Here is a 60948-nt window from a genome sequence, read left to right on the forward strand (position 1 = left end):
TACATACACCGCGACTCTATTGCTCATAAACGAGCTGTTGAAATAGCGGAGCTCAAACTAAAAGAAGTGCTTCCGAAGAAAGTTGCAGAACTCAGCTCCAGCATGTTTAATGAGACAGCTAGTTCGTTCAGGGCAGCCTATACTGTCGCTAAAGAAAGGTTGCCTTATACAAAATTGAATCCCATTATGCAACTTAATGAAATGAATGGTGCGACAGTCGGCCCTGCTCACAGATCCGATCATTCATGTGCCCAGATTGTAGAGCACATTGCACAAGAGATGAAAAAGACATTTATTTCTAATATCAAATCACTTGATTCCCGTATTAGTCTAACACTAGACGAAAGCACAATTCATGGACGCGCATACATGATTATTTATGTCAGGTGCGATGTCACTGGGAATGGAGAATTGGACAATGTGTATTTTGACATTGTTGAACTGGACCAGGGCACTGATGCAGAGTCGCTGTGTAGCGCACTGAAAAACAGCCTCCAGGCGGGGGGGAATGGATGAAGAGTTTCTTCGTAAAAACCTAATTAGCATAGCCACAGACGGTGCTGCCGTGCTAACCGGGAGACAGACTGGACTCATAGCCAGGCTGAAAAAGGATTTCCCTCGTCTTCAGGCAGTTCATTGTCTAGCTCATCGTTTGGAATTAGCGGTGAATGATTCATTGAAGGCTGTGGCAGGCTGTAATCATTTAGAGTTTTTCCTCGCTAAACTCTATTCTCTTTACCACCAGTCCACGAAAAACGCCAGGGAGTTAGAGGAAGCGGCTGCGGAACTGAACATGCAGATTCTGAAAATCGGACAAGTCTTTACAATTAGATGGGTTTCCAGCAGTTACAACACTGTCAAAGCTGTGCTGAAGGACTTCCCAGTGTTAGCACATCACTTTAAATCTGCGAGTGAAGATGGCTCACGTTCTGGTGCAGAGAAAGCCAAGTACGCTGGTTTACTAAAGCATCTGACATCCACTGGATTCCTCACTGATTTAGCGACAATGAAAGACGTGTTACGTGAACTACAAAGTCTCTCTCTGAAACTACAGAAACGCGACACGTCCCTGGTTGATGCAAGCCGCTACATACATCAGACGATCGAGGTGCTCTCTGCCACGAAGGACAACGATGGGAAAACTGAACTAAAAGTCAAAGCGGGCATAACAAGCGGCCAGTTCAAAGGGGTTGATATTAGAGAAACTCAACCTAAAGTAAAGAAGTCCCAATTTTACCAGTCAATCATTGATAATCTCACCAGGCGTCTTCCCGATAGTGAGCTGGTAACTATGTTGAAGCCTATGGATCAGCACTTCTGGCCAAAAGAGAGGACAGAGCTTGTTCTGTTTGGAGAAAGGGAGGTGGGGAAGTTTGCTAAACTTCTCGGAGAGTCCGCAACTGAAGCTGTCAGTGAGTTCAGAGACTGGAAACTACAACAACAAGGCAAGGAACATCAGGGTAAAACCTTGAAAAGACTGATAGTGGCGAGCAACACTGTTCTTCCGACATCTGCAGAGTGCGAGAGGGGCTTTTCTGCATGCAATGACACCGACTGTAAGACCAGGAACCGGCTGCGAGCCAGAAGCCTCAACGCATTGTTGTTTGTGGATTTAAATGGGCCTCCTATCAACAAATTTGACCCTTTCCCATTCATCCAATCGTGGATAAATAAAGGACATCGGACTTCCACATCATGGGTTCCAGGACCGCGACCACAGCCTGCTGAAAACAGACCACTTTGGGCTATTTTATCTGCGTAAAGGTATGGGCGTGTGTGTGTGTGTGTTTGTTTGTTTGACCACGTAATTAGCAGTGAAGTCAGTCTCTCTCTCTCTCGTTTTATCTGTGAGAGCTAATTTTTGTATTTTCTTTATAGCTCTTACGTTGTTATTGATTGTGTACGAGTTCATGTGTTTGAGCATGCGCAGTCTGTCCTGAAGTTGTGGAGAGAGTAAAACGTAATAAACGGAGGCGCTGTTTGTGACGCTCCACAAGTACAGAGTTCCTGAGTTTTTGTGATTTTGTAATTATCTTTGAAGCCCTAACACATCAGACACTAATTGTATACTCACAAGGGTGTGCAATATATACCATCAGTTGGAGTCTGCACCTCCAAGGTGCGCAATACATTATTGCGCAATCTATGCCTGTGACTGTGCTGCGCGCCTGCACGCACGCGCGCATGCGCTAGTTTTAAAGACCCCCATAGAGCTCAGTTTATAACTCGAACCCTGCTTACAACATATTGTAAGACTTCAAATTTGACACTGAATGAAGATGTAACATTGAACCCACTCTGATGATGCTAGAATAAGATAGACTTAACACAACGCAGATTAAAGATATGTCTCGATTGTGTCTGCTCTTGCACCCGCCGTCTGCTCTCAGTAACTCTTCCTGACACGTTCTTGTTTGTTGCATTGAGGTTTCTTTTCTGCTATGACTCACTCTGTCGTGGGAAGTCTGGCGTCTCTTCACTTTGTCTTCCAAAACCTCATATTTTTTGCTTTCAGTCTTATGCTGTTCATCCATTTATAATCCGCTCCCCTAGAGTCCACAAGTGCAACTCACCAGTGTTATTGAAGTACTGCTCCTCTTATTGCTTCTTTTTTATTGCGTTCACTGAAGTATACAAAGAAACAAACACATTTACAGAGTGAAAAAGTACTATTATGTGCAGAGTCATTGTTATAAAGGATGTCTAGTATTCAATCAATCAATCAATGTTTATTTATATAGCCCAATATCACATTTGTCTCAGTGGACTTCACAGTTTGTACAGAATATCAGTATGACAAAACGACACCCTCTGTCCTTAAGACCCTCACATCGTACAAGGAAAACCTTCCAGAGAAAAACCCCACAGTTTAAAGGGGAACATGGAAGAAACCTCAGGGAGAGCATCAGAGGAGGGATCCCTCTCCCAGGACGGACAGACGTGCAATAGATGCCGTGTGTAAATCGAAGAGATAATACGTTTTACAGCATAGGTAGGTAGACCGAATGTTAGGAAATGCATGTGTCTATAATAAGAAGATGAATCCACGAGGATGTCAACAATCCTGTGGGAGCCATCAGGGAAGTAGTATGATGAAGGTCAGGCAGGACCGCAGAGACAGGTTCAGCCACGACTCGTAGTCCAGGACTCAAATCCAGAACTCAGGATAGAGGATCCAGGACACAGGACCGCAGCAACAGGATCAGCCACGACTCAGGATCCCGGCGTAGATAGACACCAAAGTATTATATAGTATATAGTATTATCTAAACTCACTGCTGTCTTCAAAAAGTTCTTCCTTCCACCAGAAACTAATACCAGAACTAATTCAGTGTTCACATTTTAGAACACAAATGTTATCTGATTTAAATCCATGAAATGAATAGTCAATATTGAATGCTTAATCCACAAGCTGTACAAAACCTCTTCAGGGTTATTGTTAGAAACAACGAAATCTATTTGCAAACTTAATTTTCTTTCACTGTAATAAAAATAATTCTGATATTGCCACAAGAAAAAAAAACTGAAACGTAACAGAGCTGAAATGTCACATGCATCTAATTTATATAAAACATATTTACTGCATGGAGAAATTACACAAATATGAATAAGTGGGAGATTTGCCAAATATCAAACAATGTTAATTACTGTACATTTATAACTCTGTAATATTATGTAGTGAGAAATATTCATGTCAACGACTCTCATCTGAATGACAAAAAGCCTAAACCTTACCAGATAAACAAGGCCAGCAATGTAACATATTCCATGTCTGAAAAAGGGTTTGGATACCCTTTGATATTTCCTGTATGCAAGAGGAAACCTTGGCCTGATTGTGAGGCTAGCAGGAAGTTCAGGGGGTCAACAAGAAACCTTCTGGGAACTATGATTATTTACAGTTCATGTCATAGAAACCTGGCCTATAGTGGTTAAAGCAACTGTTTAATGTCAAAGGGATAGTTTAGGATGTTTTGAATTGGGGTTGTATGAGGTACTCACCCATTGTGTATTATCTACAGAAGAGGATGGCGGTTGACAGGATTAAGAATGCAAAAGTAAAGCATTGTACTGCTGTGGCTTATTCCAGTCACATCAAAAAATCAATATTAGTTTGAGTGTATAGTTAGCATATGTTCACCACTTTTCTTCCCCCCTCAGACTGTCCTTTCCAAAGGGAACTGAAGCCGCTATATCTTTTTCTCCCTAAAGCCACTGCACTCAGTCCACATTATGACAAACTAACTGGTGGAGGCAGGAGAAGACCAGCAGTTTTTTGTTAAAATGACAGTTGTTGCCAATGGAGTCATGGTGGCTTTGAAGAGAACATAGCATACATTTTTTTAATTTCATTTTATCCTTTATATTTTGTTCTGCTGCTCCTGTCCAGTAGCTTATACAACCTCACTTCAAAACATCTGAACTATCCTTTTAAGGGTATCTTTGTTTGTGCTGAAGCATATGAACTTAACTAGGATTGGATTGCATGCTTTCTTATTTATGAGGTGACCTGTTTCCTCTGGTTTTGTCATAAAGTCTTCTCTTCCCGGTGAGCAGTGCTCCCACTGGGCTTCGGGCCCCGGGGCCACTGGCCGTCCTGCAGCAGAGCTAAAGACTTTAACTTCAATCGAGGTGATGCCACAGCGTGTTGACCTGAGCCATCCTCTTTTGACACCCGTTTAACGACCCGGAAAACATGTGGGTCAGCTGTCAGCATAGAGGCAGTGACCCCTTGAAATCGCCCAGGTCAAGATCAGAGTTGAGAACCGGGCCAAAGTTTTAGTGCTAAAGAATCGGAGCTGTTTACCTGCGTGGGTGCACTCACCTGTCCATGTCAGCGGGAGAAGAGAAGACTTCCATGATGGCTAAATATGAGGGGGGGGCTAACCACTGTCCCGTTTGTATTTGTTTCTCCGGCCAAGTCACAAGCAGCTGCTGCTTAATAAGTACTCTGATTATCAGCTTCCCACTATCACCACTAACCCTGATGATTCCTTTGAGTCATTTTCAACTATATGATTTATAGTTGATGAATAATGGTTCCTGGGTGATGCCTTCCTTTTCCACTGAATTTCATCTCTAAAGTTCCCAGCTCAATTTTCCCTGAGGCTCGGGCTTTATTTATTAATTGGCTACATTTTTGACAGTCTATCACTTTCTCGAATTTATCATCATCTATTTGTATTCTCAAAAACCTTCCTGCATCAGCAAACGCTATTTTAATTTCAAGATGTTCTATTAAACGTTCTTAAAAATGCTCTCATTCAAAATGTGCATTAACACAGGTGCAGAGAAACCATTTGCTCTGTCTGAACTCTCTCTAATCAACTGCACCTCACTTTTCCTCCCTTAAATTGCCATCCTTCCCCCCCCCATCTCTCCTGCCCCTCTTGCTGCCCTCCATCCAGCCATCGCCCTCTCCCATTTGACCTCTTTTACGCGTCTCTTTCCCATGCCCCCTGCTGCTATATTGTACCCACCGCAGCCCCGCCGCCTCTCTGCCACCAGACCCCACACTGCCTGTGGCGTGTAATTGACTTTCTCCCTGCACTGGAAAAGCGGGCGGCCCGCGCCAGGCTGGAGGTGACCCATTTCCCTGGGGCATTCAGCAGCCTCCTAATCAACCATTCTCTGGGGCCGCCTCATTCACCCCGCAATTAGAGCAACTCCCCCTTTGAGAACTCCATCAATAGGCTGCCAAGCAGGCGGGCGGGCGGGAGCGTCTGAGGAGCAAAGACGGAGTTTCACTCAAACACTTTGCTTTGGCTCTACAAGCTCTAAACCCCTCGACTTTGTACCCCCCCTCTCCTCTGTATGCCTCCTCCGCTCCTTGTCTTCCTCGTGGTAGGTTTCATCAGACAATAGCAAGCAGGGTTTTTGTTTGACGATGAGCAGCAGACAGGGGAGGCAGGTAGGCGGGAGAATAGGCAAGAAGAAACACAGGTAGGCAGGCAGATAAAGGCAACGAGACAGACAGTCGGATGGGACGTACGCAAGGGAGACATTAAAAGAGAAAACTCAAAGCGGGAACGATTGAGCATCTTCTGAGCATCTCTTGCTTTTAGAAGACAATTCACAAGAATTCCCTGTTGTTGTCTTGCAAGGGAATACACTAGTGTTTCACCTGGTCTTGAAGACATGTATGAAAGCGAGCCCTAACATGTTCACTTGCCTGTTTGAGCCGGATACCATCTTGTTTTAGAACCGAGAGCGCAGCACTGAGGATTAGAGCGATTTCTATCCGAGAACAGAAAAAGTAAGAAAGAAATCAGACATTTTCATGAACTGATCTCACAAGAAGGAGCATGAGATGATGGTGCATGGTGATTAAATAACAGGCCGGCTCTCTCCCCTGCCGTTGGGCTGATTTGCTATGCAGGAGAGGCAGTGCTCTGGTCAGAGGATAACCATGTAATCAATGGAGTGAGAAATCTGCCCTGGCTGTGAAGGTTAAGAGGGGTATGGGAAGCTTTCAGCCCACTCTGTGCGCCACACATGAATTCAACACACACCAGACAGTCTGAACGTTACATCTCCTCCTCTAATTCCTCCCCCTCTCACCTGTCCCCCTTCCCTCCCGTCTTTCTTTGACATGCCTTTATCTCTTTTTCTCTCAGCTCGCTCCCCCCTGCTGCCTCCTCCTCCTCCTCTATTCGCTCTGATTCCCGCCTTCTGTATTTTTTTCTTCCTCTGCATTTTCTCTGTCAATCCCCCACTCTATTTGTGCTCTGTCTTTTTCTCCCCTTCATTTACTTTCCTCTCCTCCCTCCCTTCCTCCATCCTCTTTTCCCTCCCCTCCTATACCTTTCCCCAGTGTCAGCTGCTGTCACTGTGGCAAAGAAAATGACCAATCAGAGCTCACTTCACAGCACCAGCTTCTCCCTCTGTGTGTTCTTTCTCCTCCTCTTCCTCCTCCTCCTCCTCCTCCTCCTCCTCCTCCTCACCTCCTTTTCATCCCATCTGCCTCTCTTCCCTACAACCTTTATCAGCTCACTTCCTGGAAAAGAAATTTGATGCATTATGGGAGACAGACGGCTGTCTAACGGGGTTAGTTGTGCAGCGTGGCTTATCGTCAGAGACACTGCTAATCCTGTGTGTGGGTGTGTGTGTGTGTGTGCACCATATGAGCTGATGAACTCATACATGCACAGGCCCACACACACAGACACACACACAACAAACAAACACAACCTCACGCTTACTCTAAGGGAGACGAGGAGGCAGACGAGACGTGTTTATGAACGTCAGTCTCTGCCAGGAGAATATGATTTGCATGATATAAGCATATTTTGACTCTGCTGTGTACTGTACTGTATCCACTTCATAAACTGCTCTTGGTTGGTTATTTTTTGCTGAGTTCAAAAGGACGATTCCCATGTCTCCTTACTTTTGCAATTATGTATAGAATGGAAGCTGAAGGGCCTTGAGGAACATTGTAATTCCTCCTATGCCTGCAATAAAGCATTGTTTACACCTGTGTGTGTGTGTGTGTGTGTGCTCCTTCCTCTCAGGGGCTGATATGTGTTCACGATGAGCGGACTGGGGGAGAACTCCATGGAGCCTCTGAGCTCAGAAAACCGGAAACGCAAGCTCTCCACTTGCGAGACGCCGGGTCTGGGGTGAGTGTTTCTGATGAGCACGAGAGAGGAGAAAAGCATGAAAGTGGGCTACTGGGTCAGCGGCTTCTCCAGGCCGAGCATTGTGTGCTGTGAGAAGTAGGAGCCAAAATATGTGCACATTTTTAGGAGGATTTTGACCATAATGTTGGTAGAAAAAGCACTTCCTGATTGATTTAACCTAGTTAGATTGTCATTGAATTTAAAATCCTTCTCAGGAAGGTAAGGATATGACATAAATTACACTTGAACTTAGGGCTGTGCGATTATGGCACAAATCATAATCACGATTATTTGGGTCAATAATTGATATCACGATTATTAAATACGATTATTCATTGACTTTGAAAACATCCATTTATTGAACTTTAAAACAAACACAAATAATAATTTGAACAGTAATAAATAATATCAAAATAATAAATACCAATCAACAAGATCAACACATATTTTGGAGCGCACTTCCACAAGCTATTAATATATAAATATGATAAATACAAATAGATTAGACCAAAATAAATTCGATCAAATATGTTGCAGTGCACTGTCACAACCTAGCAAAGCAAAAATAATCGTTTTTTTCGATTATGTTGTTTTCGTAATTGTGGCAGGCCAAAATCGTAATTGTGATTAAAATACGATTAATTGCACAGCCCTACTTGAACTGTGATTCTAAAATTTATTATTTACAATTGTTTTTATAAGTACGCAATGTTTGATCCCAACTGAATCTTCATCAGATCAAAAGAGAGGGATTGAAAACATAAAATGTAATACATGCTAAATGATATGTAATGAAACATGAGGCTTCAGCTTCATGCTTGATGGAATCAGGGGGAAAGAAACTTCAGACTTGCTTCCATTCAGATGTTGGACAAGTTGCTCTACTGAAAAACTCATCCAATCTGCATTGTTTTCAAATGTATCAACATCACTGACGCAATATTTTTAAACTTTGCTACTTTTACAGGTGTGACAGGAAGCGACGGGAACAGGAGAGCAAATACATAGAAGAGCTAGCAGAGCTGATCTCGGCCAACCTCGGCGACATCGACAGCTTCAACGTCAAACCAGACAAATGTGCCATCCTCAAAGAGACGGTGCGCCAGATCCGCCAGATCAAAGAGCAGGGTGAGTGGACGCACTTTGTCTGAAATCACTGTCGGAAGGACTGTGGAGAAGAGTGTCTAGGAAACATTGGGAGAGGTGGTGAAGGGAGGGGAGAGAGAAAGCTGGACACACCCACACACACTCACATGTGCCTTCTCAGAGCCCAGGTGCAAGGACGAATCAGTCATTCATCTCCCACAAATTTCACAGCCTGAACTGTTTATGTTTGGGTGGAAACATTGGCAATGCTTTGTGAACCTGTCACTTGTGCGTGTGTGTGTGCGCGTGTGCGTGTGCGTGTGAGTATTATGAGCATGCACAGCTGTGTGCTGCCCTCGCCAGGGGCTGTTTAATTGGACGTTTGCAGGTAATCACATGCCCATCCATTCTGCTGAACTGCCAAATGATTAGTTCTGTTACAGCTGCCGTTGTCATACTTCTGTGTCCGTTATGCAGCAGTCATCATTTCCACTGCAAACAAAATTGAAAACGCTCCAGGCAGAGAGTCTTGCACCGCCGAACGGACATATTGTTGCTTCTTACATTCAGCCCTGTGTGAATTTGCAAAGATCAGGGGTGAATTCTGTTCTCGTGCCTGTGCTCGGCTCCGTCAGCGTCTGCCACCTCGACAGGAAGGGGAAGAGGCTACAGCTGGCCCTGACTGGCTGCTGACACGTTGCCATAGTTACAGGAAGTGAAGACAGAAATGACACAGGCGTTTACACTCGTCTCTCCCTCTCTCTCTACCTGTTCCTGTTCTCACTTTCAGTTGCTCTTTCTGCAAACCTTCATCTTTGCTCTTTTCTCCATCAATAAATCCTCACTTGGATTTTACGTACTCTGCTCGAGCGTCTTCTTCCTCTTCTGCTTCCCGGTTTTCTTTCTCCTCCACTCTCATCTGTATTGCAGCATCTTTAGATTTGCTCCCAGCATCTTAAGATATTGAGGGAACTGATGGAGGGCAGCCTCTCTCTTTCTGTTTCTGTGTTTGTCTCCTTCCTCTCCCTCTTTCTTTCAGCCATTCTCTACCTAACTTCACAATGCCTGGATGAGGCAGCAATGGCTTTTTTTTCTTTTCTTTGTGTGGGTATCTGTGCCCCTTGGGAGCTAATCAGATAGAATGATTCCTGTAGCCGAGCAGCCCCCGCCTCTTCCTCAGACCAATCCCTGCATTAATACCCAAATGCCAGGCATTTTCTCTCAGCATCGTCTCCGTCCACCTCCCTCTGGTCCTTCCTGTCTCTCTCTCTTTATCTGTCTGTCTTCCTTTCTCTCTCTCTCTCAGCCCCTCCATTAATTCAGGTGCCTCCTGCCCCTGCACCATTACAGCTTCCAGAGCCTCTGTAGCTCTCTCCCGCGCTCCCTCTCTCTCTCAGCCCCAGCCTACCAGACAGTCCCTCAGAGTCTGACACTGAATATAAAGCAAGAGGACGGCTGCTACCTGCTCCACATGCACCCAGCCCTCTACTCCTCCTGACGGGCTCCTCAGAGAAACCTGCCTCCGTCCGTCTCCCTCCTCACCTGTATTTTAAAATTAGAGGGAAACATTTTTCAAGTAAAGATTGAGAAACGCTGCCCCCTGCTGGTGCAGCTGTAGAAGTGAATAACAGTTTCCTCCAGTTCCAGGTATCGTTGCTCTCTCTTTGTGTTCTCCTTTGCTCTTTTTTTCCCTTCTTTGTAGGCAGCTAGGATTTGAAATGTCTTAGTTTTTTTAATGCATCTTGTCTTTTTCCCCCTCCCTTTCCTCTCCTGCAGGAAAAGCTTCATCCAACGACGACGACGTCCAGAAGTCAGACGTGTCCTCGACGGGTCAGGGGGTCATCGACAAGGACCACTTGGGGCCGCTCCTGCTGCAGGTGAGTGCTGCACTGCACCTCCGTCTGATCAGGGAATATTTCTTCGAGGTTTGGTGGTGACTTCCTGTCGCTGTCCTCTCAGGCTCTGGACGGCTTCCTGTTTGTGGTGAACCGGGAAGGCAGCGTGGTGTTTGTGTCGGACAACGTGACGCAGTACCTGCAGTACAAGCAGGAGGAGCTCATCAACACCAGCGTCTACAATATTCTCCATGAGGACGACAGGGAGGAGTTCCACAAGAACCTGCCTAAGACCAACAGTGAGACACACACACACACACACACACACACACACACACACACACACACACACACACACACACACATTTACACACAAACACACTCACAGGGAGGCTGCACATCTGCTCAGAAGTAAACTCAGCTTGACAACTTCCACAGGGCCGAGGTATAAAACAATCTTTGAGAGGTTGCAACAACTCGCGCACGTCAGCGTAGACTCGCTCAGTTATTTATTCACTCCGTTCTTAACCCCTTCTCTGGTTCTAATGAGGAGCTCCTGGGAAGCCTGTTCATGTGCATGAAAGCTTTTCGGAAAGAGGCACACACACCTAACAAAACACACATGTGCACAGGAGCACCCGCCCACCCGGTGCTAAGCAGGCAGAGCGTAGCGCAGCTGTCAGTCACACTCAGTGGTCCAGACAGTGTAAAACAGGCCGAGCTCTATTCAGATCCCATGGCAGCCATCTGGAAACTACTTACTGCTGAATAATGCACCTCCACACTTCCCGCTACTTAATTCAATTCTTGTTTGCATGTGCAAAGAGTATTAATGTGTATATTTACATGCCTATGTCAGCAAAAGGTGTGCATGTTTTAAAGGTGCTGTGTGTGTGTGTGTGTGTGTGTGTGTGTGTGTGTGTGTGTGTGTGTGTGTGTGTGTGTGTGTGTGTGTGTGTGTGTGTGTGTGTGTGTGTGTGTGTGTGTGTGTGTGTGTGTGTGTGTGTGTGTGTGTGTGTGTGTGTGTGTGTGTGTGTGTGTGTGTGGTGTGTGTGTGTGTGTGTGTGTGTGTGTGTGTGTGTGTGTGTGTGTGTGTGTGTGTGTGTGTGTGTGTGTGTGTGTGTGTGTGTGTGTGTGTGTGTGTGTGTGTGTGTGTGTGTGTGTGACCATGAGTATGTGCACAGAGCACTATTTATAAAGCTGATTAATTATGGATGTGTGTGCTCGCCTGAACCCGCTCCTCTATTAACTCCGCAGTAATGTTCCTTAGCAGTGGCGGCTCCGACATGTCATTGACACGTTCTCTCACTTATTTCCCTTTGCACACTCCTATATTCATTCACTCTCTTTATTTTTTAAGTCTCCTCCTTATCTCCCTGAGCGTCCCTCGTGTCTCTCAAATCGTTCTCAGCTTCACTCCTTCTTGGTGTGGCAGCCAAACATTGTGGTTGTCTGTTTCTCAACCTGCTTCCCTGTCTGCTCTCCCACCCCCCATTGTGTCTCGCTCTGCTGCTCTGCCCCCTTCATTATGTTTTGGGCCCATGAATGAAATACGCTATCGCTGCACATTCCTGCGGGATGACCGTTGACCACGCCAGCTACAGCTAAATACACACACAATCACGCACATTCACTAACGAAAACAGACACACACTCGAGCACACAACATGGAGTGAGTTTTTGTTGTCGGCCGGTGTGTTTTTTGACCCGCCTGTCTTGCCTCGCTGTTGGCTAATGGCAGTGGTGTAATGTAGTGAAGTACATTGACTTTAGTACTGTACTCAAGTACGATTTGAGGATTACTAGTACTTTACCGAAGTATTTCCATCTGATGCTACTTTTTACTTCTACTCCACTACGATTTTTTAAGCCAATATTGTACTTTTTACTCACTATATTTATCTGAAAAAAGTAAGAAGTTACTAGTTACTTTACAGATTCAGATTATTAGCTAAAACTAAATGTAAATAAACTAAAACATAAACTATGATATCTAATTATAGGTTAAAATATCTAGCAGCAGTATATAAAGTAATAACAATTATCTCCACCTTTACCAGCAGTGATGAATGCATATTTAAAAAATCAGTGATTTAATATATTCGTATGATTCTAAAATGGGACATCACGCACAATAAGTACTCTTACTTTTGGTACTTTAATTACATTTTTATGGCAAGTCTTTTGTACTTATAATTAAGTGAAATTTCTGAGTATTTTTACTCAGTAGTATTTGTACTTTTACTCAAGTAAAAACATCTGAGTACTTCTTTCACCACTGGCTAATTGTGTCAGAGGGGAGATGTCGGCCCCAGTGACTGTGCCGTGTTTTTCTCTGTCCCAAGGCCTTGTGAAATCACCTCTCCCTATCCCCCCCCCCCAAAAAAACGTCTCGTTCTCCTGGGTCTTTTCTTGTATCTTCCCTGCACCTGCCAGACAGAAACCTCCCGCCGGCTCAAGGCCTCTGATAAGGCTTCACGCAGACCTTGGAGGACAGTTGGATGTCTCTCTGAAGTTTTCCTCTCCTTTCTCTCTCTCTCCCCCCCCCCCTGTGAAGGTGACCCCGTCTAAATGAGTGTGTGTGTGTGTCGTGATGAGAAGTCAGGGTCTAAATGAGGATAGATGGCTGAGTGTCCCTGGCCTCTGCCCGCTGCCGAGCGCACTGAGAGGGAGAGATATTGGAAATCGACACCTTGGCTACATTAATCCCATGGTCCATTTAGCCAGGCATCCGTACGGCAGGAGAGGCTTCTCAATTTAAGAGGGAAAATACATGTTGCAGTGTGTTTGTTGTTTTTTTCTTTGTGTGTGTGGATTCCCGGCAGGAAAAGGGTGTGAGCTGTTGTGGCGTCTGATTACAGGCAGTCCATTCATTCATTCATTCATTGCTACATTTAGTTTTCAGTCCCAGCTCCATTTTTACTCCCCAGTGTAAATGTATTTTTTGTTTGTGTTTCTTTTTTAATAGTAAATGGAGTGTCGTGGGGAAGCGAGGCAGCCCGACAGAAGAGTCACACCTTCACTTGCCGGATGCTGGTCAAGTTTGGCCACGCACACGGACCCATGGAGGAGGGGCCAGGAGGGCCGCGCTACGAGACCATGCAGTGTTTTGCTCTTACCCAGCCCAAGGCCATGATCGAGGAGGGGGAAGGTACGCTGGGGCGGTCACATAATAACACACATTTAGTTCATGATAAGAAGTCATTACTTGGAAAAACAATCACATTTGTTCTTTTTCACACTTATAAATATGTTTGGCTTATTGTTTTTTCACGGTTCATAGCTTTTTTTGTTATTTAAAAATGTATCTGCTGAAGGAGGAAGGTTTCTCTTCAGTTAAAACCCTCCAGTGCAGATATTTTGAGACTGGACTTTTCCACACAAATTATTATTCCAAGCTGAGTATTTTCTGGAGGGGAACTCTTAACAGAAAGTGAATATACAATTGGAAAATAAACAACTCTGGTGGAAAAGTTTGATTCTAAATGCAATGCAATAGCTGAACAAGCTCTTGTTTGTGTCCTTCTTAGAGGGACTTTAGTACATAATCATAAACTCTTTTGAATGTTCTCCCTATTTTCCTCTCCACTTTCGTACCATTACCAGAGGCGTTTCATAATATCAAATAGAAATTGAAAAAAATCCAGCACATTGCAAAGTCATGTGCAAAATGTAAACATGATACAAATAAGAGATGATTTGGTCATGGGACAACAACATCTTGTTTACACATGTCACATGTTTGGAAAAACTTGGGTTTGTTTAAAGGTGCAAAAATCTCTTGCCTCGTAAATAAAAAATGTTGTCTCATTTATCGCAGCAGAGTCAAGGAAAGTTGTTACAAGAAAAAGAGCCTTAAGCACATGCATCGATCATGAATCATTACTGACTCTCCTCTCCTTTCCTTTGCAGACCTGCAGTCATGTATGATCTGTGTGGCCCGTCGGGTGACAGCCATGGAGAGAACGGAGAGCTTCAACACTCGGCATGAGCTCTCAGGTGAGGAGCTGCGTACCCCTGGATGCTCAGTGAACAAACACAAAACGCACAAACAGGCTGTGAAGTTTTTTCTCCATGAACAGGTTTGACTCATCTCCTCATGCGTCTCCTTGTTTGCTTCCCTCCCCGCTCGTCCTCCTTCTGTCCTCCCTGGCAGGTAAACTGATCCAGATCGACCAGAACTCTCTGCGGGCGTCGATGCGTCCGGGCTGGGAGGATTTGTTGAGGCGTTGCATTCAGATGTTCCTGCAGCACAGTGACGGGCAGCCCTGGTCGCACAAACGCCACTACCATGAGGGTGCGTCACACACACAGACACACACACACACAGACACACACACCTGGAATCAACTGCTGAAGTACTTCAAACTTAGAGAATTCATCATGTAAATCGCTTTTAAATCCATAATGAAAGAGCTCATCAGGATGTCCCTGTATTTAATTAACTGTTTGCTTAGTAGTGTATTTCATCTTCTCTCTTACGAGGCTGTAGTTAAGTAGAAGTGTTTGTCTTTTATTTGTTGTTGCTCCCTATCTTGGCCAGGCCTCTCTTCAGGAAGAAACCCTGAAACACACACACTCCTCATACATCAGTGTATCAATATTGATCTCATGAATACAAATGTCTGAGCGCTACCACATTGATCCCTGCTGTAATCACAGGGTTGGTTCCAACATCAAGGCAGTGATTGATGACCTCTGTTATCAGGCTGTTCATTTGTCGTTTTTTTATCTGTCTGTGCAGCCTTCCTGCAGGGTCACGCTGAGACTCCCTTGTACCGCTTCTCCCTGTCCGACGGCACTCCAGTCACAGCCCAGACCAAGAGCAAACTGTACCGGCACCCAATGAGCAACGAGCCGCAGGGATTCATCTCCACACACCTTCTACAGAGGTCAGAAACTGAACATACAAACACTCCTTTCAGACACAGCAAAGGGTGTTTAATTGACTGTCTAGACCCCTTCCAGCACGTCCATGCAAGCTTTCATGCCACAGAAATAGCAGCTGAAGTAGCTCTTCTGACATCTTATGATCACTGAGAAAACACAACCCAGGAACTGATCATTTATAGAGACAACAGCAGAGGTAGGGGACTCCATTACATTACATGTCATTTGTTAGACGCTTTTATCCAAAGCGACTTACATACATTCAGTACTGTGGACAATCTCCAAAGGAGCAATTTGGGGTGAAGTGTCTTGCCCAGGGACACAACGACATGCTGACTGCAGTGGGACTCGAACTTGCTATCCCTTGATTCGAAGTCCATCATACTATCCACTGAGCCACAGCCTCCTTAACATGACTTGACGTCACCCTGGAGACCCAAATTTGACTTGCTTGACACTTACATGTTGTTCTTTACTTTTAAGATCGTCCCCACATTTATGCCAGCTAACTCCCTGATTCGGAGCAATTCAAAGTCTCAAAACCTCAGATTGCCCTACGATTTAGTACAGAAATGTCCCTCAGGGTGTAATATAGTAACGTTGGTCATCCCTAAACTTCTTCTAGAGGCATTATGAGATCAAGATTTGGTATTTATGGCTTGCATTTTTCTATTTGTTGTTTTCTAGTGTTTTCTAAGTGTTTATTTATGAATCGAATGCATGGGATATGATCCAATCAATGAATACATGTTAACCTTTTATTTAATAAAAAACATAATTTCCATTGCGTTTTATTTATATCACTTTTTAAATTATGTAAGTAATTGCATTGTAGATAAAAACAGTCATTTTTTAAATGGGACATTCAGCATTGACTTTGGTATGTTTGAAATTGGGGGAGAACATCATCATTTTCTATGACTCGACTTGACTTCATTCTCCCCACTGTTACCTTATAATTGTTTGTGACTTTCAAATGTTTGTTTGTTTTCTCCTTTTGTTCAGGGAACCCAGCGGCTACCGCTCAGCTCAGGGGGGAAACATGATGCCGAACACCATGAGACCACAGGGCATAGTAGGCCCAAACCCCAATGCCCAAATGAACATGAACACCGGTGGGGGGATGGGCATGGGGGGCATGAGCAGGGGCTTCGGCATGAACGAGCAGGGCCACATGGGTCACATGGGTCCGATGGGAGGCAGCTCTATGTACGGAGGCAGCGGTGGCGGCGGAGGAAGTGGAGGTGGAGGCATGGGCAGCCGCATGATGCAGATGAATCACATGGGGCAGATGAATCAGGGGGGGCACATGAATCAGATGGGTCCCATGAATCACCCGGGCCAAGGCATGCAGCAGCACCCACAGCAGCCCCCGTTTCAGAGCAGCGGGGGGTTCGGGCTAAGCGGCATGAACAGCCCTTCAGGAAGCCCCAGAATGGGTGGCCCCCAGCCGGGACTCCTGATGTCCCCCCGAAACAGAGGGAGCCCAAAGATGGGCGCGAATCAGTTCTCACCTGGAGGTAAGCCAGTCAGTGTGTGGTTCATTAGCATCAGTTATTTATTAATATATTGGCTTGTTTTTTCATTTTGACTTATGTTTTCTTTTCCAGGTATGCACTCTCCCATGAGCGGCATCGTCAGTGGTGGAGGAAGTGGAGGAAGCACCACCACCTTCTCCAGCAGCTCCTTAAACGCCCTACAAGCGATCAGTGAAGGAGTCGGCAGCTCCCTCCCCTCCACCCTAACGTCCCCCTCGCCAGCCCACAAACCAGACAGCTCGCCCAGCATCCACTCTTCCTCTCAGCCAAGCCAGCCGCCCAAACCGGGCCCAGACGGCTCCAAAAGCCCAGCGGGAGGCTTGGGGCCCGGCGACCATCACCACCCCATGCACCATCACCACCCTCATCAGCACCCTCAGGCTGAGAGTTCTGCAGACCGACCCGACAACCAGGCAGCTACAGCGACTAAAGAGTCTGCAGAGGGAAGCAACGATGCGGGGGTGGCGAGCACTGAACCCTCTCGGAGGTTGCCGGACAGTAAGGGGCATAAGAAGCTGCTGCAGCTGCTGACCTCTCCGACCGAGGAGCTGGGGATAGGTGGCGGCGGGTCATCAGGGCCGCCTGTACCTCCTCCACCAGCCAGCAGCAGCACTCCTGCAGGCTCAGACAGTAAAGACCCCACTGGAGGCATGACGAGCCCCTCCTCGACTGGAGTCTCCTCTTCATCAACCGGTGCCAATCCGGGCCAGGCGACCGGGCCAGGGGCTTTGGCAGCATCACTTTCCTCAGCGCACTACACTGGCTCCCTGCAAGAAAAGCACAAGATCCTCCACAAGCTTCTTCAAAATGGAAACACTCCAGATGACGTAGCTAAGATCACAGCCGAGGCCACGGGGAAGGTGACGCTCGGGGGCCAGGAGGGCGGCGAGGCAGGAGGAGGGGCAGGGGCCGGGCCGGGGATGGTCACGGAGCCCAAGCAGGAGCAGCATAGCCCCAAGAAGGAGAAGACCCACGCCCTCCTCCACTACCTTCTCAACAAGGATGACTCCAAAGAGCCAGTGGATGTCAAGCCCAAACTGGAGGATCTAGATGTGAAGGGAGCCCCGGGGGCCGCTGGCGGTCCCGCACGGGGTGGACCTGGATCTGCACCCGAACATCCTGAGAGCAAGATCAAGTCAGAACCACCGGATGATGTATGATGGTTTTTTTGTTCTGATATGATTAAATAAGTGCAAAATCATACTTTAATGTACATTTAGCTGGCCATGCATAGAGCTCATTGACTCACTGCCCGTGGTCTTCAAAGACTTTTACGTAATAACTCATTTGCTCTATTTTTATATCCAGTTGCATAACCTGGAGTCTATCCTCGGAGATTTGAGGGGTTCAAGCTCTGACTTTTACCCGGATCAGAGCGGAGGGTGGAGGGGCGAACGACACAGGAAGCAAACCCCAGGGTTGCCTTGACGACAGCCTGCAGGGTAAGTGGTTAAAGGATCAAAGCTTACAGGAAGTGACATTTTGACGCAGAGCAGGAGTCAATATAAAATGCCAGTAAACTACATCTGGCATCATCACATGCTGAATTATGTTTTTACTCCTAGAGCTTCTTCTCTGGAGCACACAAGCTTCACTATATTGGCCCTTTCCCCCAGGCTATGCTTTTATTTTAAGGAGAAAATAAATGTGTTTTTCATTAAATATAGAGAATCTAATATTTGAATGGAAATTCAATTCTTAGATAGCAATTGTGTTTCTATGTCATTATCATAGCAGTAATATATCCGATGAAGTAATTTGAATTTGAAAGTATATTTATTTTCATTTCTTTTTATATTTATGCAACAAAACGTCCATAAATCCATCAATTAGTCATACACTATTTTTTAAAGTTTGAAAAAATAAATTCCGCCAACCACCCCTAATTTTGTGCAACACCAATATTATTCTCCGTATTTCTGATCAATTAGTTTATACTTTTTGTGCACAGGAAATGCCGGAATGGGCCCGGGGCCTCGGGGTCCCTTCCAGAGGGCCATGTCCATGGATGGGAAGCCTCCTGCCGGGCCTGTGGGAGCGGGAAGACGCCCCATGCTCATCAAGCAGGAGAACATGATGGGCAGCCCGGACGGCTACCCAGGAAACATGGGTGAGTGTTTCAGTGGCACAATATCAATTTCAGCACAATTTCTCTCACCGCTCTCTAGTTAGGGACTTCACTTTCATATTGTATTATTGGATAACTTATATACTTATCTTACAGACACCGATTTAAAGGGAAAGTTCACAAATCCAAAATATGGTTCTCTAAGCAGTATGAATTTTGCAAAGAACAATGTAGTTATATTGTATTAGAGATAAGGCAGGCATATCTACGGTCAATACCTCCAACACTCGCACACCAAAACAATCTAAATGTATAAATAGCGCTAAAAACAAGAGACGTGAATGTTTGTTTGTTTTATTGGAGGTTAACCGTATTTTTGAGGACCATGGATGTGCCGAACAGATCTCCTCAAACTCTTTTATGATACTCACTCATGAATATCTGGTGTTTATGTATAAACAGGACCAATGAACAGGGGCATGGTTCCCCAGCGGTCGCCCATGGGGGGGTCAGCGGACTGGGGCATGTCCCGCTCAGGTGCCAGCCCTGTGGGTTCAGCAGGACACCCCTCCATGATGCGTCCCGGCATGGAGTACAGCAACAGCAAGGGCATGATGTCAGGACCCATGATCGGCCGCTCCAACAGCGTACCGGGCACCAGGTCCATGCTGCAGCAACAGCTGATGGATATGGGTACGTCTATAATACTCTATTGGTGCTGGACAAATGATCCGAGACACAGTTATTTAATATGTACCAAAAAACAGGTACAGTGGAAGCTTATAGCTCAGTTTTTAAAGGCATTTGTACATAAATCTAATACAAATCTGGATCTTATAATACCTTTAGATTAAGTTTAGGGATTACCAAAGTTACCATATTACAGTACAAACAACACCCTGAAGTACATTTCATTCTGTACGAAATTGTACGGCAATCTGAGGTTTTGAGACTTTTAATTGTATTATGACTAGGAAAATAATTATTACAAATAAAAAGGTATAAATCCTTATAAAATATATATGTTTTTAGTCTGCTGTACAACAGACACTGTTTAAGCAGACCTTTATTTAACATGGTAAAGAATTCAAAAGAGTCAAATCATGAAGGCACAATGAGCTACTTTAGAAGTTATTCTATAATGAGGAGACCTTAAAGGTGGGGTAGGTAAGTTTGAGAAACCGGCTCGAGATACACTTTTTGTTATATTCCATGGAATGCTCTTAACATCCGAGAGCAATGAATATTTTAAGTGCTTTGACAAAAAATCCATTCAAAAATGTCATCTGTGGAAGCTGTAATACTGTAAAAAGTACGACCAATCATTTTAGCCGGCCCGGCTAAAATAACTGGATGGCCTACCTGCCTGTCAGCCTTCCATCTGTGCACAAACTTATCTCGTGCCCTCATTGGTCATGTGCGCGTTCGTGTGTGTTGGAGGAGGGGCTCTGTAAGGAAGTGGCAGATTTGTTCCGGCTGTGTATTTTCAAATTCTAGCGCACTCGAGCTGGTTTCTCCAAAATTACCTACCCCACCTTTAACTATATGTGGACGAATACATACTACACTTACCCTGTTCATCACACCCAACCTGCACAACCTGTAGCTGCTGACTACCTGTATGTGAATAAATCAAATATGTAATGTCTCCGTGGTGTAGGAAGCTCTGCCGACATGGGGATGGGGATGAGCCCCTTCAGTCAGCAGGGCCAGCCCAACCAGTCCTCCTCCTGGCCCGACGCCATAATGAGCATGGACGGTACCAGGTCAGTGCAACATCCCTCATCCTCTGTATTCATTCCTGATGAGCTGCTCGGGAGTACATCATGTAATATAACAGGAGGTTTGAATCAGCCTCATGAGTGTCTGTTTGTGCCTTGTAGACGACAGTTTGGAAACGTCTTAGATGATCTCCTGGTGCCTCCCACCACCAGTGAGGGTCAGAGCGACGAGCGGGCGCTTCTGGACCAGCTGGACTCTCTGCTCAACAACACGGACGGCATCGCTCTGGAGGAGATCGACCGAGCGCTGGGTATCGCAGACCTCGTCAGCCAGGTGGGTCTGCAGAATTATTTTACAAATATGGATTGAAAAATATCAATTACTCGCTCTGTGTAAGCTTCAAGACTTGGTCTTCTCGTATGCCTCGCTGCTGAATGAAAATCTGAAAATGTAATTGATCAAATAAAGTATATGAGGGGCCTCTGTTTAAAACAGCACATGCAGTATAAATCATATAAATGTTATGCTCACCACTTCCCAAGCACGTGCATTTTTGATAAAACCTTACTATGTGCATTAACAGTCTTACCCATGTGTTCGGGAAGTATTGAGCATACGCCTGGGAAAGCGAGACTTTGATTATACTGCACAAGTTGTGAGGGATCTTATTAATAAATGTTTTGATATAGTGTATTCCTTTTACCACGCTTTCATCCTTGTGCATTCTAGATCTTTCTAGAAGCTAATTGAACGTAGAAACGATCCGTCTGCATGCCATGACTCATAAGTGAGCCTAACGTTAATCTTTGCATTAGATATTTCAGTCATGACTCGCCGTGTTCAGACTCTCTCTGAAGGAAGATGGATGAGCCCAGCGGGATCTGTCTGTGCTGCTTAGAAAAAGACAATTACAGAACCAACCAATTGGAAATGAATCAATTAGATGGAGAGGTTTGACAAAGTTCTTCTTTTGTCTTGTCTGCTCCAGAACCAGGGAAGTGAGCAGCAGCTGGAGTCTTTTCCAGGGCAGGACCCGTCCATGGTGCTAGATCAGAAGCCCCTCTATGGACAGGGCTACCCCGGACCCCCCACCATGCCCATGCAGTCTGGCTATGGAGGGAACCCCATGCAGGGCCAGGCCCAGCAGGGGGGGTTCGGGCCCATGCTGTCTCAGATGGGCCAAGGTGGGAGCTTCCCTGGAATGGGTGGGATGGGCGGCATGGGTCACCCTCGTGCCAACATGATGAGACCCAGGATGATGACTGCCAACAAGCCCATGAGGCTGCAGCTGCAGCAGAGGCTGCAGGGCCAGCAGGTACAGGAGGCTCACGGTTTACATGCAAACAATTACGTTTTAACAAGACCCAAACTAATGCAATGAATCACCATCATCAAGTTGCACCGTTCATTTCAGCATACACAGTATATATACATTTTCTGCAAATATATAGTAAGTATATATACAAGTGGGTCAGGGTCAGAGAATCATTTGCTCCTCCATCTTTAATGGGTTTTTTCTCCTCAGTTCATGAATCAGACACGGCAGGGCATGGGCATGAAGATGGAGAACCCAGGAGGAAACCCTGGCATGAGGCCAGGCATGCAGCCTGGCATGGGAGGACAGGTAGATGACGTAAATATACTTTATATTAAGGACGAATCACTGAAATACTGATTTTGAAATATGAGATGATCATATCAAAGATTATGGTTTAATTTCCTCATCAGGGTCAAGTTTGACACTAATAGTAGTTCACACTTAAAACCCCTTTATATGGTGGGCTTAATCAGAATGTGGTACTGATCCTTTCATTAAATCTGTTCAACATACTGACTGACTCGACAGATCCTGTGGCTTCTTCAGCTAGAGCTGGAATACATCACCTGCTGTGGCTTTTTAGGAGTCTTATTTTTTTAGATGTACTTATGTCCAGAGAGATTAAAATTGCCAGTAGTTTGAAGGTTTCATGGCCACGACATTCCTTATATATTTATCATGTCTAGTATATTGTCAAAAGACAGACAGGTGCTGCAGTGTTCAGCTCCGATGCTGCTCTGTTGACTTTAATTTGTTAGAGTTGTTACAGTCTGTAAAATATTACTTTTATGTTTGTATTTTCCTTTTCTTTAAGTGATGCAACAATTGGAACATATTTGACTGTTGTAGTCTAATGGAATTTAAAACATAAGCCTTTCTTATCCACCTTTCATCCAAATTACCATGTTTGTCCAAGAGACCTTATCACTCACCTACTATTTACATTACACGCTGTATATTTTATAGCATACACACTTTATTAACGCTCCAAATATATCTATACCACATGCAAACCCTCCTCAACTTCTCTGATTATGTGTTTCGTGCAGCCGGGCTTCATCAACGCTCAGATGATGGCTCAGCGCAGCAGGGAGATGGTCACCATGCAGATGAGGAGGCAGCGGATGATGATGCTGATGCAGCAGCAGCAGGCCGCCGCCGCCGCAGCCGCCGCGGGGGGGTTCAGTCCTCCTCCAAACGTCACGGCTCCTGGGGGCATGGAGAGCCCGATGGGGGGGGCCGACCATGGGCCAGCCGGGGCCGCAGCAGTTCGGCTACGGGGGGAGCTATGGTGAGTTTACTGAGGCTGGTGCATCACTGATTACTGCTGCTCCCTGGTGGGGAGTCGGTGCACTGCAGGGGTCTTCTTCACATTTGTCATTAGATTGGAGGATTGGAAGATTTATGTTGAAAAAATACCATCCCTCGCTCTGTTTTTTTATAGTCAGGCCAAACGTTGTTATTAAAGGGATAGTAAGTATCAGAACACATTATAAGGCAAAAGGATCGCTATCCATCTTGATTTACCATCTTTATATATATTTTTTAACACATTTCAATTGAGATTTAGGTCTTGAATCTATTACTAAACATACACTTGATCAATATCAGTCAATACCTGTGTATAAAATATTTAAATTATTTAAATTAAAAAGGGAGAGAAGGTCAAATAGACACCTGTGGATTCATGATACCATTATTTTTACTTAAAGGGGACCTATCATGCAAAATGCACTTTGTGATGTCTTTTATACATAAATATGTGTCCCCGGTGTGTCGGGGAACTCACGCAGCGTCAGAAAATAAAACCCTCTCTCTTTTCCTCCGTACCCAAATCTTTTAAAAACGGGTATACAACGAGCGGATACAGATTTGCTGCCGATCTGACGTCAAATCGGCAGCGGACCCACAGAAAGTTGCTATCAGAAACAATGCCTGACGTGTTTTGGACGTAATCTCGTCTTTGTTTACATTAGCAAGCCTCGCTAACACTCAGAGCTAACCTGTACTGAAGAGCACATGTGTTTAAAAAGCAGGAAATAAAAAAAGGAACTCACCTTGTGATAAACCCGCAAGAGAAAAGGCATTTGAGCTCCATACTGTTTCAGAAATAATCCTTGATGTGGTTTAGAACAGGATGGCGTTTTATCACAGCAGAATTTAACTTTATCTCCGCTATAATTCTGATCAGGCATTAGCTCCGCCTCCTCTTTTTTCTTTTTTCAAGCTAAGGACCCAAAATCTGCGTTTCTCTAACGGGGCTGCAAAAGAGGGGTATGAGCAGTATGAGGCATGGCTACAATGGGTGAACTGTTTGGTATTTTAAGCAAAAAACTTCACAGACATGTTTTGTACAGGTATGGCCCTACAATATATTTTTCCAATATAGCATAATAGGTCCACTTTAAATGATTAGAGTGTAGTCTTTCATCTCCAGGATAATAGTTTCCATGTTAGTACTATGCATTGTACCCTGTGTAAGTTCCATACTAACAACATTGAAAAAAGTGTAAAATAGTGCATATTGATGGTTAGTTATTCCTTCAGTTATGTATTTCCTGTAAATAGAGGACTGAGCTGATGCTGGATGATTTCTCTCCACAGGGATGGGCCAGCAGGGAGACCCCTCGTTCGGCCCAGCAGGCGGCAGTCCTCCTAACGCCATGATGCCCGGCCGCCTGGGGCCTCCGAACCCCATGATGCAACAGCACCCGCAGGGCGGTCCCATGTACCAGGGGGCGGAAATGAAAGGCTGGTCGCAGGGAGGCATGGGACGCACCAGGTAGGAAATCACACACATCTACAACAGGTGCTACAACTCAGTGCTGTCAGGTAAGGGAGAACCTTTGTCTTCAGTTCTTATTTCTTAAATGCAAACTTGTTCTTCCTGTCGCTCTCCCTCTCCAGCTCGTACCCTCAGCAGCAGTTTGGGCAGCAGGGACCTCCAGGGCAGCAGCAGTTTGGGCAGCAGGGGAACCCGGGCCAGTATGGGGGCATGATGATGAACGGGGGGATGCCAGCCAGCGGAGGAGGAGGTCACATGGGCCAGATGGGAGGGCAGATGGGAATGAACCCCATGGTGATGGGACGCATGCCGATGGGGCCTGATCAGGTGGGTGCAGAGCGGAGGAGAGTCTGAAAAAACTGGTTTTATTTATTCAAATTTGTTGTAACACAATACTGACAAGCCTATGTCTACACTAAAGGGTTATTGCTTTGATCTCTACTCCTTTCCATAGTGAGTGTATTTCTTGTTATAGCAGTTTCATTGTAAGAGATGGGGAGTCTTATGGCGCAGTTCCACTGCAGCGCGGAGCTCGCTTTAAGCGTGCCGTGTCGTGCCGTCCCCTTTTTTGGTTGTGCTTCCACTAGGCCTAGTTCCGGCGCGGCACGGCGCGGGGCCACTTTTTCACCTCTTTTCTGGCCCTAGAAAATTGTGGTTCTATCGGGGCCAACAAACAGGGCTGAGTCGGGCTGAGTATGCTAAACTAGAGAGAGGAGCGCTGGCAAGAGGGCTAGAACTACAACAAGATGGACATATTTGACCGTGATTTAATTGTAATACACGTTTCAAAATGATGCCGAAGTAACAACATACTGATACCGGTTAGTAAAAACCATGAATTAATGCTTTGTCAAGTCTGCAGACAGACGGCAGGCGAAAAACCTTTTAAAATGCGTGTTTTTCTAGATGGAGATTGGCTAAGCTAACGCAGTATATGCTCTGACCGTCCACACTCACAACAACGGCCTATACAGACATAAATAAAGCAGCGACTGTATTCACCATGACACAGGCAGTCTGTGGTGTGTACTTGTTTAACTTTTGTCGAGTTTCTGAACATATATAAGGAGCTGTGAGCTCTGAGTGCTAACAGCTAACGGCTGTGTTGTTTTTCTGGGGTTCTCATTGAAGATGACGTCACGGCTCCGCCTACACTGCGTTACTATAGTAACTACCCCAGTTCCTAAACTGTAATGGAAGCGCAGCATGAAGTGAGTCGGCCCTGTTAAGGCCCAACGCGGCCAAGCCGTACCGAGCTGTACCGAGTGTGGCCGAGGCCGACCGTGTAGTGGAAATGCGCCATTAGTTAGTTCAATTTAGTCGGTATCAACCAAATGTAGTCTTTTATTATCAATTTCCGGTTTCTGTTAATATAGCTCTGCTTTGGCTCAGCAAAGAAACACAGTCTGTTTCCATCGACCTGTTTTCATGCCAATTTCTTTTTTCATTTTTCATATATATTTAAATCAGGATGAAGAAGTTTTATCAGCTTAACTTCAGATAAATACGGGGGATTTATCCTTTTTGCTTAAATGAAATTTGCTTTAATAAGATGTTCTTTCTGGCAGCTGTTAATGACAGGCTACACTTGTGATCAGTTGCAGTTCTATTGCACACTTTTCTTTATTCCTTTCTCTCTTCTCTCCCCGCAATCTAGAAATACTGCTGAGCATCGTGACAGGAGCATGTGTCTCGCTGTGACAGGACACGGCTGCAGCCCTGGAGTGTGTGTGTGTGGAGGAGCAGGTGTTGTGTGTCTGTGTGCAGTGCTGCACACCCACCAGACGGGGGGGGTGAACTTCCTTTGGACTCATGGCCAGTAATCAGTCTGGCAACCTGAGGGAAAGCAGACAGACTGTCACACACATATGTTAAAACATGCAGCGTTCATGAAAATCAGAAACACTGTGATACATTTACATTAATCCTCAGACAGCTCTGTCATTCCCCAGTTGTAGTTTAATATTCCTCTCTTTATGATCGGTGTGTGCGTCTCGGTAAACACAAACCGCTCCCTGGACCAAACCGTGAAGGTGGACAGACACTCGAGCAGATCACACTGCGACTTGGACGAAAGTGTTAAGACATCCTCTCCTCTGTCGAATGTACCATGCAGCTGTGTTCAGATTCAAAATGTGGGATTCCTCTCTTGTTTCTGAACTCTGTGGGATTTTCTTCCCCCGCCATCCCTCCACTGCTCCTGGAGGATCCCTAAAGTAAACGTGGTTCAAGATGAAGAGACATCAGATTGTGACACTCAGATGAATGTCATTAGGCAGTAGCACATTGTTTCCTTCTCCAGGACGCCGCTCAAGTACGAGTGAATTACTTGTTGGCTGATTGCACTTTAAGGAAAGGCTAACATCAAAAGGATTGTGGCAATACAGAGGCCTTTACCCAAGAATTAATGCATTTCAGCAGTTGTTTATTTTGGTGTGTGTGTGTGTGTGTGTGTGTGTGTGTGTGTGTGTGTGTGTGGTGTGTGTGTGGTGGTTGTGTGTGTGTGTGTGTGTGTGGTGTGTGTGTGTGTGTGTGTGTGTGTGTGTGTGGTGTGTGTGTGTGTGTGTGTGTGTGTGTGTTGTGTGTGTGTGTGTGTGTGTGTGTGTGTGTGTGTGTGTGGGTGTGTGTGTGTGTGTGTGTGTGTGTGTGTGTTGTGTGTGTGTGTGTGTGTGTGTGTGTGTTCTCTCCAACCGTTCCTCTCCGGGTAATGGGGGCTGTTGTTTGGAAATGGGTAACTTTGATGATCTTTGTTCTAAAGTGGGAACCAGTAGAAAGGCGGCAAGCACAGATTTTATCCAACGCTCTCATCTACAGAGGTACCAATTTATTACAACAAACCATTTTAAAGTAATTTTAAAAACTCTCTTGAGACAAACAGACTTCTATAAATGTTCAAAACTTAACTTATATTTATAAAGTTTCATTAACATGATCATTTTATCTTTCCAGAGGTAGTTTTTAAATCCAAAATGTGCTGATATTTTGGTTACCTCGCACCAATTAACAGTGTTATTACAAATGCAGAAATGAAATTGATTGCCAATTATGAAATGATGTCTATATTAGCTCCCACTGTAAGAGAGAAGTGTGTGTTAGATTTCTAGCAATAATCCTTCCTCCTGGTTTTCCTCTGAGGACAAATGAAGTATCATTTACTCAAAGCGATGGCACTGCAGTATTAGACATGATGTCTTGTTTGGAGCTTTTTGTTTTTCTTTTGTCTGTGAATATGAATTGTAAATAAGCTTCAAATGTACTATATATAAATATATATATGCTTTTGTAGGTCACATACTGTTTTTGCACAGATTGTAAGGCTTGATATTTAAAAGTGTAATTTTCTTAATCCGTCATAGGTCAGCTTTTATTTTCAATACTTTAAGCATTGTTTGGAAAGTAAGGGCCTCCTTTTTGTAAGCAGTACGTGTAGATTTTCTTTCATACTGCCACCTTCTTTCTCTCAGAAAGCACTCTTTATTTTCTGAGGATATTGTCTTAGCAAAAGAGGTGCTAGTGTGTAATTTCTTTTCTAAATAAATTATTTTTCTTCTGTCAAAAAAAATGCCTATACAAAAAGAGTTGACACATGATTGTGTTAGGCTTCTCGAGGCCCGGATGTCTTACCAGTATGTGGGGTTGATGTGTTCTGAACCTCATGCTTCCATGTGTGACTTTCACTCCTGAGATTTCTGTGCTCAGAATTTTGCAGAAATGATCGTTCGGCCTCAGATACGAGACTTCGGAAATCAGACCCACCGTATAACTGTCCATAAGTCCATTTGGTCCGTTTACAGATGTTTTAACATGAAGTAGTTTAAACCCCTTATTACCTGATAACTGACTTTTTTCTTTGCCTTAATTTTCATTTTATTTCCTGTGAAGCTTATGTTGAGAAATCTACCTTTGAACACATGCTCAATCCAAAGATTTTTGTTTGTCATTCTGCTGTGCGTAGAAACAGTTCCCGACGTAGAACGTGCAAGTACTCCCGTGTGCTTTAACTGTCGCACATAACCTATAATATACATTAAACTAGATATGTTTAATTGCATTTTATCCCCATCCGTATGACATAGAGTAGAGACGAGTCTGCTGAGGTGGTTTGAGTTTTTTGTTTGTAAAAGTTTCTTCCTTTCTGTAGAACTTATGGCCAGTTGAATTGTGGTGCTGCAGACGGTTCTTTCACAAGAGAATGTCGATGTTTTCTAAGCTGGAAAGAAGGTTTCATGATTGATGTCATTTTGTCTCCGAATAATAGCTTGGAGTTGTTTTAGTTTTGTTTAACCCCAGTCTCAATGAAGCGTATGAAATCTACCAATGTAAACAAAAAAAAAGTATGTGTTTTGCTTTAAAGGAAACGATCTCCTGTCAGTGCATCGTTGGAGCTAAAGAAAAGAGAAAACACATCTGGGAAACATACAGTCATTATTACAGGATGTAAAATACTATTGCATTTCTTTTTCTTACCTTGTTTCTTGATGTTAATATCGATGTAAATACAAATTTATATTTAAACATTAAAATGTCTCTGTTGTTTTTTATGCTTTCAAACATTTTGTACATGACAATCATTACAATAGAAACAAGACCTCAAGAGTAGATGACTGGAGTCTGCCAGTGTGTGTGTGTGTGTGTGTGTGTGTGGGGGGGGGGATGGGAGGTATAGACAAGAGGAAATAAAGTGTGAAGGACATCTGTGTGGCAAATCCTCAGAAGTGAATTGAAGAAGACGAGAGCCTGCTGTCAGTGACGTCGGGCTTCGTGCTGCCGTCTGCAGCCTCGCTTTAATCTGCCTTTTGTTTCCTGCAACCGGTCTCCTCCCCTGTGGAAGCTTTTGTCATAAATCATCCCACTTTTCTTCCCCTTCTCCTACTGGTTTTGCGCCCCTAGGAAAGATCTCACACCTCCAGGCTGTCCCAACCCTGCTACTGCTGCTGCTGTTAGACTACAGAGCCCCGTCAGCCCCGCAGAGCTTTAAATAACTTTTAGATTTGAGTGTCATCTGTAATACAATTACAGTCTCAGTTTAAGTTAAGCTGCCAGGTTGTCTCTTTCAACCCTTTGTAGCTGGGGAAATGGTGTGTGGCATTTTTTGTTTCACTTTTGTTTGAATGCAGTGGGGATTCTATGCGTTCTGTCAAAAAATAATGAAGTGTTTCATTTCTTTATAACTGTTTGATCTTTTATTTTCTGTCTCACCAGCGGCAACAATTAAGATAACATAAGATAAGATAGGACTTTATTTATCCCGAAGGAAATTGTTGTGCCAGAGTAACAAAAATACAATAAACACAGCAGCATAATAATAATAAAACTGTACACTAACAGTGCAGTACAAAGAGCAATTCAATATCTCCAGGAAACATAGACGGTCACATAATTAATGTAAATATTAACAGTATTTAGTAGTGCAAAAAAAACGTAGTGGCAGATACGTAATTGCACGTTAATTATTGTCATGATGAAACTGACTGAAGTTGATGATCCTGACTTCTTCACTATAGCGCTACCAGCAGGTTTACAGTTTGTTAAGAAGTAAAAGTTGTAATAAAAGTATTACCAAGGTTGCCAAATACAAATATGACATTTTACTCAATGCAGCTGTCTCATTCTTTTTTTTACAATAAATTGTATATTTGTATATATATGTATATAGTATATTTGTTTTGTATCCAAACAAGTCTATAAAAGTTAGGATTGGACAAAAAAAGTGTGATAAAGAATGTGCTCTAGTTTATAGTCACCCATATGCTCTCTGTCAGACCCAGGATCAACCCCACACCTGTGGAAACCCCTCATAAATTAAAAATGATTGGCACAAATTGAGTCCTAAAATATTAACAGATGTCAGTTTCTCTTTCTTGTAGTATTAACTTCCTTATAGTATTAACTTGCTCACAGTCTACTACCAATCTGAAGTATCTACAGTCAGTTTATCAACAGAATATCAAATATATAACTACTTATAATAATCTCCTATGAAAGGCAACGTTTTTAATGATAGTGAAGATTTATTCGTTTCAGTTGCTTTTTTGTGGGGGCTTTCCTGTGTGTGTGTGTGTGTGTGTGTGTGTGTGTGTGTGTGTGTGTGTGTGTGTGTGTGTGTGTGTGTGTGTGTGTGTGTGTGTGTGTGTGTGTGTGTGTGTGTGTGTGTGTGTGTGTGTGTGTGTGTGTGTGTGTGTGTGTGATGGAGGCGGGATGCGCCAATGGAAGAGTCGCACCGCTCGTCCATTGGATCAGATGCGCAGGGGGCGAACACAAGACGCGCCCACCGAGCCTTAAAGACTTTTTCCCTCCGAGACAGGAGACATGAGGTTCAGAGACACCTGTCAGGAGGACTACACATCCAGAGCTACACATCCAGAAGCTGCGTGTGATGCAACTGGGCGCTGCTGCGTGTTTGACCCATAGACTATAAGGTTTGACCATGGACTCTGCTGTCATCAGAGCGTCTCGGTGACCAAGCAGCGTAAAGTTATTCGGCTGCTTTCTTGTCTCTATTCGTGTTATTCCTCTTTAATAGTCTCCACAAGCCGCATGAGTTCGCCGCTGTTTCTAGGTCAGCTGGTCGGGGTTCCTTTAGAAATAATGCACCCCACCATGGAGAAAGACACGACTCACACCAAGATCTTTGTCGGCGGCTTGCCATATCACACCAACGACGCTTCACTTCGGAAATATTTCGAGACTTTCGGGGACATCGACGAGGCTGTGGTTATCACAGACAAACAGACGGGCAAGTCCAGAGGATACGGCTTTGTAAGTTAATTTAACTTCCCATGTTCTGGTAGAATAAACGAGTAGTTTAACACATGAACAGTGAGAGATTGGCTTTAATTAAGGCTTTATCAGTTGCTCTGGCTTTAATTGGATAGGCTGGAAACACACTACATCGTGCCTGTAGCAGCCAGTAATGAGCTTGAAGAGACTTTATCTATATGGTTAATTGTATTTTCGTTATTATTGCCTTAGAGGCTGCACACTGCCACTTTGTTCCAGCAGCAGCCATGTGCAGTGTGTCTGGTGGCGGCAGTCACATGCTTGAAGCATGAGTAGCAGATTATTTCAAACAAGTGTGTCATCAATTATCTCTGCATTCCCAGAGTGAGCAACACATGAACAAATGAGCACAGAGACACAGTATACCTAAGTGTGAGGAAAAGAGAGAGAGAGAGAGAGAGAGAGTGAGTTGGTAATGAGCTGCATCTGTGGACAGATGTGTGTGTGTGTGAGAGAGAGAGAGAGAGAGAGAGAGAGAGAGAGAGAGAGAGAGAGAGAGAGAGAGAGAGAGAGAGAGAGAGAGAGAGAGAGAGAGAGAGATAAGATATGATAGAGAGCGATATATCGATATTAGCTCGAGATAGAGAGATTGAGATCGAAGTAGCGAGATCTCTCTCTCTCTCTCCCTCCTCTCTTCTCTCTCTCTCTCTCTACCTCTATCTTCATCTCTGCTCTCTCTCTCTCTCATTTTTTACATGTCAGTTGGCTTTGCAAGATAAGGCTGCAGCAGTTTCACTTTGACTTCCTCCCATGCAGCCCCTCCCCCATCTACCACGATGTGTTTATTTTCTATGAGGGACTGTGAGCTTGTGTGTGTGATTGAACTGACATGAAGCAGTTCAAATTATCTCTGTTTCTGCATAGCCAGTGAGCAAATCAGAGTTGTTTTAGGACAGCATGCTCATTTCATCCCTGACTTCTCCTTGGGGTATGCGATTCCCTGCAGAAGCTTCTTGAACCTGGCCTGAGTCTGAAGCCGAGAAACGAAAGCAAGCCAGGCAGTTTTACTTTCAGTATTGTGTGGGTGTGTGTGTGTGTGTGTGTGTGTGTGTGTGTGTGTGTGTGTGTGTGTGTGTGTGTGTGTGTGTGTGTGTGTGTGTGTGTGTGTGTGTTGTGTGTGTGTGTGTGTGTGTGTGTGTGTGTGTGTGTGTGTGTGTGTGTGTGTGTGTGTGTGTGTGTGTGTGTGTGTGTTTCAACCTTCACCCCCTCCCACTGCTATCTGCCCACTCCTCAACTCATTCCCTCGAGGTAGATTCCAGTATTTCATCCTTGGCAGCCCTGTATAAAAAAAGAAAGAAATCTGCCTCCTACATGAGCTCCATCGGAAGCTCACTGATGGCTGTCTTCATGTGGTGGAGTCAGTGTCTCCTCAAACATTTAGCAAAACGATTGAATCATTTGAGGAGAGACAAGGACAGCAGGCCCTCCCCCCTCATGAATCACTCCTTCAACACTCGATACAGAAGCTTTCACATGACGCTTGAACAGTGATTATTTATCCCTAATGCTCTGACATCATCAACAGGTGACCATGGTGGACAGGGGAGCAGCAGAGCGGGTGTGTAAGGACGCAAACCCCATCATCGACGGCAGGAAGGCCAACGTGAACCTGGCGTACCTGGGAGCAAAGCCTCGCAGCGCACAGACCAGTAAGTGTTAGATCACAGCCACACACTCAGGGTTTACAGTTATATCAGAAGGTTTGTCTGGATCATGTTCAACCAAATATCCACAAATGATAAAAAGAATAAGGCCGGTTATATTCTACCGGTTATATAACCCCGTTTGTTACTACTAAAGAAATATTTTAAATGATGTCACAAGTATGTTGTTTCAGCTGTATTGTTGTCCTAACATCCATATAACCTTTGGTCTGCAGATACTTAAATCATCCACTACAATAAACATGAAATCATCTGTGTTTTAAGGTCAACAGTACTGTATGTCTACTGTCACATGGTAAAGCTTACTACTGCATATTCTGGGTAGAATAGTCCAAAACGAATTGGGTGTATTAAATAGATTCCTGCAGGAATTGGCTGTCAAATATCACTGCATTCTACAGGTGCAGGAAATCTAAAGGAAATGTTTCCACATATTCTGTGCTTGCAACATTACCATATTATGGTGGAGGTCCTGTTGAGTTTCTGCTAATCTCTGCATGATGGTTCCCTGAAATGAAGAGAAGCACACAGCTGCCTGGAAGATAGTAGATACATCTATAAACCGATGAATATGTCGACAAATTTGAGGTCAGTGGGATAAAACATGCACAACCACTGGTATGCTTTCTTCAGCCAACTGTCTGTGCTCATTCCCACAATACCTCACTCTTTGTTTTCTTGATTAAATGCACAGCTTTCATGCCGCAGGGCTTTTTTAGTGTTAACCACCAGCACACACGCTTTGTGCTTCCCCCTCCGATGTCTCGCTGCACACCAGACCCTGACAGCAGCTCTCCCTCGCCGCTTTGTTTAAAAGCTCGCTGGCTGAAATACCGTCAAGTGTAGGTATGATTGACAAACACAGGCGCCAACAACAACTGACTGTGTGTCCTTATTCTTGGGCTGCGACGCAACCCCCCGAGCCTGCAGCTGATGGGAGATGGCAGCGCTTGGTGTTTTGTTATTCTGTGTGAGAGAATAGGAGAGGAAGAGAATAAGAAGAGCAGGAGGGGATGGGACTGTTAAGAACAAGAAAATAACAGCGTGACTGTCTCCTCTTTGTGCTGGCGAAGAAATAAAATGTGCAGTTAGATATATATATACATTTGAACAAAAGAAAGGGTGCTGATGAAGAAGTCATGGCTGCACAGTGAAAGGAGATATAAGAAAGGAATACTAGCTGGAGGAATGTTGACAAGAAGTCAGAGGAGGAGGATACATTTCTCCTTTCTTACTCAGCTTCATCTGATTCCCGGTGAACTCTGGAGGCAGCGAGGTCACAGATGTTTGTGTTCAATGGAGCGCTTTATTATTTCGTATCGAGCATGTGTGTAAACTGAGGGAATAACAGATACCTCCGGATGCATGCAAACATCTGAGACAAACAGGCAGAGAATCAGCTCTTTCCTCGTCTGCCCGTCTCTCTTTATGCAGCCGGTAGCTGAGATATCCATCCTCACCGCTGCCTGTCTTTCTTCTTTGTCTGCAGGTCTCTCTGTTGGAGTTCAGCAAGTCCATCCTACGTGGGCTCAGAGGCAATATGGGTAAGACGGAGAAGAATCAATAGCTCTATTTCCATCTCTCTTTCTTTCTGTCACACCTGCCTCCTCCTCCTCCTCAACACAATACATCTCACTCCTCCGTCCTTGACATTTGTAAGCACTTGATGCTGTTCTCCACCCGGGGTTATGGTGGTTATTGCCACGTATGTGTAAAGAAAGAAAAGAAGGCATCACATACAACTCAAATGATGTGTGTTCAGATATGTTCAGCCCTGCACACATATCTGTATCTTTTCTTCACGTTTTGATTTGTCTTCTGTCGTCCCCCTCTCTCTTTCTGGGCCATTAAACACACAAGAAGCTACATTCTGAATTTGTGTCATGCATGACTTGGGCTTTACTGAGGCAACAAGCCATTTAGTCTAACTTCCCTACATCCTTTCTCTAAACTGCTGCCATTACCTCTTTTTTCCTGATGTTCGTGCATACAGAGAAATTATATTATAACTATTTAATGTTTCTGGGGATGTCAGCCAGATATCCCACAAGAGGTTGAAAGCTTAATTCATATTTCTGCATTACAGATGAACGCTTTATAAATGTAACTACATGAGAGACACAGGGAGACACAGGGTGACAAGGACACGGAAAGAACTGTGATTGGTTTCTCTTGATGCCTATGGAGAAGGCTGTTTGTGAAGACTATGTTTAGGAATTTGAAGAAAGACTGAGTTATCTTCTGCTTCTTATTAACACATGGCAAACTCAGATATGTTAATTGCACATCACTGTCGAATAGGAGTTTTTGAACTTTAGAATCCAACAGTGTAGGATAAGGGCACATGAAAGGGGACGCAGGGTGAGCAGGAAAAAGTTTGATTAAAACAACTATATTATACTACCTTTAAAGGTGGGGTAGGTCATTTTGGAGAAACCAGCTCGAGTGCGCTAGAATTTGAAAATACACAGCCGGAAAAAATCTGCCACTTCCTTACAGAGCCCCTCCTCCAACACACACGAACGCGCACATGACCAATGAGGGCACGAGATAAGTTTGTGCACAGATGGAAGGCTGACAGGCAGGTAGGCCATCCAGTTATTTTAGCTGGGCCGGCTAAAATGATTGGTCGTGCTTTTTACAGTATTACGGCTTCCACAGATGACATTTTTTTATGGATTTTTTGTCAAAGCACTTAAGATATTCATTGCTATCGGGACGTTAAGAGCATTCCATGGAATATAACAAAAAGTGTATCTCGAGCCGGTTTCTCAAACTTACCTACCCCGCCTTTAATGTTCAAAAAGGTATTTTGTTTTTCATACTGTGTGCTGCAGCTCCTCTTTTCACCCTCTGTCTGAAACCAGAGCCCAGTCTGCTCTGATTGGTTAGCTGGCTCTGTTGTGATTGATCAACCGCTTATATACAGCCACTTACGTACAATGTGTTTGAGCGCTATAGAAGGGCAAGTGTTACGTAGTGATGTCAATATGATACGTAAGTAAACAAAGGAGTCCAATGGAGGTGTTTCACGCAGGGGGAGGGTGTGTTAGAGAAACTCCCTCTGGAGGAAACTTTGGGATTTTAGCCTTTGCAGACTATTTAGACAAAATAATAATCATAATGAAGGTTCTGTCAGTGTTCCTAATGTACTGGAACAGAGGCTTTGTAGGTGGCTTTCTCAGAAACTATCCTTGTCCTGAAAACTTCTTGTTATCCACATGTTTACAGGAAGACGGACGTTCTGCCTCCTCATCCAGAGTCCCTGGGTTTCAGTGTCAACTCAAAAACAAAAAACCTTATTGAGTCACTTCCTAATAATAACAGGATGATTCATTTCAAGGGCTGTTACACTGTAGGTCGAACCCCTATTACACCTACTGAGGCGTGACTCAGATATTCAGTGTTGTTGTTTAGCTTATCTTAGACAATGTTATTGTTAAATGAAATATCTGCTGTCTGGGGAGAAGAGAGCAAACATGTTTTGGTCTTTGGTTGCTTGAAAAGTTTGTATCTTCTATATTTAAGAGGTGTTTTGAAGCAACATGCACGGTGTGGTGTTTTGGAAAAAGAGGTTTCCACACTGACTTTCTGCAGGAGGACAAGTTCTGATGCTGCAGCCACAGAGAAGTCCATTAAAAACCTCAACTGTTCTGAGTGCTATTAATATTGCAGTCCTCAATGTCTGAATGAGTGATGAGGGAATTGAGGCTGACCCAGATGAGTCTATGAATGAGTGATGACGGGCTGATTGAAAGTCTCCCACGTTGAGATCGGACATCGGAACCAAAGGGAGTTTTAATCTCTGCTTCAGGGAAGAGTCACAGCTTCGACACCTCGCAAACTGGAACAACAGAGGCGGAAACATCACCTGGCACACTAACAAACAAACACACCCTTCAGGCAAACACACACAGGAGGTGGCACTTTGTTTATCAGAGTGGAAACATCTGCAAATTGAAGCATTAAGATGTTTGTAACAGATTTGTAGGGTGTTTCCTTGTTTAGGATTTGGTGTGTTTTGCATTTTAACAATTACAAAATTGATGATTCATGCATTAATCAGTCGTGAAAGAATACATTTAACTAATGTCTGGGTTTCCACTTTGTGAAGTGACTTATATTGGAGAGAATGTAATTGATAAAGTGTTGTGGATGATTTTTACCTTCAAGCAACAGTTACATGAGAAAGTCACTGCTTTCCTTTAAATGTAACTTTCAACAATAATTATTGACAACTTTATAAAACTTTCATTTACATTTTTTATTCAAATCAATGTTTCAATTACACTACCATACATTGAGGTCATCATCAATCCTGTTTCCAAACCTAGAACAAAAATGCACAGAGATATTCGATTAAAAAAGATTTAAAATAGAGAAAATAAGCAAATCCTCAAAATAAATCCCAAACATACACAGGAAAATCATTACAAATAAATTCCTTTGCTAAAATAATGCACTGAAGATATATCGATGTAACTTAGGTCAGTTGGTTTTGTCGTGTTTTTGGATTAAAGTTTTATGTAGAAGAAGAAGCGATACTAGTTTTGCAACAACTATAACCTCCCACAAGGTCCCACACAGCTGCAAGGTGTTGTTGGCTTTCAGTGAAAAGCAGATTAATATCAGATCAACAGGAAACTCTCTCAACCTTAATATGTCACTCTGTGGTTTAATTACTTTAGATTATAAAGTAGACCGAAACTCTTAAAGGGTTAAATAAGACACACATCCGGACAAATCCTTTATATTTTCCGTTATGCAAAGGGTGCATCTGTCCAGCTCAGATCCCTCTGCTCCGAGGCTCCTTGTGTCTTTGACATGATCAGTATGACTGCAGTCACATTCCGACATTTCTTGGGCAAGTCAAGGACTTTTATTTTAAGAACAAGCTATAACTTGTGATTTGAACAGGCCTGTGCTGCTGACAAAGAACAGGAGTCTTTTCAGTCCATCACAAAATTACAGGGATGTCGGTGTAGCAATCAAAAGTTTTCCTTCGAGATACAGATTCATTGAAACTGTTTATACTACGCACACTTGTGTTTTTAAAGTGACACCATTTGTTGTGGTGGATATGGTCGCACTTGCTTTACATTCATTCACATAAAAATATGGTTACATTTTGCTAACAGCATAGGTTAGCAAACCCCCTTCCCTCCCCACTCCCATTGCTCCCCGGGCGCTGTACAATAGCTGCCCACTGCTCCTAGTACTACACTCCTGGTACTAGGATGGGTTAAAAGCCTATAATGTTTTCATTGTCCTATTAAAGGTGGGGTAGGTAAGTTTGAGAAACCGGCTCGAGATACACTTTTTGTTATATTCCATGGAATGCTCTTAACATCCCGATAGCAATGAATATCTTAAGTGCTTTGACAAAAAATCCATAAATAAATCTCATCTGTGGAAGCCGTAATACTGTAAAAAGCACGACCAATCATTTTAGCCGACCCAGCTAAAATAACTGGATGGCCTACCTGCCTGTCAGCCTTCCATCTGTGCACAAACTTATCTCGTGCCCTCATTGGTCATGTGCGCGTTCGTGTGTGTTGGAGGAGGGGCTCTGTAAGGAAGTGGCAGATTTTTTCCGGCTGTGTATTTTCAAATTCTAGCGCACTCGAGCTGGTTTCTCCAAAATTACCTACCCCACCTTTAACACATGTTATATGACAGGTATTCAACACAGAATATAAACATTTGTAAAATACATGATTCAGATTAAGAATCACTGGCTCGATTCAACTCTGTCAAAATGAAATCTTCCCAACTACACCTCCAAAAGTCTCTAATTAACACATGTTGTATAATCTTGATACAGAGTGTATTACTTTTGGAAAGAGCCAGGATAGGTTTTCCTCTGAGTTAAGCTCTTTTAATAGGCTAACCTTCATGCTCTAGCTTCACGTTTACTAGACAGAATAGACAGAAATGGTGTTGTATGTCAAACTTTTTCTTAAAATCTCTATACTTGATCCATCTATAATATCATAATATCTCTGCAGGTCTTTTGTTCCCTTTTCTCCTTCTCCTCCCAGGGGGCTTCAGGGTCTGACACTCCCATAATTAAACAGCAAATAACAAAAACAAACTCAAACAAAGCACAGCTCCGTCTGCTGCTCCTGCGTATTTGCTTTAAGTTTTAAGAGGACAGAGGACGGGTTGACGCCAAATGTGGCTTTGAGGTTCAGCTGAATCGTGAGGGAGGAGGGGGGAGATGTTCTCTTACGGGGGAGGGTGTGTGTGTGTGTGGGGGGGGGGGGGGTGCATCTGTCGCCCATGGCTGCCTGCTGTCTGCCTTTAGCACCCAACGTCGCTGCTTGGCAGAAGTGAAATTACATTTCCTCTTTAACATTCTGGTGTTTATTATTTTGAGAGACGGAAAGGAGATGGATGTGCGGTTTAAGGTGGGGGGGGCGGCAGTACTTCCTGTTGAAACAGTGGGAGGAGGGGGGGGGGGGGGGGGGAGACAGACTAACAGCACACCTGTGGCCGGGCGTAGTTTTGTCTGGGTGCAGTGAAGCTTTAGGGCCGGCGGTAGACGTGACGCTGGAGCTCGTTCCTGTGTTCGAGGGAAACATTTTCCTCAGTCTTTTTGAGGAAACATAAAACATGTCGACTGCTTTCACACACCCCCGACCGTTTACTCTCCACAGTACGTCTCTGATTATTTTCTCTCTTCCTCTTCGGCTGCCTTCCTCCCCCTCTAAATGATCTCTCTGTCTCAGCCTGAAGTTATCACTCTTATCTGTCTGTCGAGGGGGTTCAGGTTGACAGTGAATCCTCCGGTGTATATTTATTTTATCCGGGGACCCAATTAGGAGAGGCACTTTTGTCGCATGAAAGCCTAATTTGGAGAACATGAAAAAAGGTCTTGTTTGAGGCACAGAAAGCTCCCATTTTGTTCAGTTGTCTGGGAAAAGATGACAAACATTTTGATCTATATTCAAAATGTAGTACTTTGTTGGAACCGTAAACTGATAATAGGCATGGAAATATACAAATCTAGATTAATGCCAACCTTTAATGAGCTAGCTAACTCAACACTTGATTTACACATCATTTACCTGCAGGTGCTTCACAGTAAAAACCTCTAACCGCTTGTAATGTGTTAGCATTTAGCATTAATATGCAGTAAATAGACACGTCATAAATGGTTTATTCACACATTATAATCTAGTTGTAGGCAGAAATAAGGGTGCTAATTAATGTATTTGGCAACCATTAAAACACCTGGATAAATCATTAATGAATCCATGATAACAGTATGGATAGAAACACCTAATTGTGTCTATGTAGTATATTTATTCATAATTAAATTAGAATAAGGAAAAATATTATGTATTTCGTGCTGTATATATGTTGAATGAAGACAACCAGTATATTGTCTAATTATAATTATACAAGTTACAGGTGCTTTTTTAGTAAGAGCTTGACAAGTAGACTAATGTGTGCTGTTATAACTGCATAAAGCTACATTATAGTGTATCAGAAACCATTAAAATATTCATATAATGCTTGTAAATTCTTAATAAAGTTTAGTTAAAGTTTAAATTAACTGAGGTTATAATTGTTGTTTAGTTTCTTGTTATAGGATCAGCACTGGATTATTTTAAATGCTTGCTGGATTTGAACAAGTGAAAGTAAGCTTTGAAAACACATATATTTATTTGTAGATTTGACACTCTGAGCACATACCATCTGGTATGGTGATACTTAATAAGATTCGGTAAACAAGTCATAGTTCCTCTACCCCACGCAGCGCTGTTTGTATTAATATGTTAATTCAGATGTCTTCTTGCTTGCTGACATGAGGGCTGAGTGTCCAGCGCTGATGTTGGCCTTTCTATCTCTCACTCTCCCTCCAGCTGTGTGTGTGGGTTTATGGAGAGAGGACGAAGGGTCATGTGTGTGTGTCTCCATGAATGTCTGTTTGTCTCTTTGACTGACTCATCCTCCTCACATCTCTGATCCGAACTATTAAAAGCGTGGCTGTCCTGAGGCATGAGGGATATGATGGGTGATCCTCTCAGCATCTCTCCCTCCCGCTCACTCCTCGCCCAACGAGTCCCGACCTCGACCCCGTTTTTAATTTTTATTCAGTACATTCTTTCTCTGTTATCCCCGCCGCCTTGATTTGAGGAAGGTCTGTGAGGGGGAGTGCAGAGGAAGCCGGGTTTGAGGGAGTAAACCTGGAGAGGGGAGACAGTGGAGGTTATTTTGCTCTCATGGGTCTGTTAGTGAGCTAAACCCATACAGCTGCGCCAATTAGCCCTGCTGTGCCTGAACCCCCCCACCCACACACCCACACACACACACACACACACACACACACACACACACACACACACACACACACACACACACCCATTCACATCCTTTTCTAAGCTGCTTAACCGACTACACAAAACCCATTAAGTGTTGTTTCTCTCAGACTTGCATGTTCACTTTTGCTGCATGGGTGCTTTGTAATTGATGTGAATGTTTGCGTGCATGTTTGTCTACACCCCCTGCTTACATGTGTATACTGTATATATACATGTGTGTTTGACATCCAGCAATGATGCCAGGCATTGGGAGGAGAAAATGTGAGGCGCAGCTCCCTCTCTCGTACGATGCTGCTGTCACATTGAATCTGTCAGGCAGCGCCGCACAGCCGTGGGAATGACGCTGCACTTCTGCTGCGGGAGAGACTGACGGAGCTGGAGAGGGGAGAGGGGAGAAGGGATTCACAGGGGTCATGGGGGGGGGGGGGCGACGTTAGCTTCAGCTGGGCTTTGACTTAATGTGATGTTGTGTGTCGTTAGTCTTCAGGTTTAACCCTCCGTCAAGGTGCTGCTTTCGTGCTGCTTCCCGTTATAGTCTTGAAAACCAATTTTCTCAGTCAGATTCTTACTCTTACTGTCTGATGTTTTAAAAAAAATAAAATTGGCAGCAACTTAAAGCAGTTTTTGGTTTGGTAAAACAAGAGATATCTGTTTTTTCCCCAATGTTTATCTGTGGGTTTCTTTCATTGGTTAAAGTGGGACAGGGCTCAGTTTGTAAAAGTTGCTGTTAGCATATTTCTGTGCAGCATTCAGAGCAACATTAGAAACGGAATGGGATGACAGTTGTTGTGGGGATGTTTGTTTATGTTACCGGGACCCTGTCAACCCCCTGCCTGCACGCCGCTAGTGTTTTCAGACTTAAGGCCGTACTAAAATCTAGATTGTAGAAGGAGCGTGACACAACACCTCCCACTGAGCTCTAAACATTATACATCATAAATATGTATAACAGCAGGATACATATAGTCTTTATCTTCCATATTGTCGTACATTAGAGGGGGGGGCTTCTTTCTGAACTTTGGCAAGAAATCAAGTAAAAGTATTTCCTAAAATCTGTTTATTCGATTTTTCCTTTCAGTGAGAAATAAAGACAAAATCCAGACAATCTTTATTTGAAATGTATTTTAAGTCCTAAAAGGTTTACAAAATGTAAACTGTATCAAAATAACTGTGTGGGAATAACAGTGAAACACAAACACCTTATAGATAACCCTTTTATAACAGCCTAAAATCAACTTAAAACAGTTAAATCAAGTGAAGTATTATTTAGTTTGGCTTTTATACGAACAGATACATAGATTATTTTTTCAGGTAGACATTCAAATTAATCAAGGATAATTCTGGGGGAATTCAGGATCCTCAGATGGACTCAGTAGAGTTAAATGTAGGCGTTAAGTAAGGTTAAATAAACTAAAATGTGTGTCATTTCGGAGAATGTTTGCAGTCATACTGTACATACTGGTGTGTGCCTGTGTGTGTTGTGCACACAGCAGAGTGAGTGTGAAGTCCCTCTATTTGTTGTGTAAGCATCTGATCCCTGCTCTGGCTCTGTTTGTGGGTAAGCATCAGCAGCAGCTCTGACTTCAGACTCAGTGACAAGGTTACTGTCAGGTTAACGGCTTTGTCTTTAGGCGCAGATCACGGGAGCGAAAGTGTTAAAATCTGTCATGTTCGGTTGTTTTTACTTAAGCAGAATAACCCAGTTCCTCTGATATTATCTCTGTTGCTCTTGCCAGATGTAAGTGAGGCAGTTCAGGTTAAGTGGGCAGCCTCAGGCAAGGGCATGAGTGAATACAGGAGGACAGTGGAGAACATTCTCTCTCATTACTGCCGTGGCTCCGAGTATCAACACTCTCTTACACTACATCTGTCGTGTGTGTGTGTGTGTGTGTGTGTGTGTGTGTGTGTGTGTGTGTGTGTGTGTGTGTGTGTGTGTGTGTGTGTGTGTGTGTGTGTGTGTGTGTGTGTGTGTGTGTGTGTGTGTGTGTGTGTGTGTGTGTGTGTGTGTGCGCAGGCAATACAATTCAGAAATGACATTTTAGATGTCAAATTTAGAAATACAACATTGTGATTTAGGTTCTCTCTTCTATTGAGCGTTTTTGATTGGGTGATATTTTTTATTTGGGACAAATCGTTTGAGTATTTCTCAGAAAGTGTGCTAATTAAGCTTAAACACAAGGGAGAAGGTCTATTTTCAGGCAACAGTGCTGATAATTGCTCTTAAAGGAGGAAGAGGACGCCTTAATAGGACTCAAGCTTTTTAATCTTGGGATACAATTAGTGAAGAAACTACAGTCTGTTTGTTCATGTTGAAACGTGCAGCTGCTGGCTTTGATTGTTTGTCTGTCTCTGATTACTGTTGTTTAACTGACACTTAATAATCAAAAGAGATCTCACACCATACAACGTTTTGAACACACATTCTCCAGATTTTGCAGCGTTGTCATCGGATATCACAGATTTGGATGTGTCAGTCCTCTGTAATTTCTTCCGTTTTTTGATGAACATGTGTTTTTCAAATTTTTTGCAAACATGTAAAGATATGAAAATGTCATATAAACATATTAAGAGCTCTATTGTCATTGGCTTAACGATAAAACTGTAGTTGCTTCTTCAGTCAGGTGCCACCATAGACTGATTATTAAAATGAGACTATAAAATTAAGATTTATAGTCTTTGGGTGCCACCAAATAATTTAGAGATTAAACACTATACAAGTACAGTATATAGATATCAGTATTAAATATGCAAATGCTTCTTTAGATAGACCTGCCATAAAACACAAGCTGTTAATTTTACAATTACAGTACACCAGACTAAATTTAAATTTGAGAAACTGGAACATGACATTTTTGTTGTCTTTACGCAGAAATTAAACGAGAAGAAAATTGAATTATGTTTCTATTTTTACAACCAAAAGCACAACCACTTTTCTTTTTTTTTTAAATAAAAATAACTAAAAGTACATTAGAAAAAATAAATTAGACAACAGTAATTACTTACAAAATATACAAAATGCAGAATACAATTGTGATTCTATTATTATTGATGGCTTTGAATTTTCTTTTTCTCCACCAATTGACTGATGATGTCCTCTGTGTCCAGGCTGGCCCAGCAGTACGTGTACCCCCAGGCCTTCCTGCAGCCCAGCCTGCTGCTGCAGTCCCAGCTCGGCCCCTCAGCAGCGCTCGCCTCCCCCTACCTGGACTACAGCTCCGCCTACAGCCACTACGCCCACCCCGGGCTGGAGCAGTACCCCTACGCCGCCTCACCCTCGCCCTCCGCCGGCTTCCTCAGCTACAGCTTCTCCCCTGGCACGTCGGCGCCCACTCTCACCGCGTCCCCGAGCCCTCCGACCGCCATGCATCCTTCCCTGGCTGCACTCAGCGCCATGTCTGCCCCACCGCAGGCCTTCCTGCACTACCCCCTGCACCAGCCCAACCGCATGCAGTGAGCGACCCTCAGCTGCAGGACTGATGATTCAAAGCAGCGTGACTGTTGACCTGTGACTTCATCTTGGATGAGACTGGATAACCAGGGAGAGAGTGTGACGTAATCAAAAGGGCTTTAAGAAAACACTCTCATTCCTGTCTTTTTATATATATATTATTATTATTATTGTTGTAATAGTTGATGAAAATGTTCCGATGCTACTGTCATGAGCATACGATCTGAATGTTTTTCATACTTGGCAGACGTCAGGGACTGGAATAGGACGGCTGGTAATCTGGACGTTTTTATCTTATTGCTGCTGTTGGAGGCAGGCCGACTGCTGGAGAGCGGACATGTAAAGACAAAGAGAAATATGTCTGTTTGACATGATGCTGCGGCTGCAGTTTCTCCAAAGGTACTGAACTGAATGCTGGATATTAGCCAAGCTGAGTTCCTCTTTCAGAAACGACGGTCCAATGACCTCCTCTGCAAGGTTACCTTTCTGTCTACGGCCTTAAAGATCTCCCCCTATCTCTCTCCACCTGGTTCACTTTGTGTTTGTCATTCTGATTAGTCTCTCATCTCAAATGAACAAAATGTTTATTGCGGTCCCTTTCATCTACCGCTGGCAAGTCATTTCACGGTGATAATCACAGTTTAACAGAATATGCAATTATGATGATAAAGGATGAACATTAATAAGGTAGACAACACTGATATTTTGTTTTTATATCGCTACCGCTAGATATCACTGAGAGAAGGTCTTTGTTAACACTCTAAAGTCATTTCATTATGTTTCAGCAGCAGCTTATTAGCCTATTTGGAGCAGCAGTGTCTAGATTTGGTCGATGGGGACTGTTCGGTTTAATGATACTTAGATGACACAGTTGTCAATACATATCACGTGTTTGGATGTAGGTGATGTTTTTACTGAATGTGTGTGAGTGTATTTGGTGTCTCTGTGTGTGAGTTGAGTGAGAGAGAAATGGAGCGATGCAGTATACGCCAGTGTCAGGACCGAGCTCCTTTTCCAGCCCATTGTACTGCTCAGAGTTGTTTCTTTGTTTTGTTTTTCCCATCTGCAGAAAACAAGACAGTCGTGCAGTGATGATACTGGAGTCTCACGGTGCTGCGGCGCCACCTTAGTAAAGTCATAAACCAAGCCATACATCACATTTTAAACAAATATGCAAAATAAAATGAATATTCGTAATAAGACTTTTTTAATTGTGGTTCAATTACAGTTATTGTGGTTAAAGATATAATGCTGCATGATACTACCAAGAACTTTTAGGGTCATACATCAGTCATATAAGATATTTTGTCTATCATCGAGATACTCTACAAAAACGGACTCGAAAAAGTTTGGAGAAGAGGATCACATTGGTTTTAGGAATAGTTTAACATTTAGGGAAACACACTAAGAAGATGATTAGCTCACTAATTAACACATTACATTTTTTCTTTTAAACAAAGAAGAAAAACACTTGTTTTAAGGTTACCTTTACTTGTTGGGTAACAGTTTAGAAATTGTCCCGTAAAACAGTGGATTGTTGTTTTGACACTTTTGTGTTTGTAAATATTAAATTAACAAGATCTAAAGTAAGGTGTTAATTACTGAGCTTTAGAGGTGATGCTAGGCTGATTTTGTGACATTTAAGCCAAGCTGTTTCCTCTGTTTCCAGTGTTGCTTAATTAAGCTAACCAGCTGCTGTTTAAAATTAACTGTTGTGGTTAATATTACTCATATCTATCTTGGCTTCTGAATCTAAATAAGGAAGCACTTTCATTTTTATTTATTTTTATGTCGTTAACTGTTCATTCTGGATTGTCGTTTATGTGACTGCACTGTATCTCTCTTCCACCTGCCATGACAGTTAAAGGACAAAGCCAGCTATATTTCTATATTTTTTAACAACAAATCCTATGAAAACACCTTCAATCTTTCTCTCAATATTTTCAGACTTCTCATGCTTGTCTGTGGATCTCAGCTCATTCCTCAAAATGTACACCTCACGATGTATTTGCTTGGGACTACTTTCTGCTGCGGACTGATACACATTCGCTCTAGTGATTTCCAGCAACAGGTCAATGTTTGTAGGCTCGTCTCAACATAAAATAGAAATGCGGAGGATCACGATAATGAAGGGAAGCGTCACCCAGTGCAACAGTGTGGCTCATTGATGTGTTTTATTTACGGATTTGACAGCACAATGGAGCTCGATGGCACATAGGCAAAGATATATCAGGTTTTGGCTGAACAGACAATACTTTACAGTAGAATGAACTTACTGTTTGATGTTTTCATGGGAATTGTTGAACATAAAATGGAGAATAACACTAGACTGTCTTTGTTTTGTCAGCGCTCTTGGGGTGGAGTCATGCTGTTGTTTATCAGCAGTGTTGACAAGAACAGAAGGGAGATTAATGAAAGTGTTTCTTATCAAAGACCAGCAATAGTACGCCTTTGGGTAAACCCTGTTTTTACCTAACAACCCCTCCCTTAACCACATCTCTCTATATGCCTCAAACTAATGTCACCCCTTAAAACTATTACTAATTTTTGATAAAGCAAATAACCCATTGTGAACGTTAACCTTTGATGATTATTTTTCGTCCAAAAAGCATTCATGAACTAATTAAATGTTAAATGTGGGAGTGACGTGGGCTCTTTTCGCCCTCCCCTGGCCAAAATTATTAACTGCAGCTTAATATTTTGGCCTTGCACAACTCCACAAAATGCAAAAGAAGAAAAAAGACTCAAACCACGTATCAAGTTTTTATGTTTATTATCATTGAAATGTTTATTGAAACACCTTGTGCTCCCAGTAAGGATCAAATAATAAAGGAGACTCAATGTAAAGCTTGCACAGCCGATCTGCAGTGAACAGATACTCTCAAAGTCTGGGATACAACATTTCCTTTGGATGTGCTGGTTCAGAACAAAAAAGCAGATGGTTTATGTAAAAATGAATATCATAGCAAATACCACAGTGAGGGGAGGAGTAATGATCATGTCTTAAAAATGGATGACAAAATGAACACAGTTAATGGAACAAAACAGGAGAGCGGTAATGAAAATAAAACAAAATAAAAAGTATTGTATCTGCAATCTTGATCACACATATACACACTCACTTGCAAACACACTCATACGCACAGGCAGGCGCACTCACATGCACACACTCACTCTCACACACACACGCACACACAAACACAAACCCACAGATAAAATGTAGTGATTGAAAATATTGAAACCCTGGTAAAATCTAATGGTATCATACATCCACGTCTTGTGTCTGAAGTGCAGAAAACAAAATGAACCTTAAAAAAAAAACTAAAATGGAGATAAATTCAGATGAATAATGAAAAGCATGCCCATCTTCACTGGTCTAACCCAACTTGAAACGACCACAAACCCAGAGTGTTGCCCTCTCTACCCTAACCCTAACCCACACCCCCACCCCTTAACTCCAGCCTCATCTGCCCCATGCCCTCTTACCCTTCTTATATCATACCCACATCCCCGCCTCACCCTCATCCTCCCCTCTGACCTCCCCTCTGCCTCCCTAAACCTCTCCACCCAACTTCAGGGTTTCCACGCTCCTCTGAGCCGCAGATGAAAGCTCGTCTGAGAGGAGGAAGCAGGCGGGTGAGGGGGGGGGGGGGGGGGGGGGGGAGGAGGAGACGAGGCGGCTGCTGGTTCAGGCTCTGGACACCATTTATGAAAAACACAATGTCCAGTTGAGAATACAGAGTGAGGACTGGGGGGTAGAGGAGTCTTGTTGTGTGTTGAGGTTGAAGGTTGTGAACCTGTTTGTAGGTTTTCTTTTACAGTGGCTCTGGAAAATAAATGTTGTCATGTGTTAGTCTAGATGTGAGTATTTGGGTTAGTCTAGTGCGATGTTGTGTGAAGGCATGGGGCGTTGGCGGAGGTGGGGTTGGCGTAGCTCAGGGCCTTGTCCCTCATCCCTCGGCCCCAGTGGGGGGGGCAGGGGCCGGTTTATAGGGCTTGCGTCTTGAGCTCGATGGGCTCCCCGCGGGTGTCCTGCTGGGTCTCGCTCTCTGGGGGCCGGCTGCCCTTCAGTGTGGCGAGGCGCTCGGAAAGACCCCTCATGCGGGGGAACAGCATGAAATCGTACAGAAGGGCGCCCATTGCACCTCCTATCATGGGCCCCACCCAGTACACCTGCAGGCAGACAACAGCAGCTTTAGGTTAGATAATGTTCTTTCATTTCTATAGATAGATAGATGATAGACTTTATACATCCCAAATTGGGAAATTCATTTGTTACGGCAGCGTATGTTGAAATATGTTTATAGCAATTTGACCTATCATTTATTCACTAAATATATTACGTTCTCAGATTCATAGTGCCTGCAGGTCTTACCCAGTGGTTGACAAAGTTCCTGAAGAGCACAGCAGGGGCGAAGGACCTGGCAGGGTTCATCCCAGCACCGGTGTAGTACATCTACAACACAAGACACTTGTTGCTGCATCTGTGTTTTAAAATACGTCATTGTTATTTGATATTTATGTTTCCATGCGTCTCACCCCCATCAGATGTCCAATGGTGACGGAGAAGCCGATGGATAGGGCAGCAGATCCCATGCGTCCGTTTCTCCTCTCATCGGTCACGGCGAAGATGCACACCACGAGCTGCATGGTGAGGAAAACCTCCACAGTGGTGCCCATTCCCAGACTGATGCCCGGCTGCAGCTGGAGATACAACAGGTGGATGAAAATATTATTACATAAGTCAATGACATCTCAGAGTCTCAGAGCTGTACTGGAAATAATAAATAAATACTACTGAATTTGTATTTTATTTACAATGAGCTACTTGAACACATTTTTCGGTAGTTCTTTATAGTTTAGACCATGGCTTCAAAGGTTTGTTTTACTGATAAGATACCTCACTGATGATAACACCCTTAACTTTAAAATGTATGCCATGCAATGCATAGTTGAAATCAGCCTACCCAGAGATCAATGCTGGACTTGTTTTCTGAAACATCTCTGTTGGTTTCTTACCGTGTTCATTGCCATGTTTCCTCTCATGTTTCCGGGTGTGACACCGTACAGCACGGCGGCCCCAGCTACAGCGCCCAGGCACTGGGCGGCCATGTAGAAAATGGCGCGGAAAAGAGACAACTGTGAGCCAATCAGGTAGGCGAAGGTGACAGCAGGGTTAATGTGGCCGCCGCTGATGTGGCCGATGGACTGGATGAGGGTGGCAGCTGCCAGCCCAAAGCACAGGGCCACATGCAGGACGTGATGAGGCCCGGTGGTCCAGCGCAGGGCGGCACCCATGCCGAAAAACACGAAAAACATGGTCCCGAAGAACTCGGCGAAGACCGCCCGCCAAAAATTCATTGACCTGAACTCCCACATGGTGACCGTTCAGCAGAGGCTCTCCACTAAAAATAAATCTAGAAAAGGTAGATCTGTACCTTTTAAGTCTTCGGCAAGCGCCAAAAATAACAAAAAAGGATCTCCCTTTTTTTGTAGTCTGACCAAAAACACTCAGAACGTCAACAGACGAATCCACTCAAAGGATCTTTACCAAACCGTGAACCGGGTTGGTAAAGTCAAATCAGCGTTTGCCACCTCTGTCCACTTGTCGCAAAGACATAGGTGTGAGATGATGTGGAAGTGTGGGTGGAGGTCTCAGGTGGGATGCGTTGTCAAGAGACAGTGGGGATCAATGCTAAAGGGGGTTTTCTAAAGTAGAGACGGGGATAGACAGTGTCCGGTGGACCTTTTAGCCTCTCTGACGGAGTGGAGAGGGCCAGACAGGGGCTTTATAATACCCCCCCAGGGGCCCCAGGTGACGCCATAATCCCCCTATATGGCCAAGGGCGGGGGTTGCAGTGCTGGACATCCTAAATCAAACAAACTTAACCCCTCTGTCGCCCCCCTATAACAGAGCAAGGCCAAAAGAGAGGTAACCCAGAAAAAGACACAGATAAAATGAGATGAGTGGAAATCAATAAAAGACATCTAGTGGGAGGTGAGAGTTTTAGGATAAAGGGACGACTCTGAGTATTTGTATCTTAAATTCAGCGTGAAACTTTGAGAGGGGGTCAGCTAGAGCCAAGAAAATAATGTTTTCTTGGGGCGTATGTCATCTGTTGACATATCATAACTGTCATTTTCAGTGGTCACAAATGCTGATAGACATGGACAGACAACACAAACATGCGTGCACAAAGACACACACATGCACACACACACATAGACATATACACAAGTGCACATAATAGTTGGGGCCCCGGACGGAAGTGCCCAAAGCTAACAGCGCTGAACTGACCCATACACTGAAACGCCTGACCCTGTGAAACCTTTGTGTTTAGCCGCATGTGTGCTACGTATGGACGGAAGAAGACAAAAATACATATTAAAACAGAGCAATAGTTAAATAAGTATTGTCTTAAATATGCAAAGTGATAATGTTTATTGCCTCTTTTTATTGTTCTGGAGAAAATTACACCACTAAGCACTGCCGATGATAACAGGTTGTCTTTACGAGGCAGCAGTTGGAGCAGAGGCCTGTGGTTATGCACTCTTAGACGTGAACTTGAGTTTGCCTCAGAGCTGTCACCGCTCTACAGCTAATAGCAGTGTCGTGGAGACAGCAGAAGGTGATGATAACGTGGAAAAAACACAAATCAACAAACAAAAAGCAACAAAACAACAATTATTGTCCTAACACTGCTTGTGATTGTGTCTTCTGGTGTGACCGGGGCTTCTAGGAGGTGCTCGGCAGTGGGGTTCATTACGTGACCGTGTGTGTTTGTATATCTCTGTATGTGTTTGTATATTTGTGTGTGTGTGTGTTGCAGGACGAGTAAAGGGAGTGTGGGGGGGGCCGGCGGGTCGCAGCACTGGGGCATCGCGCTGACCAGTCAAGAGCCATCACTGTTGGGGGGGGGGGGGGGGGGGGGGTGAGAGCGAGGAGGAGGGGGGGGGGGGGGACAGACGATGAATGCACAATGCTGAGCTTGCCTTTTTGACTCCCTTTTATACATGTTAGAAAGAACACACACAAAGCAAAATGCTGGCGGCACTGTGGCAGTTATAGCCATTGTGCACATTGTGTGTGTGGTGTGGTGTGTGTGTGTGTGTGTGTGTGTGTGTGTGTGTGTGTGTGTGTGTGTGTGTGTGTGTGTGTGTGTGTGTGTGTGTGTGTGTGTGTGTATGTGTGTTTAAGTGAAACTGATTGCTAACTTATTTTTATTTATATATATTCTGGTTATACATCAAATCAAATATATACTCTTAATCATATTATTTTTTAAGGTTAAGTTCATCCAGTTTACATACTTGACATATTTGCTCAATAACCACTGGTAAGAAACAGACACATATTGCTAAAACTCAGACAAAGTAAACCATCTTCCTGTGCATGGCTAACACAGTTTGCTTTGTAATGTGGGCTGGACTCACCCATTCAATTACATGCAAAACATATTTTAATACAAACAGCTGAGACCACAAACACACCCATACGTATAAAGGTTTCATAAAAGCAAAATGTATTATTTCTCTCTCACACACACACTTACACACACAAAAACACACACACTTCAGATTACAAAGCTTATTTCCACTGAAGGTGTCCTTTCTTTGGAGCCATTACAGAGGTATGAAGACCCATTCAATTGTGAATAGGATGCCTTAGAGAATAGACGAACGCTATAACAGGCACGAACATGACAGACATTTTGGAGAATCATTGAACCCACAATGCAGTGCAAGGACCTCTTTAGCATTTCAAAGCATTCACAGCTGCGGGATGAAACTAAAAATTGCAAACATAAGAGTGTTTTTCTGCTGGGTTTTAATGAGTCTCCATTATATATTTTAATGATGTGCAAATTTGAAAGTAACAATATTGAATTTCACAATATTGCCTGCACCTCTACATGCAGCAATGACAGCCAACCAGGACCTCAGAGGACGCATTCAGCCCCTTTAAATGCAGCTTTGTCTCAAAACAAAAGCAGCAGGGAAAGATGAGTTTTATCCAGAAAGTGTCGCCTGCAGAATATACCGGTAATGCTTCAGGCGAGACATTGAAAGGATAGCACTCTATAATGTGTCAGGTGAACTCAGTGACAGTTTCAAAGCATCCTTCCCTTTGTTGCCCTTCTTATTACCACCGAAACAACATGCAATGTTTACACTTACCGACAGCACAGTTAAAAAATACAAAATAAAAAGGATACCTGCAGGGACATGATGCTTTGCAAAAATACTAACTTCAAATCGTGCCAAATAATTGACATTTATCATTTAATCAATAAAATATACCAACCAAATATTCTCTAAGGTTTATGGTACTTAGTTTACTATGACCAGTAGCTATTGTTTATTTGTTTGTTCTTAAATAGTTTGAGAATGTATTACTCTTCTCTACTTGTGTCTATTATTATACTACATATTATCATCATCCCTAAAAATGTAAAAGTGGCCGTGACTTTTTTACTCAACAACATTTGTCCTGGCCTCCTAGCCACTTTTCTTCTACAGTCAACTCGTAAAATATGTCTGTTTCTGAGTAATATTGTTTTGTCAAAATATTGGCTTCATCTCTTTATTGCCATATCTAAAGCAGAGCCTGCGATCCTTAAAACAGTTGCAAATCAGTTTTTGGACATTACATTGATGTAAATCAATCAGTAATGTCTCACTCTACAGACAACAGATATTCACCTGTTCTGGTTATAGATATATTTACATTTAAGGATTCCAGTTTCTAAAATGTATTATGTAATTGTAAACTAAATATCATTGATAACCCAACAGAACCTAAGGATTTGGAAATAACGATGGACATTTTTAGAATAAAATATGAATTGATTAACATGATAATGCATTTCGGGGTGTAATGGTTTTCCACATGAACCATTTGAAAGAAAGCCGGAGATCAACAAAAGTCAATGTTAAAATTAAAAGACAATTGAATTTGCTCTTGAGCTGTTAATACTTTCATTCAAGTAATATGTTTACTATTTCTTCATTTCATTCATAAAGTGCTTTAAAACGTTTTAACTGGAATATTAAATGATTGTCCCAACACTAACTTCATCTGTAGATATAGTTTTGGTTATTGTTTAAAAGCCTGATGTTCTGAAGACCTGCACACTATGCATCTTTACAAATATGTGTGTGTGTGTGTGTGTGTGTGTGTGTGTGTGTGTGTGTGTGTGTGTGTGTGTGTGTGTGTGTGTGTGTGTGTGTGTGTGTGTGTGTGTGTGTGTGTGTGTGTGTGTGTGTGTGTGTGTGTGTGTGTGTGTGTGTGTGTGTGTATAGGGGTATGTATGTATGTGTTTCTTCATGCTTGTGTCCTCAGTTGTTGGCCTGTTTGGCTCTGATGGCGTTCTGTGTGACTGTGGACAGAGACGATCCCGTGATGCTGGCCGCCTCAACAATCTCGATGTCCTTACAGGTCAGACATGCCATAAACTTCTGGCGAGAGGCGCTGCGTGCAAAGAAGAACTCGTGGGACACTCCGGCCAGTATGGAGCCCATCACCGGGCCAAGCCAATAAACCTGCAGGTGGGCAAAACAGAGAAAAAATATATATTATAATAGGATTTCTACAGAGACGGGGGGAAAGTTCCACTTTTATCTTGAAGATGAATAAATGAGCATATCAGCTGAGTAATGTTTCTACTTATCAAGTGTTTATATACAGGCTGCTTATTTATTTTAAATACAACAATCTTGCATCCAAAAATGCTGAATTATTAGCAGCTTCGTGTTATGAAAGTATCAAAAGTAGAATCTATTTTTATGGCATACTGTACTAAGATTTTTTTTTATGACAACATGAATGTTTACATGCATACAAGCATGTCGATTCTGATGCTCTCTCTCACCCAGTGGTCTCCCCATAGACCCGTGATGATGGCTGGACCCAGAGAGCGTGCAGGGTTCATACTGGCACCGGAGAAGCGCCCCTGACAGCAAAACAGCACAAATTAAGTCAAGAGTTATTTAAGTGCATCTCAAGGAAACTACAGCGGTCTGACAAAAGGTAGCTTCTGTTAGACAATTGTGTTTAGTATTCATGTAATTTCACAATATGAAATAACATTAAAGATTATATATATTGTAAAGATTGTTAAGATTGTTAATCAACATTTCAAGTAAAAACTGTTCAAATAAAAGAGTTTCTCTTGCTTTAATGAAAGTGGTTAAGTCCAGATAACCTATAATGTTTTGCTGTTATTCATTACAAAGTAAGAGCGTTCTGTTAACTTGTGTTTTTTATTGTTTTGTTGAACAATTTCTTAATTTATACACATTTTGAATAGAGTTAATGTATTGATAATTATTCTGCATTAAGCTTTTCTTACCCCTATTAGCACTCCAGCAGTGTGGGCTAATCCTATGGCGAGGTTTCCTGGTTCTGTGCTTTCCCTCCGTCGCTGATCCTCCACTGAGAACACGGTGAAGACCATCTGGAAGGTGCACAACACCTCCATGCCCAGAGCCTGGGCTGCATTCAGCTCGATGGGAACCTGAGGGAGGTCAAACAGGAAGGGAAGAATGTAATTTCTGAAATTCTTTAAAAGGTAGCCAATTTATAATCTGTGGACTGACCCTGTTGACGAAGATGTCTGCAGTGGATTTGACTGGCAGGGCCAGGTAGAGGGCCCCGGCTCCTAAAGTGGCCCCCAAACACTGTGCAGCGATATAAACAACGGCCTTGAGAACATCCAGCCTGCGAGTGGCCAACAGAGCCAGAGTCACTGCAGGGTTCACCTGATCAGAGAAAACAAACACTTATAAACCAACAGCAGCCAGGGGTGGAAAGTAAATGTACTCAGGTACTTTATGATGCTTTTTACATCAATTGAACTACATTTCAGAGGGAAAATATTGTACTTTTAGATGTACTTTTATACATTTTTACACAAGGAAAAGACGACATATTACAAGATTGTAAAATACAGAATAAAAGGTGTCTCTAGTTGTGGCCCCTGAGTGCTCCCACCATAAACTGATTTCTCCTCGAACTTCTCAGATGGTTTCATTAAACCACAATTTCAATCTCAAAGAAGTCAAAGTATCCACAGTGTTGTTGTTTTTTCACGCAAAGAATAAAGAAAGAAACCAAGAATATGACAGATTAATGTTGCAGAACTTTGTTTGAATGTAATTCTTGTTGCAATTTATCTTGTGACCCTTCGGGGCGGCCCAGCCACTAGACTGGCATACAAAATGTAAAATGCTACAACATTAACAAACTTATGTTGTCATACATGATAGTAGGTCTCTAACATGAGTCGTAATGAGTGCTTGTACTCTAGATAATGTTGCTGTACTCAATTGTTGTTGATATTAAAGTATGTTTACACAGTGGTGCTGGTGCTTTAACTTGAGTAAAGGATCTGAGTTAAACTGCTATGTCACCTACAGCAGAGCAAATCTATCAGAGGAAGAAAAACACAATTTTAAAATGTTTGAGACGTTCACCTGTGCCCCACTTATTTCTCCAAAGCAGTGTGACAGCGTAATAATTGACACCCCTACTGCCACTGCTGGGTACAGGGGTCCCGTGGAGGCCTCTCCCGGGCCCGGCACAGAGGCCCCCAGCACAGCGCTCACTAGGATCATGGTGCCGAGCAGCTCAGCAAGGATGGCGCACCAGAACTGCCGACTTCGTAGCTCCATGGAGAAAGGAGACATAAACAAAGGTGGCCTATATTTAGATCACCAAATGTATTTTTTCAAACTCCGACCAGAGCTTGGATTTATGATCAAAAACGAACCGAAATATCACAAATTTGTTTGAATCTACTTTATAAGACAGACCTTCTACTGCTATAAAAGTGTAAGAAATGTCAAAGTGTATAAAAAGAAAATCAAGAGAATCATAAACATTCCTTATACTATCATTATATCTAACAAAATAAGTCAACTCCTTGTCAGTATTTCAACTCCGGTACAAGTCGTCTACAAAAATGGTTTTGAAATGCGTCACATTTACCGAAATATAACACATCCTAACATTCTGGCCTATAAGAAAGTCCTGGGGAAATTGAAAGTGCATTGAAATGGGAATACATAAAGGACTGCAACTAATTGGTTAAAGCAATGTTTTTTAGCTCATACAGTAGCTGCGTATTTGATTCAGGCTTCTGCCAAATCAAGGAGTATTTTGCAACACAGACAAGTATATAAAATGCTTACCTCACGCCACGTCATTTCAAACCCAAAAAGTATGTATTTTTCTGTGTATGTCCGTCTGTTTGTGTGCTCGTCCTTCTGCCTGTGTGTAGCTGTCAGGGTCTGAGGGCTTCAGGGTCTAAATCCCTCATTAACGTGTAGAGTCTGAGAGGTCCTTTGAAGAGGGTAGCCTCCCCTCTCTCTCAGTCTCTCTCTCCTCACCCCACACCAATCAAGTCTTCCTGTGCACACACACAAGGTTGCATGTATATAACACCCTAACTCTCCCAAAGCACCCCATTCTGCTGACCTTGAGCAATTTATACATCTTCCAAAGACCTGAAGTGTGATGTCCTTTAACCCTCCTTTTTCATCTCTGTCCACTTAATACCTGTGATGTACTGCTCCGGGTCACCATGGGGATAAACTCTTTCATGATGCTGTTGCCATAGAGACTTATTATGATGCTGCATCAGTGCATGCTTTTAATTTCACTCTTTGATATCAGACAAATGCGCACCTTGTGAAGACGTTTGGTTTTACACACAGAATTCCCCTGTTTGAGTTCAAACTGATAACAGGCACCTCTGTGATGTGGGCAAGCAACAAGGCGCAGCTGCTTTTTAACATCTGGATATCGTTGTTTTAATTGCAGTATTTTTACACCATTTAATTTAATTTATTATTTATTTTGTTGAGCACCATATACTGAGTATTAAAATAACTGGCAACAGGAACTTCCACACACAACCTTCATGTAGTCATCAGAGCACAACAGTTTTAAACAATGTTGTTGTACATGAACAAAATAATCGCCAAACATCATTTAAGCCCTAAGAGATTCAGAGTTTTCATAAGGGTTTTCCACAATTAAAAGGAGAGAGATGTATCCCCAACCCACTTGATCATAATAGCAATAAAAGCCAACATAGTAATATCTTACAAACACAGCTGACAGAATAGTTAAAACCTACAACTTACTGACTGGTCTTTCTGACCATAATCTTGTTCTTTTTGCCAGGAAACTCACAAAAAAAGGTTCATGGCCACACCTAAAACCCCTGCCTTCGGTTCTCGCTTCATCCCCAAAAACCTGCAACAACGTTTTATGGAGGCAGTGAAAATGATTGATTGGGGGGACACTCTCTCCTCTGAAGACATTGGTGAAAACAGTAATCTGTTTATATCTCAAATTAACGATGCAATGTCTTCAAAGAGGGAACCTTAGGGATAGGAAGGAACCTTAGGGATAGGAAGGAACCTTAGGGATAGGAAGGAACTTCCCTGGCTGAATCTACAATGCAGGAATCTAATGAAATCTAGAGACCAACTATTAAAGCTATGAAATCCAGACTATCCACTGATAGACAGAAATTCACTCATGCTCGTAACAAGGTAACACAAACAATAAGACAGGCCTCGCTGTATCGCCGACCCGGAAACCACACCAGTAAGCCAGATCATTGAGCAGCGAGCCTCGCAACGTCCTGACCAATCAGAGCACACTGGGCTCACAGGGAGGGGGGGGGGGGGGGGCAGGAGCTCCAACAAGCCGTTTAGGACAGAGAGTGAATACCTGTGAATACACATACTATACAGAGATGTTGTATGAGAAACCAATGTGAGTTTGGAAAATTGCACAACATAAATCTATTCTAGTAGACCTCAACAATGGAATTATGATCAGTAGAAATGGCCATGACATGGGACCTTTAAACAAATAGAACAGCTGTACAAGAGAGCTATCAAGGTGTTTGACAGAAAGCCATATTCATACCACCACTGTACCATCCTTGAAAAACACAATTTCTTGAGCTTTGACAATTTTAAGTCTTTTAAAAGTATGTGTTTTTTTAATAAATGTTTACATGGACTGGCCCCCCCTCCCCTCCCTTAGGGGAATTCATCCACAAAAAACACACTGAACGCTGCACTAGGTCAGAAACCAGAGGAGACTGTGAGGTCCACCGCAGACGGACCACTTTTGGACAAAATGTCCTTTCCATTAAAGGCAGCTCATTCTGGAATAGCCTCCCAACTGAGATACGGGATTGTCCCACTCTCAATAGCTTTAAAGGTCAATTCAAAAAATGGTTGAGAAACAAACAGACGTGCAATGACCGCTAAATGCACTTTAACACAGGGGTATCTCCTCTGTCACTTAGCTCTTGTATCTTCTCTTGCACTTTATATGTCGTAGCTGCTATATTGTACTGCCATGTGGTAAATACTTGTGTATGCTGCTCTTGTTCTTTTTGCATATCATGTATTTTGTTTTTGCTATGTTTGTAAAATGTCATTTTCTTAAATGTTTTATGTGAGGGACTGCGGATGGAAATTAGCTAAATCTGGCACTGTTACGCTTGATACATTTTAATGTTTTAAGTGTTCATTATTGTGCATTGTCCCCGCCAAATAAACGATTAAATAAATAAAGAAATAAAGAATCCAGAAAACTTCCAAGTTGTCATACAGTGGGCTGGGGAGCAGATGAGGTCCTATAGTGGTTACTGTTTATCAAATTGCTGAGAATAATCGAACAAATATTCTCTCCTTAAGACCAGGTACTTTAGCTTCAGTAAGTATTTTCCACTTGAGACAATTTGGAGAAGCTCCTGTTGTACATTTACTATAATTATATAGAGATGTGTTGACATTGTGTACAATTATATATGGTCTGCAGCAGAATAGGAGCCGGTGACATGATGTGGAGATGCTTGGAGATTGATCTGATTCCTCTGACCTTACGGGCATCAGGGACCCTCACTCTGTCAGACAGAGTCCAGAATGAACTGGTTGGTTGTGGGTGGGTGGGTGCCCCATTATGCCGTGGATTACCCCCTCCTCTCCACGGCAACTGTTAAACTGTTATCCCCCCTTTTGTGGGGCTAAGCCCGACTGTGTGGGCGGGGGGCAGGGCGGGGGGGGTGGGGGCACACTGGAACCCGCTGGCGTGGGGAGTTTTGAGCCCCCACCGCCCAGAGTGCTGACACTGACATAATTTCACACACACACAAATATATATACACACACACACACACACACACACACACACACTCACACTCACACAAAGCGCCAGCTCAGGGATTTGAATGAGCGATAGAGGGCAACGAGAGGGACAGAAGAATTTAAACACACTATATATGTTTTCTATATCCATCTTTTTATCCCTATACATTTGTTTTTATATACTATGTACATTTAAGTGTTAAAATAAAGTGTGTGAATGTGTTGTTCCTGAGTCTCTGCCCTGTAGAGCAGCTGGGGGTGATGGCAGGAGGTTCCCAGCAGCATGTGCCTCAGACAGGACCCTCCACGGACGGAGCTGCAGAGCCCCGCCCAAACACTTCAGCACTTTTCCATCATGGTTTTAAATGTGATATATTTCATGTGGCTGTGCTTATGTTGCATACATGTAGATATGTTTTAAAAGAGTCACCTTTTCATGAGTATGCTGGTCAACATACTATACTTTGTTGTTTGTTAGACATATACCAAGAGTTATTTTGGTATAGTATGTCAAAAAAACTCATGGTATAGTTAGTTTTTTTGACATACTATACCAAGAGTTTTTTTGACGTAATATATCATGACTTTATTCAACATACTAAACTGTGACTTGTTTCAACATGCTGTACTATACCTTTTTTGACATATTGTAATACAATCTTGTTTGATGTTATTACTTCTTTTCAACATG

The 60948-nt window shown here is 43.2% G+C and overlaps 4 protein-coding genes across 5 annotated transcripts in view; 2 read left to right on the top strand and 2 right to left on the bottom strand.

Annotated features, from left to right (window-relative positions):
• Positions 1-27353, top strand: part of LOC117479455 (nuclear receptor coactivator 3-like) — a 62321-nt gene extending 34968 nt beyond the window's left edge. Inside the window, 23 exon segments of the mRNA XM_034126410.1 lie at positions 7509-7616; positions 8584-8744; positions 10479-10579; positions 10662-10836; positions 13506-13688; positions 14450-14536; positions 14694-14834; positions 15282-15429; positions 16433-16947; positions 17038-18119; positions 18274-18345; positions 18347-18407; positions 18917-19075; positions 19496-19726; positions 20694-20799; positions 20917-21088; positions 21744-22070; positions 22281-22379; positions 23123-23305; positions 23307-23364; positions 24678-24855; positions 24981-25185; positions 26516-27353. Coding sequence (XP_033982301.1) covers positions 7528-7616; positions 8584-8744; positions 10479-10579; positions 10662-10836; positions 13506-13688; positions 14450-14536; positions 14694-14834; positions 15282-15429; positions 16433-16947; positions 17038-18119; positions 18274-18345; positions 18347-18407; positions 18917-19075; positions 19496-19726; positions 20694-20799; positions 20917-21088; positions 21744-22070; positions 22281-22379; positions 23123-23305; positions 23307-23364; positions 24678-24855; positions 24981-25185; positions 26516-26527 — 4545 coding nt within the window. The 5' untranslated portion in view covers positions 7509-7527 and the 3' untranslated portion in view covers positions 26528-27353.
• Positions 27354-31165: 3812 nt separating this feature from the next.
• rbm38 (RNA binding motif protein 38) lies at positions 31166-46282 on the top strand. The gene is made up of 4 exons (XM_034126411.1): positions 31166-31617; positions 33164-33287; positions 34792-34846; positions 44738-46282. Exons 1-4 carry the CDS (start codon positions 31396-31398, stop codon positions 45084-45086), a joined length of 750 nt encoding a protein of 249 aa, XP_033982302.1. The 5' UTR covers positions 31166-31395; the 3' UTR covers positions 45087-46282.
• Positions 46283-48828: 2546 nt separating this feature from the next.
• On the bottom strand, positions 48829-50909 carry mipb (major intrinsic protein of lens fiber b). The gene is made up of 4 exons (XM_034126412.1): positions 50100-50909; positions 49620-49784; positions 49456-49536; positions 48829-49253 (listed from the first exon to the last, which is right to left on the bottom strand). Exons 1-4 carry the CDS (start codon positions 50457-50459, stop codon positions 49068-49070), a joined length of 792 nt encoding a protein of 263 aa, XP_033982303.1. The 5' UTR covers positions 50460-50909; the 3' UTR covers positions 48829-49067.
• Positions 50910-54365: 3456 nt separating this feature from the next.
• On the bottom strand, positions 54366-57514 carry LOC117479459 (aquaporin-4). Of its 2 annotated transcripts, none has more exons than XM_034126414.1 (6): positions 57273-57514; positions 56556-56747; positions 55680-55841; positions 55433-55597; positions 54953-55033; positions 54366-54623 (listed from the first exon to the last, which is right to left on the bottom strand). In XM_034126414.1, the coding sequence occupies exons 1-6, from the start codon at positions 57285-57287 to the stop codon at positions 54420-54422; spliced, it is 819 nt and encodes a 272-aa protein (XP_033982305.1). In that variant the 5' UTR covers positions 57288-57514; the 3' UTR covers positions 54366-54419. The 2 variants fall into 2 exon arrangements, with proteins under 2 accessions (XP_033982305.1, XP_033982304.1); XM_034126413.1 differs by having other exon boundaries at positions 56556-56781; positions 57273-57342.
• Positions 57515-60948: the final 3434 nt, after the last annotated feature.

Source organism: Trematomus bernacchii, unplaced genomic scaffold, assembly GCF_902827165.1.
Source record: "Trematomus bernacchii unplaced genomic scaffold, fTreBer1.1, whole genome shotgun sequence".
Lineage (NCBI taxonomy): Eukaryota > Metazoa > Chordata > Actinopteri > Perciformes > Nototheniidae > Trematomus > Trematomus bernacchii.

Coding starts and splice junctions, on each gene's coding strand:
- rbm38 (XM_034126411.1), top strand. CDS start 31,396: ATGAGTTCGCCGCTGTTTCTAGGTCAGCTGGTCGGGGTTCCTTTAGAA. Junction 33,288..34,791: donor GCCTCGCAGCGCACAGACCA/GTAAGTGTTAGA, acceptor CTTTGTCTGCAG/GTCTCTCTGTTGGAGTTCAG. Junction 34,847..44,737: donor TGGGCTCAGAGGCAATATGG/GTAAGACGGAGA, acceptor CTCTGTGTCCAG/GCTGGCCCAGCAGTACGTGT.
- mipb (XM_034126412.1), bottom strand. CDS start 50,459: ATGTGGGAGTTCAGGTCAATGAATTTTTGGCGGGCGGTCTTCGCCGAG. Junction 49,537..49,619: donor CCATTGGACATCTGATGGGG/GTGAGACGCATG, acceptor CTTGTGTTGTAG/ATGTACTACACCGGTGCTGG. Junction 49,254..49,455: donor GGAACTTTGTCAACCACTGG/GTAAGACCTGCA, acceptor GTCTGCCTGCAG/GTGTACTGGGTGGGGCCCAT.
- LOC117479459 (XM_034126413.1), bottom strand. CDS start 56,768: ATGTCTCCTTTCTCCATGGAGCTACGAAGTCGGCAGTTCTGGTGCGCC. Junction 55,598..55,679: donor CAGACATCTTCGTCAACAGG/GTCAGTCCACAG, acceptor GACCTCCCTCAG/GTTCCCATCGAGCTGAATGC. Junction 54,624..54,952: donor GTCTATGGGGAGACCACTGG/GTGAGAGAGAGC, acceptor GCCCACCTGCAG/GTTTATTGGCTTGGCCCGGT.